At 39.0% G+C, this 72,089-nt stretch overlaps 2 protein-coding genes across 3 annotated transcripts; one reads left to right on the plus strand and one right to left on the minus strand.

Moving 5' to 3' along the window:
• The first annotated feature begins 15,520 nt into the window (after window positions 1–15,520).
• Window positions 15,521–27,467, plus strand: POU1F1 (POU class 1 homeobox 1). Its single transcript, XM_054386114.1, has 7 exons — window positions 15,521–15,662; window positions 17,182–17,184; window positions 18,816–18,884; window positions 21,249–21,494; window positions 21,814–21,978; window positions 24,520–24,580; window positions 27,254–27,467. The coding sequence occupies exons 1-7, from the start codon at window positions 15,521–15,523 to the stop codon at window positions 27,465–27,467; spliced, it is 900 nt and encodes a 299-aa protein (XP_054242089.1).
• A 5,531-nt stretch (window positions 27,468–32,998) lies between these two features.
• On the minus strand, window positions 32,999–44,727 carry CHMP2B (charged multivesicular body protein 2B). Of its 2 annotated transcripts, none has more exons than XM_054382045.1 (6): window positions 44,694–44,727; window positions 41,481–41,572; window positions 37,360–37,554; window positions 34,761–34,863; window positions 33,611–33,717; window positions 32,999–33,478 (listed from the first exon to the last, which is right to left on the minus strand). In XM_054382045.1, exons 1-6 carry the CDS (start codon window positions 44,725–44,727, stop codon window positions 33,365–33,367), a joined length of 645 nt encoding a protein of 214 aa, XP_054238020.1. In that variant the 3' UTR covers window positions 32,999–33,364. The 2 variants fall into 2 exon arrangements, with proteins under 2 accessions (XP_054238020.1, XP_054238025.1); XM_054382050.1 differs by lacking the exon at window positions 44,694–44,727 and adding an exon at window positions 43,407–43,431.
• Window positions 44,728–72,089: the final 27,362 nt, after the last annotated feature.

Raw genomic sequence — 72,089 nt, forward strand, 5'->3', positions numbered from 1 at the left:
TTCCACAGGCATTTGGAAAAGTCATCATGCCTTTGGTGCTCTTGGAATAGAGATGAGAAATCTGATTTTGTGTTGCTTTTGCTCTGTCTCAGAGCACACAGTGCAAACAGGGGGTCAGACACCTGGATGCTCTCAGACAAGGAGCTGCCAGGTAGTTCACCAGCTTTTTTAAACAGCTCCAACAAGACTGAAAATCAAAAGCTGCTGTTTATTCAGATCTAATGAAGCCTCTCTCCTGTGAAGAAGGCAGCTGTTTAGTGAGTCTGAGACAATCCAAAATTAGGTTCTGTAAGAAATTAATTTGCTGTTTATAAAACTACTGTTAGATAAAAGTAATTGGAAAATGTGCTGCTATGATATGCTTCTAGTAAATGCAAATTGTCAGCAAGAACAGTGGTGGTTTTCACCTTTTCTGTAGTTTTATGGCAGGGGAAATGTTGGAATTCTCGTTAGTTTCTTATTTTCATTGAGTAAAAAGTAATATAACTCCCAAATTATCTTGCAGTTATATATAAAAATATTAGGATGTACCTGATCTTTGAGAAACTATGCTAAAATTGGCTTTCTTTCAGACATGCCAGCTGTCTTTTAAATATATTGTGTATTTTTGTTGAACTTGTAGTTTTATGTTTTACTAGACAAAAAGAAAAATGTACTGTCCTTTAACACAGGTGATTTTGCATCATGTGATTGAGTCAACTGAGTATTTGAAGGGAGCTTAGAAAAGTGAATTGTAGCCAGTTTTGAGTCAAGAGGGAAGCAGGATCTGAAAGGATGAGGAAACAATAAATAGAAGACAGAAAAAAGAAACATTTTTCTCTTTGGTCAATCAGAGTGTTCAGAAGATGCACTCAACTAGATTACATTTTCTAGTGTAACATGTTTCACATAGATGCTTAATTTGAGGTTTTTCTTGTGGTTTATAATTAATTGTGTTATAGAAGGGTTAGCAAATGTGGTGGTGCTTTTTTAAATTATTATTGTCATTAATATTTATTTATTTATTTATTTTCACTTATACTGCTGAAGCCCATAAATGTAAACACATTTCGCAGTGCAGTGTTGGGAATGTGGCACCAGTATCAGTGTCTAACTCAAAACTATGCCAAATTCAAAGATGCTGTTTGCACATGATCTCCCCGTGTTAGCTTCCTTTTTGCTTCTGAAAAATACTCATTCACACTGATCTGAAACAGGTATGAAAAGGGAGGGGAATTCTGTTAGTGCTCTTCCTAGGCTGTGTTATATGAATAAGGAGTTCCTTTTCTTTCTTTATATTCACAACCTTTGTCTGGCTAGCATGTGTGTGAAAGGTTAGCATTTCCTTGTGTTCAGCATTTTTGGAGTGCAGGAACAGGGAAGGTGATTGTCCCCCTGTACTTGGCACTTGTGATGCCACACCTAGAATACTGTGTTTAGTTCTGAGCCCCTCACCATAAGGAGGACATAGAAGTGCTGGAGCATGTCCAGAGAAGGGCAGTTAGGCTTGTGAAAGGCTTAGAGCACAGGTCCTGCAAGGAGTGGCTGAGGGAGCTGGAGTTGTTCAGTCTGGAGAAAAGGAGGCTGAGGGGAAACCTCATCGCTCTCTAAAACCTGAAGGGAGGTTGGGGCTGGGAGGGGTCCAGCCTCTTCTCCCTGGTGACAAGCAACAGTACTAGAAGAAATGGATGCAAGCTGCATCAGGGGAGGTTTTGGAAATATTTTTTCACTGAAAGGGTTACCAAACATTGAAACTGTCTGCCCAGGGCAGTGGTGAAGTCACCATCCCTGGAGTTACTTAAACGGTGTGTGGATCTGGTGCTTAGGCATATGGTTTAGCAGTGACGTTTCAGTGCCAGATTGAAGGTTGGACTGAATGATCTTGAAGGTCTCTTCCAAGATAAGATATTCTGTTATTCTGTGATTCTGGGTAATAGAAACATGACAGTTTGACAGTGCCTTATGCAGAATGCTATTCGTGTCTCTTAGTGTTGCTACTGCAAGGACTGGCTTATGTATTCTTTGTAATTACTTCCTCATTCTCCTCATACACTACATTACTGTGGTAAATGGTGTAAAAGGTGTAGAGAATGGGGGTCAGCTTGTGCACCCTGTTCCTTCCCTACCTCATCCTTACTGCTGCAATGATGAATGGTGGAATTTTACTACAAATCCCTTCCCCTTATAGGAAGGAGTGGACAGAGAAAATATATGTTTGAAATCCCTTGGTTGTGTGCATTGTGCTCCGTGCTATGGGAGTCTTCCGGCTTAATGCATCTTTTGCAAGGGTGTCCTAATGGGGACTTCTTAAAAACTCAGCTCCTGAGATACTGTGCAGTTCCAAGATTAATATGGACTGGCAGATGAAAGAAAAGAGTTTTGTCTGGGAGGATATTTCAGGTTCCATACTGGGCTCTTGCAGGAACTAAGGAATAACAAGCTGAGGAGTGCTTGGCTGTTCTGGAGAGGAATAAATCACCCTCAAAAAGGGAATTCCTAGAAACTTACCTGACCACTGCACCTCATGCATGAAATGTAGGAATTTCTGGGTGGCCATGGCTCATGTTGATGCTCCCTGGCTGCCTACTGGCCCCACAAGCTGGCTGACAGTTCCAGGGAGAAGTGGAGACTGGTCAGCTGCCTCTTCTGATGGTGGTGGAGCCTGAGGAGGTTCACCACATCACGTGACAACCTCAGGTAGGGTAAAAAGCAGAGAAGGTCACCCATACTTGAGCTGTACTGAGAACAATGCTCCTTACCCACAACCTACTACTGTTTTCACGGTAGGGTTTCCTTGCATGGGAAGAAAGAGAGGATTACAGAGGTTTAAATGCTGTTGAGTTAAACTTAGAATTTCATGTGACTGGAGCAATTCCCCTCTGCTTCCCTCCTCTCAGGTATATGTTTCAGTTGTGCTTGTTTGTTTTAACACCTTGAAAATGGCATAGTATTTTATTTAAACATCTACTCCTTCAGGCAAGAACACCTGCTGCTATGGTGAGAAGCTTCTCGCCATGTGTTCCAAGCATACATTGTCAGATTAATATGCAGTGCTGTGATTTAAAAGGAAATTTGAAAGCCCTGTTGTTTATACCTCCCACTATGGTTCCCATAGGCATAGTACCTGTGTGGTAGAGTGCTTCAAAAGGAGAATGAGGCCCTAGCTATCAGAGCAGTGATACTGTGAAACCTCTGATTTCTTTCAAGCAATAATCAATTCATATAGCCCCATGCAAACTTTGACAATTGCTCCTTCGGTAGTTTGAGTTTAGTTCTGTTTTGTTTTGGGAAGGTTCCTGCTTTCTGACTTTTACCTGAACAATATTTTAAGAGGAGTGTGTATAGGAAAAAGACCATTTCACTCACCTTTAATAAAATCAGAAAGCTTTCTGTCCCTAAACTCATTCTTGCTTATTTGAAATTAGAAGAGGATGTCTCAGCTGTCAACTTGCATTGAGACTGAATGAGTTCAGAGTTTGAACAGACTTGTCTATTTGGAAAATGACAAGAGCCCACTGCTCACTATGCTACCTAAGAGGAGGTTGTAGTGAGGTGGGGGTTGGCCTCTTCTCCCTAGTATCAGGTGACAGAACGAGAGGAAATGGACACAAATTGTGCTGAGGGAAGTTTAGACTGGATGTTAGGAAAAATTTCTTTACTGAAAGAGTGGTCACATGTTGGAATAGGTTGCCCAGGGAGGTGGTGGACTCACCATCCCTGGAAGTGTTCAAGAAATATGTCAACATGGCACTTTGGGACATGGTTTAATAGCTATGTTGATCTTGGGTTGATAGTTGGACTCGAATGATCTTACAGGTCTTTTCCAGCTGAAACAATTCTACGATTCTGTCATTCTATGAGAATAGACAAGTATGGTCCTTTGCCTTTGGATGCATCCTGAAAAGCTCAGGTGGAATTTTTGAGGCATTTTGTACAGGCTTTCCCCCATGACACAGGAACATGTTTTAAAGCAGTATAGTTCTACAAATGAAGCATTGATCAAAATGTCTTTGATAGGTCTGGCAGTCCCTATGTTGGCCACAGATTTTATATTCTCTAGGGTTAACTTCTTAACACATCACTTTTCTCATTTATAAAATGGAAGCGGGGACAGCAAGAGGTTAGCAATGAAAGGAGATATTGAAGAGCAAAGTTGTGCTATACCATGATAATTATTTTTTCACTGAGAAGGTGCACTTTTCAGGTTTAACACTGCTTGGTAATGATTAATCAAGTTGTGCAGATTAAATTTTTAGTAAGAGTTATGAAATGCTTTCCTAAAGAATAATGCATTTGAAATGTTACCTGACATTTAAGAATTAAAATTTTGTCTTGTATTTCAAACAATTCTAAATGACCTTCAGGCTGAGCCAGTCAGTGGTTTGAATATGCTAATGAAATCACTTTGCTTGCAAGATGTTTTGTTTGGTAATGAAATTCAAAACTACTGACCGTGTTGAGCTGGTGATGTTTGTCTGTCTAATACACCAATATTCATCACTGCAATGTGTGCAGGCAAAGTTCAGGTATGAATATAGATGACTAGGATTTTCTGGGAGTTTATATAATAGTCTCTTTTAGGTCCTGATCTTTGTAGCCAGCTGATGACCTTTATTTTACACTGATAATGAAAGAAAGCAACATTATTATATCATTTAGCTCCATGAATACAGAAATAAGTGAGTTCTCATCACTAATCATTTCAGCAAATTAGAAAGTTCCATATAGCCCACACCTTGCTAGAGCTACTTGTACTACTGAGTGGCGTTTTGAATCATTTTGAGACTGTTTACTGCTGAGCGAGGATATCAAAGTCTGACCCTAATATTTTGAACATGTTTCAGTCTGGTTTCAAGGTTAATTTTTGTTTCTCTCATTTAATTTTGACTGAACTTAGATAAATATAGGTACCTTATCAGGATGAATTATGAATTTTAACATTATCTTGGTAAGAAAGACCAAAATGTATATGTATAAACTTTGATCTGAAGTATTAGAAATGTTTGTGTTTTTTTTTAAAGCAGTAACTGCAGGTGATTCAAAATTTAGAAAAATCCACATATTTCTTTTTTTATCTTGTACCTTTACTATTGTAAATACTATTAAGCAACATTATAATCCTATTAAATGTCACAAAATTAGAATTAATCCCATAAAGAAGATGCCTGAACTTGCTGTTTTTCTGGAAAGCTTTCTTCCCGCAGTTTATTCTGTATAAGCTATCTGAATTATCTGTAGCAAACAGTTCTTGTAGTACTGCTGATCAGAAAGGTCTGAGTATTCTATCTAAAACAACCTCAGATAATTAAAAAAAAATTTGATTTAATTTATGAAAACGCATCAAGGATTCCCAGAGCTTTAGGTGAGGCATTTAATAATGTTTCTGAAATTCTGAATTACTTTTCCCTAAAGCTGAAACTTTCCATTTAAATACGTTGATCTTGTTTATTTTATGCCAAATTTGTTGAAAAACGAAGATTTTGCTTTTAGTTTTGGCACAATTTTATAGCTGAAAACTATTCATCAGTTCTGCTGGTCAGATATCCAAATACAATCAGGAACTTATCAACCTGTTCCTCTTTCCTGTGAGGGAGGAGTGGGGAGTAGAGACAGGAGGCAGAGAGCAAGAGGGAAGCAGATGAGCACATCAGAAGAGGATCGTTATGCCAGAGTGACAATAAAGGGGGAAAAAAGAGAATCCTTATTATTTGGTCTATTTTCTCTAAGTCCCAAGTTCCCAAAGATATTGAGAAATGGGAAAAAAACATAAAAATCAGTCACCTCAGATGTGATTTCAGTTGTTAGCCATTACATGTACCTCACACTCCTCCATAAAGTCTTGTGTGTGCATATGAGACACGCACTTGCCTCTGACTGAATCGTGGGAAACTGCTGACAGCTTACAGTAAGTGTCTAGACTACCAAAGTTTCCTTAGGATTAATTCTAATTAAATTAATTGTAAGGAGGTGGGGATGAGGTCACATAAAGAATATGTGGTCACATAAAGAATATGTGGTCGAAACACCTTCTTTGACTACCCGGCATGAAGCAAGTGAGGACGCTCATGAAGATTATCTTGCTATAGTAGAAACATCATTGTGATCTACCATGAGCTGGAGATGAGCCTAAACCCGAATCAGGAAATTCATCTTCCCAGGAAAGTACAGAAGGTGCATGTTATTCAAAGAAGGCACAGGCTGTAATGCTGAAGGCATCTCCCTGGGATAAACACTCATGGAAGAACATGTAGAGTCTTTTAAGTGTACTCTGATCCTTTCAGAATTTTTGACCTCTAGAAGGAAAAGTCTGAAATCCTTTCAAAAGACAGTGAGGCTAGCATTCAATGCCCTCTCTGGGAATTAAAGAGAATTGTTGAGTTTGGAAATATGTAACATGAAAGAAACCTTCAAGAAAAATATTTAAGGACTTGTTCATTGTCATTGTCTAATACAAGTGCTTAACTGTGTAAGCCAAGTTTCTGAGAAAAAAATAAGTTCCATGGATTTTTGTGAACTGGTTAGAGGAAAGCTTGTACTGCCAGTCAGATTCTGGTGTTTCTGACAGATCTTGTCATCTTTAATAATAAATGGACTAATTCATAGTAAAACTGCAGAGACTAGATGATATAGTCTCAAACTATATGCAACGTTGACGAATTTCAGCACTACGTCAATATGTATTTGGATGGCCTATCTGGGTGGTTCTAAGCTGTTTTCTGGGGATAATTTTACAGTTTCAAGCATCTCTCCCCTTCCTCCTTACACACACCACTGTTTTTTTTTTTAAATAAACTTGACTTTTTGAGTAACTACATTTGGGGTAAGATCTTTTGCTAATAAAAGCATAAAGTGAGAAGCAGAGGATGTATGTGTTTGCACCATTTTGCAGAATGTGAATGGACCTCTAATGTTTGCACCATTTTGCAGAATGTGAATGGACCTCTAATGTACAAGTGAATGTAACTCATTTGTATACTGAAGTAACTTCTCAGCATTACAGTTTTCCAAAGATTTCATATTACTATCTGGCAGGCAAAACTCCTCTGTATTTAACTATTATTTCTTTTCTCCAGTACCATGTTGAGAGCTCTTTTCAAGAAAGTATCATGAAATCCATCTTAGCAGGTGATATCATTTTACAACGTTTGATCCTTACAAAATTACTCTTATTTTCTTGTTGCTTGTTTTAACTAAGTCTTAGTATACCCATACTATATGATAAGGATCAATGCCCTGACCTTTTGAAAGTAGTTTTCTGTAGCTGAACACACTTGGATCTGAAAATACCAAAAAATGTGACTTCTGACTGCAGAATTTTGATTCACGATTAACAACAAAATGTATACAGCTAGAGAATGAAGTCAAGTACTTTGTGAGACAATGTTGAGATTACAAGATTCACAGCACTATTTACACTGTGTTTGGAGTATGTGAATATTTACAGAAGATTTGTAGAAGCAGTGTTTGTCTTGCAATATGAAAGGGAAAACTGAGAAAGAATTACTGGTCTGGCTATTGTAGTAAAAACACGTTTGCCTGACGAAAGCTTCTAGGTGCCACAGATACCTTTTCTGAGATGACATAAGAAAAATCAGAAGTCACTTGGACAGAAATAAGAGTGTTTACTGAAAAGGCAAGTTGTTAAAAATAGTACTGTGTTGATTTAAAGTCATAACTAGGTATATGACAACCTTTTTCTGTGTGGAAAATTACAGCTTTTCAAATGAAAAATTACATGGAAAATATAAACTTTTGACACTGAGAAGGATGTTATGTGGTCCTGAATTTGCTGAAAATTAGTCAGTTATAACACATCTGAGCTTTAAATCTGGCTTTTAACAATTGTGAAATCATTGTTATTAATAGTAATTTGTAAAGATCTTAAAGATGTTAATCACAGAATGACAGAATCAATAAGGTTGGAAAAGACCTCAAGGATCATCGAGTCCAACCCATCACCCAAGACCTCATGACTACTAAACCATGTCATATAACACTTTTTCCCATGTACTGGGCTAAATTCCTGCCTGGCATAGGTTCAGTGGCTGGGCCTAGTCATAGCTGTCTACAGCCCAATTGTACACTGTTCCAGTTATGCTGGAACAAGCTTAGACCACTCCTGTGAAGTGTCAGGTTCTCTCTCCAGCTGTGTATGGGCAGCATGTTACATTTTGAGAAGCACCAGGCTGACTGGGAACATGAAGCAAACTAGTGGAACTTGCATATCTGAGATATTTATGTTCGTAAACTTTTTCTATAAGTTTAAACACATTTTATGATACTCCCTGTATGGGGGGGGAGGTGTTGACAACAAGGCTCAGGTTGTACTTTGAGAGCCGTGGGAACAATACCTTTCCCTGGTATCATGTCTGTTCTGTACACTCAGGGGCTCCTTTCTCTGAAGATGATCTAACGTTAAGGACAGGTGGTTCAGAGGAACAAGTAATCTTACCTTCTCTTTGGTCTTCATCAAGTAGTCACACTTGGTATAAATCAGGCTTTAAGGCTATTGTTTGCTCTAATGCAATTACACATGTTTTTTACTTAGACTCCAGTGAACCAGACTTGGGCAGCAAGACTGGATAAGCCTTCTATAGGTTTTTAAAAAATAATTGAATTGTGCTGGTCCCTGGGAAAGTGTTTTCATTTAAAATGCTTAATCTGTCTTCCCTCCCCATGATTTGTGAATGAAACTATCCATGACATAGGCTAACAGTTAGACAATTTATGTTTTCCCTAAGAAAATTCTTTTTTTTCCTGTGCATAGTGTAACACAGCTAGAGATGTCTTTTTAATTTATAGTGTGGGAAGTAAACCACAGATCTATGGTATCTCTCTATCTTTTTAGTATTTCAATAACATGAGCATAGTAATGTCAGATAAAGATCTTTCTGGATAGTGAAAATAAGGGGAAGAATTGTATAAACATGCAGATATCTAGAGCAGTTGTGAAAGTACTGAAAACATTAAAATGTTCATAAATGACAGAACATCTGCAATTGTATCACTAGGGCTTATTTCCAACCAGGTCCCTGTTTTTGTGTGATAATTCTGGCATATTTAATGCTTACATTCCAAGATGTGCTGAAATCTCTCTCAGCCTTGCATTTTTGTGATGCTTTGTACTTCCATCTAGTGTTGGGACTGCTCACTATGTGGAGACAAATCCTTGAAAAATAAAGTGCCCTTCTGATATTGAGGATCAGTCCAAGCATATGTATTTAAAGGGTTACCCTCACCATTACTGTGGGCTTCACAGACCAGCTTTCTGATGTAGTCTGTGCAGCAGACAAATGAGTAATTATGTCTGAGAGCTGAGGTGCAAGTGTGCTGCCACACCAGTAAGAGGAGAACACTAATAAGGACATTGTCGAGTCTGTATGCATGTGATATGATCACCACTGTGTTTTGTGGATGCTCTGGTTGCATAGCATTGAGCAGGTAAAACTCATATGCTTCATGCAAAACAGTTTTGACAGACCCCTCAGCTTTGCATGATTGCTGAGTAGTGCAGTATGCCAGAAGTACAATGAATTTAGAAAAGACCCTACAGAGAGGAGTGTTACAACTGAAAGCCCCAATAGAGCTGGGACTCTGCATGCAGTTGGAGCATGCTCAACCCATTGTTTTATCATTTATTTGCAAAAGACTGCTATTGGCAAAATAGAAACAAATCAGAAGATAGTTTTCTGTTTCCTTTCTATTTATCTTATAGTTTTTACTCATCTCAGTAAAACTAGCCATGAAACCATGGAATTAAATCTATAGTTTGGTATCTGCATTAAATCCAAATCCATCTGAATTAAATCCAGTGTTAGGTATTCTGCATAGAAACGAAATATATGCCAGAGGAATTTTTATGCAGAAGTACATTGTGCAAAAAGGAATGGGAGTGACAGGATGCAATGTAGTAGTACCAGAAATAAAAATCCCCCACCCCACATGCTGTAAAGGCAAAAGTGAAGCTTAATCCCCAAGGAATCAGAGGTTCTCTGAGATGCATTTTTTGGAGAGAGGGATACGTGGGTGTGTATATGTATATATAAGATATATGCATGTGCCCTCTTCAGAGTGCAAATTTACACATGGGAAAATTTACATTTGAGTGGGAAATGCTTCAGCCTTAGGAATTTCATAAGTGGTTATGGTTATGCTTGTAGAGACTTCCTCCTGTACAAGCTCTTTTTTTTTGAACAAGCCTATTTGCAGCTTATCTAGAAGGTCTTGGGGAACCAGGAATATGCAGGAATGAACAATGCTTCCAGGATCTGCAATGTACCTGGTTTCTTTGCAATTATTTAGTGCTTGGCAAAGGCAAGGATAAAACCGTGTTGTTGATCAATATGGAATTGTCTCTTGGGAACAGAGATGTTGTGCTCTTGTGAGCAAAATGTTGGTGCTTTCCTTGACTGCTTCACAGCCCGTCCTGAGAGACTACTATCAGAGACTCTGGGCTGTAAAACCCACTGTCCATCATATATGAATAGCTATGGCAATCTGGTGAAGTCACTGCTGACTAGAAAAGGGGAAACTCAACTCCCATCTTCAAAAAGGGAAAAAAAGAACACCCTGGAAACTATAGGCCAGTCAGACTCACCTCTATGCCTGGCAAGATCATGAACCAGCTCCTCCTGAAGGCCTTGCTCAGGCATATGGAAAATGAAAAAGAGGTGATTTGTGGTAACCATCATGGCTTCACCAAGGGCATATCATGCCTGATGAACTTGGTGTTACAGCATCAGTGGATAAGGGAAGAACAACTGATGTCATCTGCCTGGACTTGTGTAAAGGCATTTGACACTCTCCTGCATGACATCCTAGTGACTAAATTGGAAAAGTGTAGAGTTGAGGGGTGGATCACTCACAGGATAAGGAATTGGCTGGATGAGGTCAATGGCTCAATGTCCAAATGGAGACCACTGACAAATGGCATCCCTCAGGAGTCAATACTGGCACCAGAGCTGTTTAACAACTTTGTCAGTGATATGACAGTGGGATTGAGTGCATCCTCAGGAAATTTGCAGATAACACCAAGCAGTGCGTTCCAGTTGACACACTGGAGGGAAGGGATGCCATCCAGAGGGATTTGGACAGGCTTGAGAGGTGGGCCCAAGCCAACCTCATGAAGTTCAACAAGGCCAAGTGCAAGGTCCTGCACCCATGTCAGGGCAATCTTCAGCACAAACATAGGCTGGGCAAAGAGTGGCTCAAGAACAGTTTTGAGGAGAATGACTTGGTGGTGTCAGTCGGCAAAAAACTCAACATGAGCTGGCGATGTGCAGCCCATAAGGCAACTATGTCCTGGGCTGCATCAGAAGAAGTGTAACCACGAGGACAAGGGAAGTGATTCTCCCTCTCTATTCTGCTCTTGTGAGACCCCACCTGGAGTACCACGTCCAGTTCTGGTGCCTCCAGCATAGGAGGGACATCAAACTGCTGGAGGGGGTCCAAAGGAGTGCCACAAAGATGATCAGAGGGGTGGAGCATCTCCCCCATGGGGCTGCCCAGCCTGAAGAAAAGAAGGCTTCAGGGAGACCTTAGAGCAGCCTTGCAGTACCTGAAAGGGTCTTATAAAAAAGCTGGGAAGGGACTTTTTAAAAGGGCTTGTAGTGATAGGATGAGAGGGAATGGATCGAAGCTGGAGGAGGGCAGATTTAGACTGGGTATTATCAAGACCGTTCTCTAAGGTGGGGATGGTGTCCCTGGCCATGGTATGAGGATTGGAACTAGATGATCTTTAAGATCCCTTCCAACCTAAACCATTCTATGAATCTGCAAATCTTTCTACCATGAAAAAAATAGCTTGTTTCTGTCTAAACAAAAGCTTAAAGTTTTGTTGAACGCCCTCTTCAGTCTTTTGGGTTTCAGTCACAACAGTTCTAGAAGGAAAAGAATCAGTGTCCTGACATGATTTAAATTAGAGATAAAAATCAGAGGTAACTTTAGGAAATTAATGAAAATGATCTCAGCATTATCCTACAATGAACAATGTGAAAAGAAGCTCAGTCATTAAAAATCTTCATTTTTCCCAATCCTCCTTATATAATTAATAACCATTTGAAAGGCCAGTTTCAAATGAGGATGCAGGAGGGAGCAGCTGAGTTTACTGTAACATGTACCAACATCATACCTCCATCCAAGCAAGATCAGGGTCTGTGTCTCGGGGCATAAACCCTGCAGTGAATTTTTGAGAGCACTTGTAAGTGTAGGGAAGGGGTGACCTCTTTCAGCTGGTGGCATCAGTTCTGAACTTGCTGGCCGAAACCCTCAGCAGAAGTGGTACTTTTTTATTTTTAGCTGTTAGAAGACAATTCAGAAATAAAGGAAAAGAGGGCTATCTGGATGATAACAACTTCCATGTATATTTCTTGGTTCACTTGAGTATGAAGCTTTTCTCATTCTTAAGGCACTCTCTTACTACAAAAGGACACAAGCATTTGGCTTGCATAATATGTCCAGTCTTGGGATGCTGAGTGCTGAGATTCTGATAGTGATTAGGGTTTATTAGTACACAGTCAGCACAGTCCTGTCTTTCTTTTTAAGATCTAGTCAAGGGCTGCAGTTTGGAGGGAGGACAAATATAGGTCATGTAATAGAGTGGGGGAGCAATTCTACTCTAAGGCTGTAGACAAGCTGGCATATTCTGAAGAGCTAAAAAGGACCTTGGGTAGGCTTACAATCCCATAAAATCAAGATTTTTTTACATTATTGTTGTTGTTGTTGTTTTAAAACAAACAACTCAAAATGATCCTATCACTCCAGGTCTCCCACATACGATCTACCAACCTGAAAGAACTTGGGTCTTGTGTGAATGTAGTCAGAAGAGTTGTTCAGCTTGACTTCTCCAGTCTCAAATTCTGACTGCTTCTTGACACAGGACAGAAGCACTTTGTCATCCTTTTTGCTTACAATTAGCATATCCTTAGGGCCAGAATAGAGTACCCTTGTGCAAAGACCTGACAGAGGTTCCTGAAATGTCAGCACGGTGGTAAGGAAATGCTTCTTGGGTTCATGTGGCCCCAGGACCACCCTCAACAAGGAGAAGAGTATGTCTTACTGCAGATCTAGATAGGAGCTTGAATAAGAAGAAAAAAATCTGGCAAAATCCTTGTGAAGAAGAGTTTAAAACTGAGCATGAAATTACCTACTTAGCCCAGATAAATAGCTTGAATGTGACTGCTGTGTCCGGGCTTCCTCACCAAGGGGTTCTTGGTAGAACGGACATAGTAACAGGTTAGCACAGTGCCCACAGAAGGTTGTAACAAAGGTTTTGGAGAGGTGCTACTCTCATCAGAAGTGAGCTCCCTTATTCTATGCAATGACTGTGGAATTTGTCAAATACATAGCATTGGTAACTGAGTCTAGCTATTCAGGATCCTAAAATATACAGCTAAATAACTCTATTTTAAACTGCATGCAACTGAAAGCTCAGTCTTAATCAAAATTAAAAGAAAAATAAGGAAGTAGTTACCTGTAGTGAGAAGTAGGCAATGTGGCACGAACACATATGAATAAAAATCTAAGTCATTTAGCAGCATCAAGTACAACACTAAATAGAAGTGGCATGAAAAACTTATTTGAGATGGTGTCTGGGATGGTGTCACACAATACAGTTTCACCATTCTCTGAGGAAAAGTTCAGTGCCTCATGACTGCTGTCTGCGCTTATTTTCCCAGTCTCCTGGTCCCAGGTTCTGCAGGTAAGCACCTTTCATGAACCTACTGCAACCTCCTCTAATGAACTGTGGGCTTCTGTCCTAGTTTTCTTTAGCAGCATGCTGTCATCTGAGACTTGTGTGAGTTCCAAATATGCCCTCAGCTGAATGAAATATGAGAGTTTAAGATGCAATTATTCATTAGTCAACATACTTATGAGTCCACAGACTTTCGTATACATCAAACAAAGCCTGAAGTAATAAGTGGCAGTTCATTTGATGATAGATCCTTGCCATATTACTGAAGAGGTATTTTAAAGTTTTTGTATATTTTGCACTATGGAAGTACATACACAGATGGTAGTTAAAAGCACAAAGCCTCACCCACTGATAGAACACATGTGCAATATACCACATGCAGCACTTCTGAAATTTCTCAACAGCCCCAGATGCAGCTGTCCTCAAAGCACATTTAAAGATGATACCAATAATTCTGCAGAATGGCTTGATGTGATACCACCTTTCTGCAATAATCCATGAAAAAGACTCGACAACATGTATTTATTGCTCCCATATGGGTAATCTATGCTATCAAAATTGTAATTCAGACATTTATACCAGTTTGGAATACCAAATGCACCAAAAGTATGGTCATCCTTACATAAAATAAGTAAAAGTATAATATAATAAAATAATAAAATAAAAAATAACCCTACCATCTTTGGTCACAAAACACCAAAAACTCACCACCCTAAAAAAAACCCCAAAACCAGAGCACAAAAAATGTCTTCCACATCAATGCTATTTGCTTCCTAATTGGTGAAAACAAATTAAATAGACCATCTCGGTAATTTTTTTTCCTTTAAAATTTGTTTCATATACATAGAAAATGTTGTTGTGGTGTACTGCAAAAATTCAGACGATTTTTAGGGTAACCAGCTTGTTCTCACTGCTCCCAAGTAATTCCAGTCTCGTGATACCAAATCACTTAGTAAATTCTTTGGAGAAAAAAAAAAAACAAACAACAAACAAACAAAAAACAGACAAAAAAAACCCCAAAAAACCAAAACATCCCGCTTTTACTTAGTATGCAGCATAATAAAGATCTGGATCTTCTGGATAAAACTGTAGGGGTTGAAGTAGTATAAATGAGCAGTAGGAATTAGGAATAAGTTTTCTGTGATGTGTTGGGCTCTTTCTAGAGTTTATCTTAGATAAACATTTAGCACTTCATGTTTATGGAAAGCTATCTGTTCAGAAACTTTCTCCTGCATACAGCTGCTCTGTATTACTCACTTCTGATTTATACTAGTATGTTAAGACAAATGATCGCTGTGCAACTCTGGGAATTAGGTTAATTTAGACTGTTTTTCTGTAGGTTCTTGACTTTTGTAGACTTTTGATTGAGCTCTCAGCTAGATTGCCTTCCAGACAATCGCCTGGATGAGATTTTGGGACAGGTGTTAACTGTGGAAACCTACTTAGTATGAAACATACCTGTCTCACTGCTACCAGCTTTTCCCCTGGTCATTGTTCTTCACAAAAGACCTATTTGAAAATATCTATCAAATCATGTCTCTGGTTTCCCTCTTCTTTCCCCCTCTCTCTCCCCCACCTACCCCTTTAATTGGACACGTATTGTGTTTATGTGGGAAGGAAGGAGGCTCTATAGCAGTATAGCAATATTGCTGGGAAAAGACATTAAAATGGATAAAGGGATTTTCTAGTGGTATAAATACCTGCACACGACCTCCCTGTGCCTGGGAGCCCTCCTGTATATGTATATGCAGGTAAAAAGCCTGGAACAGAGTTTGAGCTGCTGTTAATAGCACAGGATCTGCGCTGTTAGAAAATAGATGCAAGTGTCTCTTTTGCCTCTTGGAGGGTATGACTTGCCAAGCATTTGCTTCATCTGACACCTTTGTACCCTTGAATTCTGACTCTTCTCCCTCTCTGCCTTTGATAATGCATCACAGCGCTGCAGAGTGCCTGCCGGTTACTAACCATGCCACCAATGTTGTGTCTACAGGTACTTTTTAAAAATAATCTTGCTCTCAGTAACTCTCCTTTGTGATGCTTTTGGATAATAAGTGTTCGTTGAGTTCTGCAATATTTAAAGTGTTTAGTACTGATACCATGTGTGATTCGGACTACATTAAAGTGCAAGCACTTTCGCAAAATTCTGCATGATAAGTAAATCAGGAAAACCCAAAAGGTTTGTGTTTAATCTAAATTTGTAGCTTTCTCTAAACTGGTGGCTAGACTAAGCTCAAGTAAGCTACCTGTGCATTAACATAGGACAGGGTTATACACTCTCGCTGTTAGGACTATATAGCCTTCAATGACAAGTGTCATGTAAATTAATTGAACATTTGTTTATTATGTAAGCACAATTTACAATAGTATAAATTACTTAAAATAAGAAAATATATTCAAAACAAGTCAGGTCTAAAGATTCTTTGGGGAAGATTTCAAGAAGAAAATACATTGCTTACAAAGCATATTTGTATATTGAATAAAGACTAGGATGTAAATGGGATGATCAAAGCTGATGGCAGAAGTCTCATCAATACTTTTGAATTTTTGTGTGTTTATGTATATAACCCTATTAATTGCATTTAAATATTAGGACTATGTAATCATTGAACTATCTGAGAGAAAAACAGAGGAAGAGAGAGTTTTCTTACAGCCTTAAACCTACAGAAGTGGGATTCTGAAATACAGGAATTGTTGATGGAAAACTTTCAGAAGTAGCAAAATAAATAGTTTTGATTTATTTAAAATTGCATCAGTGTAAGAATTTTAACTGGAGTCTTAATGAGCCTTCTCCTGAAAAGCATTGATAATAAAACATTCAAATAGTGAGAAAAAACAGGTAAGTAATGAAAACTGAGCATTAGTCATAGATAAAAGGATCTCATACATTAATTAGGAGGCTCAAAATATCCTCATGTGGCTCTTGGTTAGCAGCAACATTATGGAATAGAAGAATTTAAATGTTGTATGAGGCCAGACTTATGAATCTGTATCATAATAGTATTTTTTAAATATATCTAGTTCATAATAAAAATATATGGTGACAGCTAGCCAAAGATTTTGCTTACCTGCTTCATATTTGGGCTTTGATGTTTTGTATGTACCACCTGAGGACAAATATTACTGTGGTCAGTGGGATCTTTGTTTGCAGGATCACATTTAGCAGGTGACCCTGTGAGAATGGAAGCAGTGATAAAAAGTGCTAACTATAGTGAGTAAAGGTTTAGAAATCTCATACACAGATTCAGACATTGTAATAAACACCATCCTGGTGAAAACACCTAAGGAGAATTTATTCACAAAGCAAATGTGAAAGATTTTGAACACAAATTTATGTTAAATGTAGAAAATTTTTACAATAAATGTAGCAAATCTGCATCACAAAATTCTGCATCACAGTATTCTGTTCAAATAATGTCACATCACATAGCCAATGTTCTGCAATGTCCTCAACACTTTGCTATTAATTTAAGTATCATTGTCCTCATTGTTTAATTTTAAATCCTTATTAGCGAGTTGAAAACACTATTTTTATGCAGAAAAATTATAGTCTATGGATTATGAAGTAATAGAAAAAAACCCACCAGTAATTTAGATCTCAGTTCAACAGAAAAGTTGCACCGATCTAAATGCATTAGTATTGTTACTGTAATATTTATTTTGGGTACATTTATACTAATATAAACATGTCTGGTACTGGGGGGGTTCAGAGGGGGGTGTTTGTTTTATATGTTTTATATCTGTATAAGCACATCTAAATAGGATGTCTTAGTACTATGATTACAGCTGAAAAAACCCCAGAGATTCTAATCCCAGCTTTGAACAACTGAAACATGCTCTAAAGTGTAGTTTTACATATCTGGATGCTCACGGACATGAATTTTTAATGTTGTTTTTTTATAGTAGTTGTTGGAGGGAACAGTATATTCATTTCTGTGGCTATTTATGCATGAGAAACAGTCATATGTCTCATTTTGTATTGAGTAAAAAAATGGTCTGCTTCTTCAAGCACTGGTGATTACTGAGCACAGATCTGAAACACTCCTGTGAAATTACTAGAGATAAATTAAATGTGGTTTTGTTGGTGCTGATGATGGAAAAATATTAATTTAGGCCTAACTTTTTAGAAGATTCCAGAGTTTATCATTCTGTTTCCATACCACTCTGCAAACCATTCTGAAATGGTTTTGGTGGGTTGGCACTTAAGAAAATGTGGCTTCTGGATGCCTCAAAGCACATGTCCCTGAGCATTGCTTTTGGAAACCCAAGTCTTAGACATGTATAAAATACTGCTTTCCTGGATGCCTATGTTCCCTGTGGGGTTTGCACAGCAGAGAAGCAAATCAGTTTTCTGGAAGCATGGAGCACAGAAGCAAATCAGTTTTCTGGAAGCATGGAGCACCTTTTTATATATGATTAAATGAAATGATGTGTGTAAGTTGGGTAGGGGAAGAACTGGTCTTTAGGATGTCAGGTAGCGATAGGACTAGGGAGAATGGAGCAAAACTAGAAGCGGGAAGATTCAGATTGGATGTTAGGAAGAAGTTTTACACCATGAGGGTGATGAGACACTGGAACAGGTTGACCAGGGAGGTGGTAGAAGCCCCATCCCTGGTGGTTTTTAAGGCCAGGCTGGATGTGGCTCCGAGCAATCTGACCTAGTGTGAAGTGGCCTTGCCCATGGCAGGGGGGTTGGAACTAGATGATCCTTGTGGTCCCTTCCAACCCTAACAATTCTATGATTCTATGATTCTGGTGAGTTCAATACTTCCCTTGCTCTGTAGCATATGTAAACTGGGTTGTGTCCACAGATTATAATAAAAATTACACATTGAGAGCATAGCATGAAAATTTCTGGTCTTGGCTCAGAGGGTATCTCACTGTTTGAACTGGCAGTCTTGTCTAGTGCAACCCGGCCAAGTGTCTGGACTCCCAGCAGTGCTAACCTGATGGTTATGGCCCAGAGTTAAACGCTTACCAAATGCACAGAAAAGCTACATGCAAGGATACTGTCCACTTCTGAATTTAAAGGCTTCATCTTTAATCACCACACATTTTCTTACCAGTCCTGTCTGTTTTGTCTTTGATCCAACTCCTATGTGCTCCCATATCTGCTTTGCCATGACAACTCTGCGAAACGCTTCAGCAGGCCTTCATTACTCTGTGCCTTCTTGTCATTATGGAAATCAACCATCTACCTACGGTGTGATGGCAGGTAAGAGACATACTCTCCACTGGCTGAGCTATTAGCATGTTGATTTTAGTCAGTTTTTCTTTAGAGGGACCAATTCAAGATAGTGGCTTAAAGAAGACAGTACTGGGGTTAAGGTCTGATCATCACTTTTTGAGGTACCAGGAGTGATATCACCTGGTATCCCTATTACCCTGGAGCCCTGTTGTGGTGTGGGGAGCTGGAATCCCCCTCCCACATTAACAATAACCAGGCTAACTCAGTTTGGAAGAAAATGAAGCTGTATTTACAGGCAAAACTACAATCTATGATGAAATGCAATGAATATGTACAAATATCCACTATTCACAATATTTACAAATACGTACATTTAACAGGAAAACACACCAAAACCCCCTGCCCCTCTCCCCCCTCCCCGAGGAGCCCCCACTTCTTTCCCCCCACCCCTTTCCAGAGTAGGCAAACAGGAAGAAAGCCAAGAAGCAGAGAGGTTTGTTAAACTTATCTTGTCAAAGTCAGTATGTGGGTGTGTGTTTTATCCAGCCAGAAGAGAAAAGCAGAGCAGACATTCTGAGAGAGACTGCCCGAACCTTATTTTGAGTACTGACTCTTAAACTTTTCTCTCTCTCAAATGGAAGTGTTTAGAATAATCATTATTTTGCTTTCTTACACCCAATAGTGATTTATTTACATTCTTTCACTTTTCTGCTCAAACTTTGTGGAGAAAAATTAAAGGTATAGCCTTAAAACTATCACAAGCCCTGACTGGAGCTATAAAATAAAATGGTTGAATAATGGAAGGATAGATGAATTCAGCAGGCAGATCATACAGGTTTTCATGGATTTTTACAGTCATGAATGTACCATAGCATCTTGCTTAGTTTTCTATATATCAGTCTGAGTAAGAAAGAGGAATTGTTATTCAAGTTCAATTAACACTCAATGAGATAATGCCATGAACCAAACCAACACAATTCCCAGGAAATAATTGTGACTCAGAGATAACTCAAAATCAAACTCACCTATGAAGGAAGGAAATATTGGAGTAAGTCAGCATAGTATAGGGATATACATGCACCTGTATAGGGATTTTTGGGGACAGAGTGTAGACTTCCCTCACACTGTGTAAATATCCAAATATTTCATTGTGCAGCTGTATATCTGTTGCAAACATTCCTGGCATTGTTCAGATCCCTGGAAATAGTTAATAGGTATTAAATTAAAAATATTTCTTGGTGGTGCATTTTGTTTATTTTCTAAATAAACGCATCTCCACTTTTCTCCTTTGTTTTTTGTCCATACATTTTTTTAGGTATCAAGCCTGCAACTCCAGAGATGCTATCAGCAAGTCTCTCTCAGAGCCGTATTTTACAGACATGTAGCATGCCACATCCCAACGTGGTAAATGGTGTCAGCACCTTGCAAAGTAAGTAGTTCTCTTTTTTAAACTTTTCCTTTATTCTTTGTGTGTGTGTGTGTGCTTATCCTATGTGAAATGTATAAAATATTCCTATGGATTAGAACCTCAAATGATGGTGAGAACAATTGGGACAATAAAAATAAAAATGAATGGAGGAAGAAGTAGGCATTTAATGAAGTTCTGAGTTCTGCTACAGTTTTGTGTAATTTAGAAAATTGGGAAGGATGTCCTGAGAACCTGTAATTTACTGGCTGCTCCAGATACACTGGAGAGTGTTAAAATTTCTCCAATTATTACAATATCTAGGGAGAAAACAGTCTTCACTCATAACCGAATTTCGTTGTAAAGTCTGGTATTGTGATACTTGCATGAGATAGTTTTGTCCTTGAACAATTAATTTTTAAGCCAGAACGATCCTTCTGAATGTGTTCTGGGTTGTTTTGTTTGTTTTGTTTATTTATTTATTTATTTGTTTGTTTTCAATTTGAGCTCTCATCTGTGTGCTTTCATTTTTATCTTATTTTCTATGACGTTAAAACAAATTAGTATCTTGTCTGACCATCAAATGGTATTCATATGGAAATATTCTTTGTGCCAAAAAATAGACACTGATATTTTAGGAGTCCCAAAATGACATAAATCCATCAATTTTGTTATGACACTTAATTACAACTGAAATTCTGGATTGTTATTTGTTCAAGTTTGGGCCATTTACCATATTATTTAAGTGCATCACAGTTTGCCAAGAAATAGGATGGCTGTTGCCAAGAAATGGGATGGCTGTGGACTAAGAAAGTAATTCTTTGTAAGTTTTCATGTAATGGACAAGAGAAAGACTGTATCTCCTATGAGTTCCTCACTGCTGAATACTTTCACATATGTCATGGATTATGAGATCATTAAAACATATTTTTAGTGTGTTGTGGTAGAGAGTAACTGTACTGTGTTTTCATTTTGGTGTTGCTCAGGTAGCCTGACTCCTTGCCTTTATAAATTCCCGGAGCATGCTCTGAGTGCCAGCTCATGTGCCCTAGGCCATGGCTTCACACCCATGCACCAGTCCCTCCTCACAGAGGATCCCACCACCACAGACTTCAAGCAGGAGTTCCGCAGAAAGAGCAAGTCTGTTGAAGAGCCAGTTGATATGGACTCCCCTGAAATCAGAGAACTGGAGAAATTTGCTAATGAATTTAAGCTGCGGAGAATTAAGCTGGGTATGTGCTTTATGTCTGTGAACAAAAGACTGAAAATTTCCAGAAAAAGCCTAATTATTTCCAAGTGGTTCATAGTTTAGCCTCTGCTGTTGTCTAATCATAGTTCTTGCACTGCCAAACTTTCTCCATGCCTAGAAGGCTTGCACAGAATTAATGAACTTCTGAGGTGAGCTCAGAGTCAGCACAGACACCTCTGTGGAAAGCCCATCCTGAAGACAATGAAGGCACACACTGTTCATAAGTCAGCAGCAGAGGGCTAAGCACCTCAAGGAAAGTAGCCTTATCTCCAAAGTGATGTTTTCATCTTTGGTTTTGACAGGTTATACACAAACCAACGTTGGAGAAGCACTGGCTGCTGTGCACGGCTCTGAATTCAGTCAAACTACTATTTGCCGGTTTGAAAACTTGCAGCTGAGTTTCAAGAATGCATGCAAGCTAAAGTCAATACTGTCCAAGTGGCTGGAGGAAGCAGAACAAGTAGGAGGTAGAGAATTTCAGTCCTCTAAATACTGATTTTAACCAGAGTGCTTTATATACATTGAATAATAGAATCACAGAATGTTAAAGGTTTGAAGGGACCTTTAGAGACTATCTAGCCCAATCTCCCTGTCAAAGCAGGATCACCTAGGAGAGGCCACAAAGAAACACTTCAAGGTGGATTTTGAAAGTATCCAGCAAAGGAGACTCCACAACCTTTCTGGTCAGTCTGCTCTGTCACCCTCACAGTGAAGGAGTTTTTCCTCATGTTGAGGTGGAAGTTATTGTGTTCCAGCTTATACCCATTGTTAACTGTCCTATTACTGGACACCACTGAAAAGAGATTGTCACCTTCATCTTGACACCCACCTCTCAGACATTTGTAGACATTAATAGGATCCCCTCTCAGCCTTCTTTTCTCTTTAAAGCTGGTAACCCAAAAACATGTCTTCTGTAAAGGTTTTGTTTTACCAGTTTTAAATACTAAGGTGTGCTTATATTAAATTTGGGTTATCTTTTCAGGGTGAGCAAGAAGGGGCAAACTGAAATGCATGGAGAGTACAAAATAGCAGAAACATCACTTGACCTACTGGAAGTAATTAATTTCGGTCCTATCCCAGTAAACTATCTCCACTCCTGTAGCACAGGTCAGAGCTGTTATTAGGATCTGCAGGACAGCCTTTTTAGCAGTACATGAGGATTCTCTACTAGGAAAGGATTCTTCCTTCCAACCTCTGGCATATGAAACATGACCATGGAGGAATGGGTTTGAGTTCAGCTAGTATGGAGAAGAACAGCATGGCTAAGAGGTTTTCAGCATGGCCTTTTAGCTGATAGGGATTTCCCATCCTTTTGCAAAGTTACTTTCCAGTTGCAGAACAGTCATAGTGGTTCACTGGGCAGAGTGTACTTTAAAATAGTTTAGTTGATTTAAAGGAAATGGGTTGCCTGAAAGAACAGCCTTTGCAGAAGGATGAATTTTGATGCTGAGAATCAGTGTATCTAGAGGTGATAGCAAAAGCCAGGACTACCGCTGTGCAGCACTCATCTAGCATGGGAAGAGATGATCTTAAGGCTACCTTTTGGATTTGCCATTGTATTCAACAGTAGGAAACACTGTTAAACAGCTGCTTCTGCCACACATTTCAGTTTCCTTTGAACCAAATGTAGGAAGCTTCCTTCCCTGGCACTATAAATGAGAGGCTCTCCTAATGTAGCCAGCATACTGCAAGTATCTGGTCAGGCAATTGTGATTAATAGCAGCTGCAGACTGCTGAGTAGTGTTACAGGCTTGTGCTTCAGAGTAAGAGCGTGTGTGCAGACACTAGCCTCTGAGAAGTGAGGGGACATTAATCCATCTGGAAATGGTGTAGAAGAGGCAGATGAATAAATGGGTGTCAAGGGTTGGACCTGGTCCAACCACAAAATAGGTGACACTGACTATTAACCCCTCTCCCTTCTAAAAGAGAAAAGAAAGGGAATAAGTGAGAGAGGCTTATGAACTGTAAACCAAAACTGAAAATACTTTAATGAAAATAATAATAATTTAAGAATAAAATATCAGTTTTGTATATATTTGTATATATCAAATCAAATCCTCTGATAGCAGTTAATCATTGTCACCACTGATGCTGTGGCAAAAGTCCCAGACTGGATTCGGCAGCACATGGGAACCAGATTCAGGAGCTAGATTCTGGAACTGGATTTATTAACTCAGGGATTGGGATTGAAGGCAGAACAGAATCCTCCTGGGATTCCAGCCATTCAACAAGAGTAAGAAGAAGCAGATTGAACTGCATGATCCCTCAGCTTTATACTCAATATGATGTATATGAAATGGAATAACTTGTTGGTCAGTTTAGGGTCACACAAACTGTCCATTCCTTCCTTGCACTTGTGGCCTTTTAGTCTTCACCCCCATGTAGTACATGAGATTTAGCAGTGACCTTGATCTGCTTAAAAATTCTTGGTACTAACTAGAAGCATTGAGAGTCATCACTACTAGAAGCAGACACTGTCTGAGAAAACGTTCTTAATTTCAGAAAGTCCATTTTACTTAGAAGATACTGAGCTGAAAATCAAATCATCAAAGAGAATTTGTCCGGTTCTAATTGCAACTAGGACAATGGGCTTGGGGGCCAAGGTTGTATTTCTGAAGAAAGAGGGTGAAGTATCTAAGGGGTATGGAAATGGACTTCATCTCTCTACACTGTACTCTGCAGGGTAGGAGAAACAAGGTACGTCAAAGGAAGGCACTGAAATATGGCTCTGCAGATACATAGGCTCAGAAGCAGTGCTGTTTGCAGCTTTACTGGTGGCTCAACATTTCTGCTTGTAAGAATTTATAGCTGGAAGTAAACCAATGACCAACCACCTTAAAGAAGTGAATACTCCTATGGGCTGTGCCTCTTCTATTCAGTGGCATTATCTGTTAGCTTTCTTCTGTCTTCAAGAAAGGGACTTTTCTTTTTTCTTCTGTTGACAGTTGCACTTGTTTTCTGTTCCCTGTGGATGTTAACTACCAGGCTCTGTTTTATTTTTAATTCAGCTTTATACAATGAAAAAGTTGGAGTGAATGAGCGGAAGAGGAAGCGCAGAACCACCATAAGGTAATACATATTTAGGGTGTTACATATTAGAAACCACTTTGACTAAGATGCTTCTTTTTCCTTGAATTCAAAATTATAGTAATATCTATAGCTTGTGGTTCAAAATGTTCCACTATTTTGAAACACTCTAGAGAAAAATAACAGCATAGACCTCCAGAAATCCCAGTTTGCTCCAAATGCAATGCTTTTTTCAATGAAAGACTTTTTCAACATAAGACAAAATATTTTAATATATATTTTAAAAGTATTACATTTTTGCTCAAATTTTATTATACTTGTACAGTAAATAAGGTATCAGAGCACCCATGTTGTCATTTTTGGAGGGTCTATATTAAACCAAAACTATTTAACTGGGGAACTGGGCTCTGGGAAGTTTGAGGGAAAGCTTTTACACATAATATTGCATCTCTATCCCTATCTTCTCTCACTGGATTCTCTGGAATTCCCATAGAAACACTCTAATGAAATAAAGCAGAAAAACAAGAGTTCTGGGAACCCTGTTTTCACATCTCTAGTGGCCAACATCTACCGTCTATCTAGCCTTAACTCCACGTGGAAATTAAGTAAACTGGTAAATTGCATTACAAGAAAAAAATACCCAATAGGCAAAATGAGAACACGGGGTATTTACTTCTCATTTAGATATCCCAGACTTTTATAAGCCTTAGTAAAGAAGAATTCACTCAGAGGTCCTCCAAGAAGCTATAGTACATCTTCCACAGGAAGAGAAGGCTGCATCTCAGCACAACCCTGGTGCTTTCAGGCCCAGCCCATTATACCGAGTTTCCTGTTCTTTCAGCAGGGATCCTTCATGATATACTGTATCACCTCCCAGAGATGTAGGCTGCTGTATAGTCCCACAGCCACAACATGTACCTTCTTCTTGCATTCAACATGATACTTTTTTTTTTGAGTCTTTAATTTAAGGAATAAAATTAAGACACAATTTCTCTCTGACTTTGGCATTAAGTATTCTTCTGAGGGGATGCTTCTTAATGAGGAGTGAACTGGGGATGGGAGATATTTCATAGCTCATTTGCTCAACACAGCACCTCACAAAGGATGAAGCTTTACTCTTGGGAGGCAAATTTCTCCTTTCAGCTTCTCTACAAACCACAAAGGACCTAAGTAGCAGTGCCAAGTTTATATAGTATGGCCTGCATGGGAGCTGTGAGTTGACAGTATTTCTGTCCAAGGTGTTTTCTCTTGCCTAGAGGAGCCCACTTGAAGACCGCTTATCTAACATTGTGGGGTTTGGTGATGGTGTATTAGCAGCTTACTGAGGAAATCAGTCCTTGTATTAAGCATTTTTCAATTATTTCTGCTTTTACATTTAACCCTGCTGCACTGGGAGTATCAAATATGGCAGATTGTCAAGGACACAGATAACTGAAGCAAAGTTTAGGACCAAATACCATATAGTAAGAAAATATTGTTCCTTTCAAGGCAAGGACCTCAAACTAAGGACTTAATCTGAACTGCAGCCTTACTCTTAGCAATACTTAATGGATGTTTGAAGCCAAGCTACAGGTAAAAGAGCAGTCCTACTAACCAAATTATGTTAGTCATACCGTGAGCAAAAACTACTTAATTTCAGTTTGTGGAGGGTACTTTATTTTTCTACTTTAATTGGAAAGCCCAAGAAACTGTTTGTCAAAACTGTGTTTCTGTACTTCTGTATGTGTGGAATATCACACTATCAATCAGGTAGGTTTGATAACATTGCTATTTCAAAATAGACCTATGAATCAAATACCAGCAATACATTACAGATGAATTAATGAAATAACTAACTAGAACTCCACAGATACTTTGCATATTTCTGTAACAAAAATACCTGCACATTTCCAAAATAATGCATGCGGTGCCCTCTTGTGTCCAAAGAAATTGCAGCTACTGCTGAAGCCAGTCTCAGATGTGTTCTCTTGGCACACCAGCATGTTGCAGATACTCTTTGTTTTCTGAGAACATGTAACACAGATGTAAAGGAAATTCTTTTTGACAATAAGAAAAGATAGAAGACTTATTTTGTCTGTTGAAGAAATGTGGTCACTGCTAATTGTGAGGACGAAAGGCAGTGTTTAGAGAATGTGGCGATTGTTAAAACAGATTGCCATAATCTCTGTGATTTCTAGTAATGCTCCAGTGCCCTCTCTCTAACAAAGTGAGATGCAGAACCTCATGTAACATACAGTATTTCCCAAATTGTGAGTGACGGAACTTGGAACACTTTTTCTTTGTAAGCCCATATTATTTGATACAACCAGGTAACCCCACTGATGTGAATTTGCTGAACTTCTGTGATGCAGTTGTGACTTGGGCAGAATGGGTGGTCAGGCTTATTCCAATTCCTGTGATCTCACTCATGTCTAGTTAGCAGCTGTATCTCTTAGAGAATATCAAGAAGCATAAAAAGTACTTACCATTGAAATTGCACCCAACTTTGTTATACGTCTCCTTTTAAATTACTCCCTGCTGAAATTCTACACGTTGTCACACTGTTCATGATAGGAAAGAATCAGCATACTTAAGAGTTCCCTTCATACATAAAAAGAGTGTACAAACCGAGTCACTACCTTCAGTGCTGCTACTTGACCATTCTCTTGAACTAGTGGTGAAAGCTTGAATGTGTCAGAAAAGTTTTTAAAGGTGAAATTTTATCCCTTTATGCAGTATTGCTGCCAAAGAAGCCCTAGAGAGGCACTTTGGAGAACAAAGTAAGCCTTCTTCTCAGGAAATTATGAGGATGGCTGAGGGGCTCAATCTTGAGAAAGAAGTTGTGAGAGTTTGGTTTTGCAACAGAAGACAAAGGGAAAAAAGAGTGAAGACAAGTTTACATCAGAATGCCTTTAGTTCTGTTATCAAGGAGCATCATGAATGCCAGTAAAGCTTTTCCATGTATAGGTGTGGATTTATGTTTTGCTTTTTGTAAATATTGTAAATAGTATGTTGGTTTAAAAAAAAAAAAAAGAAGAAAAAAAAAGAAAGAAATCAGTGCCCCATATGTTTCTCTCATAAGCAAGCCAGTTTCACATGCAGTGTGTTGTGGAAGAGTTGCTCTTAATGTTAAAAGTTTGGAAACAAATTAAATGCTACTGCATATATTTAAGGAGTTGCAGGTCTCCACTCAACTGCAATGAGTCTCTTACATATTATTCAACTAGAAATGCTTTCTGAGTTGCCCAACTACTTGCACTTTCCCTGCACTGTGCCTTTCTTGCATCTGCAGTACATTTTATGATTAATGGAGAACTCAGTGTAGGTACTCTAAACATCAGGAAACAAAGCCTTTGCATTGTATGTATGTGAAGAAAGGTTACAAAGCTTGGTAGCAGCAGCTATAGTTCTGAAAGACCTTTACCTCTGCATGTCAGTGCATGTGCTATATTCCTAACCTGCACTAAGTAGCTAATTGTGCTAACCTTTCTGAGATTGTATGCTGTTAGGCACATGGCAGGGTCCCATCTCCAGCAGTGAACTCACCAAACTGAGCATGAGAAATTAGACCTTCAAAGAAAAGAAAACGAGTAAGGGACCTTAAACAAGCAGTAGTGACGCTGCTGAATACGTAGTTATGGCTACAGATGGGACAGACCCATGAGATCTTGTGCCACTTGATCTGTGAGCTGGGTAAAAGAACACTAGCTAAAGAACCACCTTTCCAAAGGGCAGCTCAAACACAGCTACCTGCTCACAACTGCTGCATACCTGAGTGAATCAGTTCACGTGAATTCCTTGGGTAAGTTCAAGACAGAACCATTAGAAACGTGCCATAATTGCTGTCATTAATTACAGCAGACTAATCTCACGGAGCACACAAGTACAGAGGTGTCAATAGTATTCCTACCGTATGCTCTGTCTTCAGGTAATGCTTTATTGCCTTAAATGGGTGCAAAGTAGAAGCAACTTTAATGTTCGTTATTAAAAGTAACTTTTGCCAATTTATTATATGCTGTAAAGTTTTATTTAGAGTATTTAGAGTATGTAAAGTATTTATTTATTAGACTTAGCTATAGAAATTAGGATATAATTTACCTTACCTTAAAAGTTTGTTACTTGAGGGAGAAAAATTAGAGAATTATCAGGTTTTTCATTACTTTGAGCTTTCTCTGTATTGTGGTTTTTTTCTGATTAAATATATGCATAGTCATACTTACACCAAAGACAGTGTGTAAAGCTAAAAATAAGAAGGCACTTGTGCTCTGAAACAAGTATCTACACAAAGCATTTATTGCACTGCACATTCACACTCTCTTACACCTCACCAATTGAGAATAACCCCTTGTCATCCTCTAGCCTAGAGATAACTGGGGGGGAGAAGGGGGTGGGGTAGAAAAAAAGTTCCAGAGCTCCACCTATCCTCCAGAAAGACAGGCACTGAGAAACCAAATTAATGGCTTTAGTGCTCCCCAGGGATAGATTATCCAGCCATCTCATCAGCCCTGTTCATTGTTATTAGGATAGTCCATTACCATATATGCATTTTTGACTGTTTTCCCAGGACTGAAATTGAGTAGATGCAAGTAGTAATGTCTAGATCCATTTTATTTTTTCCATAAAACAGACACAATGATTTAAAAAGTGTCTAGATAATAGGCCCATAGAAAGCCAAAGGAGTTTAATGTTCAAGACCACTTGGAAGCAGTGTCTACACATCAAGCACACTCTATTCTACATTAAATTATCTCTGATATCTATCACAGTGACCACAGGGATATTCAGCTATGGAAATGTGCTTCCTGGACTTCAAAAAAATTACAATTTTATGAATGAATGCATTGCCAGAATCCCTTAATCTAGAATAAAACTTCAATTTAATAACTGAAATGGAAGCAATTGTGTCATGTACTGTCTTCAGGCTGTTCTCAGCACTAGCATAGCTCACCCACTACAGCAGAGAGACCAAGCTGTAGCCTTAACCACCATGTGTATCGACACATCACAAACTTTCCAAAAGGATGCAAGACAGATACACTTAAGATTAGGACTCAATAAAGGCAGTGGCACTCATTTGTGTACCTTTCATGTTACGTGATCTGATATTATGTATGTTGAAACTATTTGATATAATTTTTATTTATATTCTAACTTATTTTCTTAAATAGCTTCTTAGAAATGATGTAAACCTGTACTTCCCAACCCTCCATCCAATAAAGTATTCTTATACATTTGTATTCCAGTAAATGGTTTGTAGTTCTGTTTTGGTAACCCTTTTTTTTTTCAGTTGTGTAACATGCTGCTGTGGTTAATTCTGCTGTAAGAGTTAAGTGAAGAGCAGAATTACCATAAAATCATGATTTCTAATCTTATGAAAAGTCTCACAAGTGAAAGCTAATTGCAGAAGCACAGTAAAATGAAAGGTGACACACAATATGTATTTTCTTGCAAAAGAATGACAAAAAGACCTCTAAGTGGAGGGAGCTGCCAAAATTTAAGCACATTTAGCTATTGCCATGCAAATACAAACAATTTAAAGCAAAATTATTTAAAGAAAAAAGCTGGATACGATCAATTTAATGCACTGCAGCTGCAAGTCTAAGAGAAAGTAGCAATTTTTTTTTCTGTAATACAGAACAACTTACTAAGTAATTGTCATTGACCACTCTCAACTGGGGAAAACCCCCTAGATAGGACTTCTGAGGAGTAGCTTTATAAACCTGCAAGCAAGAGCTTAGTTAGCAATTTAACTAACATAGGCTCCACTATTCTTGAGAATTTTGAGGGGTTTTAGCTTGCTCCTGATTTTATTGTGGCAACTTTAGGCAGGGTGCTAAAACTAGAATTGAGGGTAAAATGTAATGGTATGACCTGTGGTTCACCTGTCTCCAAAGAACTGTGTAGCATTCGGTCTCCCTCATCTGAGGAATATGACTAACCTAGAGAAGTCCCATAATGTAAGAACCAGGAGTAAACATGTGAAGCTGGAAAGAAGCTTAAGAAAAAAATGGTAGTTGTTAATGTGGTGGAGAAATACCTCTGGAACTTCTCTGCTAAAAAAATAAATAAAAATGTATGTGCCAGAGATTTATTTATATGGACAAGTTCACAGATGAGAAATGTCCTTAAAGCTGTTGTGTGTAAAAGAGATCACATATGTCTCTGGAAGAGCTCTAAATTAAAATAGAGTTTTGAATGGTATTGGGGGAGGACGTGTCATCTATGTTTACCTTGTTCTCCTATTTTACTGGGTATTCCTTATGGGCACTTGTGGAGTAGGATTCTGGGTGAGATGGATCTTGGTCTGCCCCAAAAGACCCATTCTTAGGTATGTGCATAAGTGCAATATTGTTCTTGGACAGAGGACCTTCAGATTCAGTTGCTATTAAGGTGTCAGAAAGGATAAACGAGTTTAAAATTTCAGTAGGTTTTTTTTAGTCTGGTAACAGTGATCCAAGACAAATTTGTTTCCAAGTAGGGGATGTAATTCTGTTATGGACAGATACAATATACTAAGTATAATTCAAATAAATACAAGCAAGCCTGCAAGCCTACAACACTTCTCACTCTGCTCCTGTTTTTTATACAGATTAGAGCTACAAAACTTAAAAAGATAACTGCTAACAGAACCAGGTTGATATCATTAGTAGCCCTACTTCAGTATCTTACTGACACCAGAAAACAGTGTCTTTATTCCTTTTCATCAAAGGTCCCAAAGATAATTCATAATAGTATTACGCCAAATTTTGACAGTTACTAAGAGGATAAAGTAGACACTGTATTCAGAAAGGATATAAGCCCTAGCATTCAACCAAAATACAACCAATCAGTAACATTTTATACCTAACTAATTTCACATTACGGTTTCTCCTTCAGTGCCTAAGAGCAGTATTTGGGCACCCACTTACAGACAGAGAAAAATACAAACTTGATCAAGTTTACACTGAATGTCGAGTTCAAGTCAAAGATACACAAGCAACAAATAGGCTGCTTTATAGCTCATGTCAAAGGAAAATTTATCAGCTACCAGGAGCCCAAGGAAAGCCCACTAAGAGACAGAAGTTTAACACTAATCCCACAGAGGACAAAGCTGTTGTGGAATAAAAAGCCTTTTATTTTATTAGATTTTTACAAAATAACTTGTAAAAAAAAGAAAAACAGAAAGAAAATTCACCTCATATCAGATATATGCAATATATAAACCTACACGTTCCTACCTGCTACCTCACAGATTCATAGTTTGTCCATTACTTCCTTCCAACAGAAAGAACACCTGAATTTTATGTGGAAAAATAGATGAAGGCTCAACTATGGTTTCTCTTTCTCTGCTCACTTTATTTCTAAAAAGCAGATGGTGTGACAGCAGTAGATTCATCAAGTTTGTTTCCTGCTACACTTTCCTCTAGAAGCAAAGTCTCTTTATAAAATTTGTCCCCTCACAGTTACCCTGGTTTCACTCTTGGGAGATATCTTGCTTTTCTCTTCATAAAGCCAAGATGATTTTGTTGTTTCTATTCAATGAATAGCCCCACTAAATCAGCACAACTAAGGGGCAAATAACTTCCAGCAGAGTAAGGGCTGAGAAACTTCACACATTCTGGTAAGTTCTATCTGCGAACTGCATCTCAGACTTTGTCATCTCTTTAAAATATTAACAGTTCTTATTTAATTTGTCAAATGCATTCCACTTAAAAGTTAGAATCCTGGTGATACAGTTCAGAGGCCATAGAAAAACCTTCACAGAGCCAAAACACTTTCATTATAGTGTTTAGCCAAGTAATTATCAGGTATCGCACAAAACTGTTCTCAAACCTCAAATTTAGATTTAGCTTATCGAAATGATCGATTGTATCTTAGTAAACAATACAGTTATGCACAGTTATCTTCCATTAAGAAATACTGTAAAATATATACAAGAATTGTTCCAGGCAAATGTCATCTTTGCAAGTGCACAAGTTGCATTTCTGAACTTCAGTACTGAGTCCCATCAAATGTACAGAGGTCTCACCATAGTGTCTTGTGAAACCATCTTAATTACAACTTTACTCACCTTTCAAAGAGTCATTCTGAAACAAATCACAATGGTACAAGATTTATATACATAAAGGCACAGCAGTTCTGTTGAAACCAGCTATGTTACAGTACAATAGAGTTTAATCAGTGCCTTTCATGCAAAAAAGCTCACTAACAAATTTAAATAATCGTTCTGTAAAATTGACTGCACAGAGAGTGTATCCTTCCCTTCTGATAAAGAGAATAACCAGCTATTATTTAACCAACACAAAGTTACTACAGGAGCTTGAGAGAAATAGATAGAATGCTTTTTCCTTCTGCCTACATTTGCTACTTTCAAGCCTATTTCTCACCAAAAGAAAATAATTTCCAACTATGTTGGAAACTTGGAACATTTCATTTGTACTGACAGACCATCTTTTCTATAGTGATTATTTTATAAAAATTACATACATTATATAGGTGCTGTCCAAGGAGGCATCCCTACAGCCACAGAGTAGCCAGTTCTAAGGAGAGATCAGGAACTGAGATAGAAGAAAGCTTTGAATTTAGAAGACATATTCAGATCAGGCATAAATGAATCTACCACTAGAATTACATCCCTGGTTGGTCCAGTGCTCAAAAGGACTCCATGCAATGGACACACCAAGTACACTTCTCCCTGTAAATTGACAAAAAATATTCTCCCCTTCTCCTTCCCTCATTGCCAACTTCAAGTTCTCATTTCTGAAGCTTCAGTTTTCATAAACATCAGTTGCATTGAAAGAGTTTTTGCACTTTTTACATCTGTCTGCAGATGAATAATTAGAAGGCAGACTGTGTATTGCCATCAAGCTAATCAACTCCCAAAGCTTTCAGTTGTCGTTCAATCTCTTCATCTGATATGGTAGCAGCTTTTGATGTTGATGCAGATGGTAAACTTCTATCAGCTGATGGAGCTTTGGCCATCTAGAAGAGACAGAAGCTTTCTTCAGTCAAAATAATATGCTACAAGCAGCTCACTTTTAGAATAAGACTGCAAGTTAAAGGCTGCTAGAATGAAGGGTAAGAAGGCTATGAACTGGGTAAAACTAGGTATACCTTTCCAGAGATTTCAATTCCTATCTCATCAAGCACTTGGTTGACAATATCTTGGCTTTCTTCTTCTTCATCAGAAGCATCAAAAATATCATCCAGCGTATCATTAACTTAAAGGAAAAAAAATACACACTGTATTAAGCAAAAAGGTTACCAAAATAAGCTAGTACCATCTTCCTACCCACCCAGAATGTAGTTGTAATAGCACTTTATAAGATATTAACAGAAAGTATCTGCATATTGGAGAATCTTTCTACCTCAGCCTTGCAAAACCTGTGAGCACTGCTACAGTGACAGGCTAAAGCATGACTGCTCTTATAAAAATGTTTAGATTCACTAAAATTGTTGCTCTATCTCCTGACTAGATTTTAACATTTCTTAAAACCATCTTGTAGAGTTTCATTAAAAAAAAAAAACAAACCAAAAAAAAAAAAAAACACCCAACAAACTTTCCTCTTCCTTGTCTAAGTAAGTTGTAAAATTAACTACTCAGCTAATTTCTGAATTGCAACAACACAGTCTTGCACAACTGAGGTGTTCATATTTTATTCAACAATACTATTTTGAGTCCATGCTAGTTACTACAGCCAGCACAGCAGCAGGGATTAGGATAGGAAGGAGACTGTGCTGGCACCAACAGGAAGTTTGGTAGTATTTTGCTCACAGTGGACAGATGCAACCGCGAACAAGAAACTTGACACCAAAGTGAAAGAAAGAAGACAAGCCATCCCATACCATCATATACATACAGCTGAGATTATCAACAGTATCTAGTGTCTAGTCCCAGAAGGAAGAGCATATGCAGAACTATCAACTACAGAATGGGCAATTTTTCAAGGCCCCTGTCAATTATGCCAAAGAGGCTTTGAACTGGTCTCAAACCCTCTTCCCTTCCATTCTTTCTAGAAGTATGGTGTGTGTTTTGCATGAAGATGGGGAAGAACAGATTCCAGGTTCAGTCCCTAGAGCTACTAAAAAGCCTGAGTCTCAGCCTCCTTGCTCACACATTCAACTTTTTCTTTGCTATGCATGATTGCTGTCAGTTTCATTAATTGCAGAAATAAAACTTCAAGCATCGGTATTTCTAGACTGGTTCTACCCATTCAAGAGCACCGTGGGCTGCAGCTAGCTGTTCCCTGAGTGCAGAACTTACTCATTTCTTCAGTCATTTCCATCTTCATGTTTTCCTTCTGGAAATTCTGCATAGTTTGGAGTGTCTTTTGTGGATCCATTTTCTTATTAACTGCTTGCATTGTCTATTAATATTGAAAAAAACCTTAATCATACAATAAGACATCAGTAAATACCAATACAGACATTAAGAAGGAATAGACCTTTCTAACAAAATAGCCTTCAGTCCAAATTTCACTCTCCTTGTCCTCTTTCTCCCAAAAGAACTGTAGATATACAACAGATCAATAGCATAGTCTGTACCTAGTAAGAAATACTGGTATCTACTACCCTAATAGCTATACTTTTAAATGTATGCATCTTTCTTGTACCATGACACTTCTCCTGGCCTTATACTAGGAAAAACCTCTTTGATCTAAATTAAAAGAATGGGACAATATTTTCTAACTTGCAGACTATACGCTTTAAAGAAGCAAACGGCTGCAGGTTTTATTCAGCAATTTCCTGAACCACCACTAAAGTACACACATTAAATTGCAATTGTCTTTTTATAATTTAATGGAAATTTACTCTTCTCTGAAAAGCAAAATACTGAAGTGTTCATATTAGCTCAGAGTGAACTCAGCTAGAGATCTGTACTGGCTAGAGATCTTTCAGTAGCAGTGTAATAAACTTCACCTGTTTTACTACAAGCATGCAGCACTGCCTTTGTAGGCACCACTACTTAATACTTCTTTTCTATGAAGCAAGCTACCCTATTTTGCAGGGCATGTCAAAATCTAAATACAGATATGAGTAATTCAAACAAAGTCTGTCTTTGAGAAGATAAAAGAGTTGGTTAATTAAAAGAGATGCTATCAAGCTTAACAGCTGCTGCTGGTTTCATAGGAGCTCTTCTGCCTTCCTGTCTGAGTTTTTTTAAGTGATAATGTATTATGCTTCTAACATTACTTGAACTTCAAAGACTGTGTTTGTAGTCCCATCATTTGATTTTATAAAGTTGTTCTGGACTCAGAGGGTGTTAGTTCTTTAAAATTATTTCACCTGAACTATAATTTGACATCAAAACATTAAACTGATAAAGAGTTTATAGATTTTAGAAAATAAGGGTCAGACATATGATTACAAGAAATAGGTAACTATTAACTGGATTTTACTATGGCCAAAATTAGTGCCAAGCTAAAAAGTATATAGAAAATACTTTGAAAGCTTTGCATTCTTGTGTTTGCCTTGCCTTTTGAGGTAGACGATTTAACATGTTTTTCACTGATCACACAGAATCACAGCATTAACCAGGTTGGAAAAGACCTTCGAGATCATTAAGTCCAACCTATCACCTGATACCATCTACTCAACTAAACCATGGCACTAAGTTCCTCATCCAGTCTTATTTTAAACACTTCCAGGGACTCTGATGATTCTGTGAGATTAAGAATAGTTTGTAAGTTTCAAAATGAACAACTGAATATTTTTCTTTTTTAAACTTCCTGTGTTGATAAGGCAAAGCACATACTTAGTGACCAAAAGAATTCAGCACCTTCCTATCCAATAATTTTACACAAACTAGTCCACAGAAGTACCTGCTGTGTTTTGAAAAGCATAATTTTTCTTGATGCTGGTTAATTTGTTAAAAATATTTTCATTTCTTTTTCTGATGTAATCTTCATAATTAGTCTAGTGACACTTTGGTTTTTGGAAATTTAATCTAAGACATCTCATGGATAAAACCAAGTTAACCACATAATTAAAAAGCGGGATCATCTTGTTCACATGACACACTGTTGTAGGATTACTGAGTAAGCTGCTTTCGTTTGATCAATTCTACAGTCACACAAGCTGCTCCCCCCTTGTGGGTCAGTAATGAAGGATGGAAAGTCTGCTACAGAGCCACAACTTTGTGTGACTGAATGGCTGATATCTGACAGCAAAGCCTTTAACAGTAATTACTTTCTGCACCAAGTTGTGTCACATTACTGTGTTTAACTGGCACGTAACAGGATTTCACTTGGACTACGCAAAAGCACAGCTTGTCTACAGTAATGCCTGCTAATATTGTTTCCTACACCTCAAGCTGAACAATCCTCCTTGCCAAAAGCAATTTGCCCATGTATCAATTCACAAAAACAGGGGAAAGTTCACAACTAACTCAGATAACGGAAATTTTTCAGACTCATACAACTTGAGATTTGCAAGAAAACTCAATGCAATACCATGTGCTTGTACCACAGAGAGCAGAATGACAGGGAATCCAGATTAGATTTCTTTAGGAACTTGAGATCTAAAGCAGTAACTTTTTACACAAGTCACAAAGCTACTGTAACACACTGCCTTGATTTCTAGACAGAACATGTCCTGCTTTTTCCCAATAAAAACTGCTTGTGACAAGATATACAGGCAAGACACAGTAGCAGCATGGTCTGGGGTTTTTTTGATGTAGTAAAAGGAGTTCTTCCACTGGCATTAGAGTTTATTGTTATCACACAAACTTTTGGCAGACATTCAGGCCAAGAAAATATGCTTAGTGAGGTGCTAACTGGCTGGATTGACTAGACATAGAATAACACAAATTCTGCAACTATAAGCTGCATTTTAACATAAAAGAACTTCTTGTAACACCTTACTTTTGCTGTAGTTGACATAGCTCCTGCCATCTTCATCTGAGAGTTCATGACTTTTGTTTGCGTAGACATAGAAGTGACTTTAGAGCTAACAGCATAGGTTCGATTTTTCTGCTTCCGCAGTTGTACAAGCTGCTTTGCTAGCACTTTACAGGCTTCTTTGTTACCAGTCTTAGCCATTTTCTTTATTTCCAGCTCCTGTTAAAAAAAAATGAAAGGTATAAATTAATTCTACAGAACTTTCATTCAAACAAAGACTATAATTAAGCCTTAACACTAAAGTTAACTATTGTCTTGGTTTTCAGGTTTTTTAAAAGACATTTGAAGTTACATAAATAGCCTTCCTTGCCTTTCTATCACAACTAGCACAATAAATGCAATGCTGTAATGAGCTGACCAGAAGAGAAAAACACAACAAAACTGAATTATAGTGTGGTAGCACAGAGTTCCCCAAAAGCCTTCAATTTTTGCATAACATCACATTGACTTATATGTGAGCATTCAACTCCGTATTTGATTAGGGAATAATAACTCAGAGAAAAACAACAAAAACCCCAACAAAACACAAAAAAGTGAAGAAATTATTATGGCCAGCCAACTATTAGTGCCATGACTCATTATCTTTGATTTCTTGCATTCATAGGCAGCCAAGCCACATTGCCCATGGAAGAAACTAAGAGTTTGTAGGTTCTTTTCAACACTTCTTCAGCCTTGAAAGAATCTCATAACCGTTTTTGGGGAAGAAGTATATAAAGTTAGATGAGCGATAATTCTAGGCTGTTTTCCCACATAAAATGTAGCTGGACTTATGTTAGTCTTTAATAAAGTAGTATAATTTGTCTACAGCAACCTGTATTTAAACACTTCTGCCTTATAAAAAAACCCCATGCCCCAATGTGCCAATTCCTAGGAGAAAGTTTGGCACAAATCTTGTCAGAACAGACTTTTCAAGACTTGGTAATGTAAACTTTTCAAATAATATTTCTTTTTCATTTTTTTTAAGGATGGTTTGAAATACTATCTCAGTTCTTTGTACATGTCCAATTGTACATTTTGAATTTTACCATTAAGTAAAGGCAGCCTTTAAAGACCAGCATTCTCCTCTGATCTTTTAGAATACACCTGCCACAAGAATACATTTGCTTTGTACTGGTAGACCGGGAAGCTGCACTTATAAGAAGGTACATTGTCCTTAAAAATTAAATACTGGACAACAGAATAAGCAAAACAGTCAGGTTTAAAGGCAAGTGTAAATTGACATGCTGCATTAGCTCTACTCCTAGGAAAGATCCTGGTTAACTTTACTATAGAGAGGGCATTGGCACAGGTTTTTCTCTGTAAATCTGTAATTTATGAAATGATGTGTCATAAACATTTTATTTAATCTAAGAAGGTACAGATCAGCAAATAAGGAGCACGAGACTGTTCAAACATTAGAGGCCTGAAATATAGGTAAAGTAGCTCACATAGACCAGAAAAAAAAAAAACACTAAAATTTTTGTAACATGCCCATAATATTAGCTCATTTTTTAATACCTCAAATATTGCTAAGGATAGGAGGGATTAATTTTTCACCCTAGTTTTAAAAGGAAACATTTGAAAATGGAGATTTTCTCACTGAGATGATTTAAGTAGCATTTATAACCTGATTTTCAAAGCAATCAGATCACTGGCAGATAATCCAACTGCAAAAATCAAACCCTACATACAGATAATTTTATGCTAGTTAAGAACTGGAATAAAGAGCTATAACACATTATGTGCTTTTGAAAGGTTTGAGGCAACCTAGTTCAAGTCAGTTATGTTCTTCTGGAAAAAATATAATAATAAAAATTCATATAGTCATATGGGGTTACTGAACTGAAACAGAATTGTCTGAATACTGTAAGGTATTTTTATAAATAGAATGAATATAACTAGGTGTTCTCAAAGCGGTAATTCATAGTTAAGGGGAAGAAAAAAACCCCACAAAACAGACTTTCTGAAGAAAGTATATAAAGTGTTCTGAGATTAATTGGAAAGCTCTTAGCCCTTTTTCACCTAATCTAACTTTGAAAATTAGGAATTATTCTCTCATCCTAACACAAAACTGTAAACTTTTTCGAAGACATATTTCATTTCCTTCTTCTTGTTGTCAGAAAACCAACATTTCTGAAACAATTTATCATGGTAAGCAATCAAAACTTCAACCTGAGTATTCATGAAAGCTAAGGCTACTTCCAGAGCTAGAACATTTTATACTAAAAAATGCCTGATCTCGGAGTAACATGTTGAAGGCTTCCAGAAACTCCCAGCTCCTGGTATTCAAGTGACCTGGTTGCCATGAACTAACAGCTCAATGGGTACTGAAAGAGTGGATAGATTTGCATAGCTTTTCCCACAGTCTGAGCATGTCTTCATGCATCAAACCCCACCATCTGTCACACACATTTATCCAATTTTATTGCCACACAGGTGCAGCATCCATTCACTGAATACTTACAGCTTACACACACCAACTTTTAAATAGATGTTAATTTAGGTATAGTTTTACTATTATTAGCCAGTTTTAGGGAATTTCTATATGAATTTAAAATCAGGGTAACATATGGTAGTACTGACATTTATTTTTGTTACCAAAAGACTGCTGATTTACAAGTCTGTTAGAAACAAAAACTTCTGAAGGATAGAAAACAGTAAGAATGGAATGAGAAAAAAAAGGAATGAGGTTATTTTATCTAAACATATAGTTTCACCCTGTGATAGGACAAGAGGTAATGGATATCAACTACAGCACAGGAGGTTCTACCTCAACATGAGGAGGAATTTCTTCGCTGTGAGGGTCACAGAGCACTGGAACAGAGAGGCTGTGGAGTCTCCTTCTCTGGAGACTTTCAAGACACATCTGAATGCATTCCTGTGTGACCTGTGCTAGATTCTATGGTCCTGCTCTGGCAGGACCCTTCCAACCCCTAACATCCTGTGCTCCTGTGTTTCAGGCTTTTCCTATATTAAAGGCTGTTCAACATCTTCATCAATGACATTGATGAGGGGCCAATGTCTGCTCAGCAAGTTTGCTGGCTGACAATATCAAACTGGGAGGCTTGGCTGATATACCTGAAGACTGTGCGACCACTCCTTAAGACTTGGACAGACTGGAGAGCTGGGCAGAGAGGAACCTAATGAGGTTCATCAAGGATAAGTGCAGAGTCCTTCATCTGGGAAGGAATAATAAACTGCACCAGTACAGGTTAGGAGGTGATCTACCAGAGTGCAGCCCTGTGGAGAATGAGCTGGGAGTTCTGGTGGGTACCAAGTTATACATGGGTCAGCAGTGTGCCCTTGCAGCCAAGAAGGCCAATGGGATCCTGGGGTGCATTAAGAAGAGTTGTCCAGCAAATAGAGGGAGGTTCTCCTCCCCCTCTACTCTGCCCTGGTGAGACCTCACCTGGAATACTGCATCTACTTTTGGGCTCCCCAGTTCAAGAGGGATAGAGATCTGCTCAATAGAGTCCAATTGAGGGCTATGAGGATGATTAAGGGACTGGAACATGTGCCCTACAAGGAGAGGCTGAGAGCCCTGGGGCTTTTTAGTCTGGAGAACAGAAGACTGAGAGGGGATTTAATAAATATTGATAAATATTTGAGGGCTGGGTGTCAAGAAGGAAGGGACAAGCTCTTCTCTGTTGCACTCTGTGACAGGAACAGGGGCAGTGGATATAAACTACAGCACAGGAGGTTCTACCTCAACATAAGGAGGAATTTCTTCGCTGTGAGGGTCACAGAGCACTGGAACAGGCTCCCCAGAGAGGCTGTGGAGTCTCCTTCTCTGGAGACTTTCAAGACCCATATGGATGCATTCCTGTGTGACCTGTGCTAGATTCTATGTTCCTGCTCTGGCAGGGGGGTTGGACTTGATGATCTCTGGAGGTCCCTCCCAACCCCTAACATCCTGTGATCCTTTTAGACATTTTAGACATTCACTTTTAGACATTTTTTTTCCCAACACAATTTTAGTAACTGAAAAGTCACAAAGTGGAAGACAATTTTTTAGTGTTCAATTATTATACATTAAGCACCTTTACAAGTTTTCTGTTATATTGAGGGCACGTGTTTGCTTTTAAAGAGTTCCCTGGTTTACTTACCAGTTGTTTTTCCTGTTTTTCAAGTGCTGCTCTGTCTCTGGTTATAGCCCTCTGTGTACCTCTTAACTCTCGATTTTGCTCCTTTATTATATCTGAAAAGAAAATATTTATAGCTGGGAGTTTTTAATACTACATAAACACCTTACCTGCTAAGTACTCTGCAGACATGCAGTAAGTCTGATTGTCTCCTTTTGTTCAGAATGAAATGTCAGCTACCAAACATATGAAATATTAGCAAAATACTATTTTATGTATACAACACAATTACGTTTCAGCAGCATAGCCCATATCCCATAACAAAAAGGCTATTTTACCTAGTATGTTTCTTTGCACCATAACCCTAGCAAGAACCTTAACCACAGAGTTAGGTACACATGCTTGTCTACAAGTTCGACCTTAACTCAGCAATAACATACTCACTGTGAGCCCACTGCTTATCAAACAGTCAGACCTAACTTGAACAGACAGATCAGCTGAAGAAACCTCATCTATGAGATCTAAGAGCAGTTAAGGAGCTCCCAAGTCCACTGAAACAGTGAAGATACTCCTAGATGCAAGTCCTGGATTCTGCTTTTCTCTGTCCATTTTCTGGTTTGTTGGAGATGGCTCTCCTCCACAAACAATATCACACGGTGCAGCCCAATTTCAAGTAACACAAAGCAATAGTGTTTGAACTCTTCTAATTAGCAGGTGCTTAAGAAGATCAAGATGTGAAAATGGAGGCCTTTATAGCAAAATTAAGTTTCCCAACAACTGCAATAGCTAGGCAAAAGCTTAAACACTGTCAGGTGAAAGATACCATCCTTCACAGGAGTTTTGTCCACTGTACCATTTTAAAATTATTTACTGGTAACATCTACTTATTAAAGTATTACTTACAATATAGGCATCAATCATGCCAGTTGCAATTAAGTTTTGTTAGAACTTACAGCACATGCTTACATGTGATTCACTAGGCAAAGGTAGATATGTCTGCACCTGACTCAACATCCTCTGACCTTTATAGAGGAAAGAACTCAGTACCTTTAGGAAGAGATTCATCTGCTCCTTGTGTATGTGTCTATATGACATTAGATAAACTTTGGGTGGTTAATTTCAAGGGAGCAGACTGTCACACAAACTGTTTAGAGCTTGCTGTTCTAATCCACTGCAGTAACATCATCTAAGGGTCCTGCCATTGTTCTTAAAAGGTTTGATGCAGGTGAAAAGCAAGAAGGCAGAGTTACTAGCAGAAATAGAAGTATGGAAGATAAATGCTACAAACTGTAGCCACTCTTCATTTTTTAAGGCTTGTAATAATTTTTCATTATTTAACAAATTCTTCATTCCCAGAACAAGAAGTACTGTAAAGCATCAATTGTTGAAATTATTTCAACCTTAATAGGTTTGAATCAGAACCCCCCCAGATCTTCAGTGGTATTTTAAAGAAGACATGTGCAAGCCCCTCCAAACAGTTGCTTTTGGCTAAATAAATATATATTCCAAACTAAGTCTATGAAAAAGAATTTTTACAGTGCTACTACTGCTCCAAGAACTACACAAAAAGCATCTTTAGAAGATGCAGACTTTTTGAGACAATAACGAAGAGCTGAAAGATGATACGGAACATAAAACTGCATTCTTCACACCAGAAAAGCAGCAGTGGAAATTATTCCAAAAATAATGCTACAGGCAAGTAATTTAGTTGCACCTGCAAAAATGGAAGAAAAAGCTTCATAGCCATATACTAGACTGTCTTTTCAAACTACAAGAACTATTTAAAAAAAAAATCCCTTAGCACAGAAAGCTTGAGAAGTAGGAGCTTCAAGATGGGAAGATATAAGAACTATACTTGTCAGAAGACAATAAAGATGAACATGATACTTATTTCTGTTTCTGATCTCACAAACTGGCTCAAACTAAGGATAGCATTAAACTGAAAACAACTATCAGCATTTACTGGCTCTTTCATTTGTTCTTGAAATTAAAGCACATGATGAGAACTTGTTCTTGTTTCCCTGTGATATCTAATGCAAACTCCTAGCTTGACTCCAGCAGACAGAAGAAGACGGGTATTCCTGAGAGTGCCTTTAGCCGATAGCCACTCCCATGTGCCACACCAACGTCTCACACGCCAAGGTAAGAAGGAAGCACCTCCATTCCTTAAACAGGTTGGACAAGAGACACACAGCAAGCCTTGATCTGACTCCTACAATATCTGCCTTACTCATGGAAGCGTGAAGCCACTTCCCCCTTCCTTCTCCACCAGTTGTTGCACCAAAAATGGGAAGAGACAAGTAGGAAAAATACGTGCTCTCCCCTGGTGACATACAATTGGTTGATTCACAGCATCATCTTTGGCAAGTCATTTTTGAACCAGGACCCACCTGATTTGACACAAGGCACCTTCCGCACCAGCCAGGCAGTTAATGGGTCTCGACGTCAGCCAGCCTCTGCCTCACACACCTGGGGCACACCGATTTGGAAGGCTGACGCTCACCCACAGGACATCTTTGTGCCTTTACTTTGGAGATCGTTACTTACGCTTAAATTTAAGCGTTTTATTGGCAGACTGACTATGAAACTATCTAGGCAAACTTAATACCCGCGTACAAAGCCTAGGGAGCAACCTACGAAGCCGAGCAGCGACTCCCGAAGCCTGCGGCCATGCCCGGCCACCCTTCTCCCCGTCGCAGAAAGCTGCCTGCCGCCACAGACCACCGCCGCTCGCGACCCTGCTCGTTCTCAGCTCCAACAACTCTTCGCGGGCCTGTTTTGTTCCGTCGCTGCAGAGAGAGGTTCCTCCTCCTGCCTCACCCACAGACTGAGATCACCAGGGCCTGGGTCCCACATCTCGCCCAGTCCCAGCCGCCCCACAGGGCTCGACGCTCTGCGAACCTTCCATCTTGCTGTCCCAGGGATTCGGGCCGGCCCGGGGACTGTCCATGCGGTCCCACACGGCCCTAGCGCCGCCGGCGAGTCACCCTGGGCGGGCTGTGGCCTCCTTCTCCTCTCCCTGCGCTCCTGCTCTGTGAGTTCTTGCTCTGCCGGGACACAGGGCCCGAGGCCGCCCCGCAGGCACTGTCACCACCTCCAGGCTTCAGTTCCCCTCGAGCCCAGGGCCGGGGCCAGCTCTGAACCGGGGAGCGTACGAGGGCTGGTGGCAGCCGTCCCTGGCTGCGAGAGGGGTGGAGGGACCCTTCACCGACCGCCGGCGACCCTACACCCACTCACCGTCCACAGTCTTCTTCTTGAAGAGAGAGGCCATGGCGACAGCCAGATGGGGAACAGCCGGAGCCCCCACCACCACCTCAACGAGCTCTTGCCTCCTCCTCAGGTGACCAGGAAGCGGCCGGGCCGCACAGACCGATTCGACTCCGCCTCCTCGCCGCCGAGAGGCGGGCTGGGCCGGGCCAGCGGACTGCCCCCGCCTACCCCACAGCAAGGTTGGGCTGCTGGCGGCTGTGCCGGAGCGTGTGGAGTATTGCTCGCCGGGGCTGGTGCAGTATGGGAGGTGATTGGTAATGTAGGATCGCCTCTCTTCCCTGCAGTGTTTCTCCCTCGCTTGAGCTTGGTCATACTGCGCGGCGGGAGAGGCGTCCCGGGCGCTGGGGTGACGGTGTGACGCGGGGGGAACAGCATGGAAGCCGGTGCCGGAAGCCTGGGGAAGTTGTCCGGTGGCTGTGGTGTGCGGCCGGGCTGAGTCGTCGTGACTTCCCGCTCCGAGCACCGCTAACTGGTTTAGGTTTTCTTCATGTATTTTTCATATTAAAAAATAACGCAATTCAGCAGCGCACTGCCTTTCGGGCTCGCCGCCTCTCCCCGTGCAACGCCTTGCGTGAGCAGCTGCAGGAGTTTGGTCTCGAACCGTAGCAGTGACACACGCGTGGGGTCAGTTTTTGGCGGGGCCCGGCAGAACCACGCGTGTGCTGAACACACCTCCCCACCAGCCTCTCTAAGAACACCGGGTGACTCGGGCTTGGGTTTTGTTAGGGAGCATTCCAGCTTTGGACTTTCATCCTAAACCATTGCTGTACCTGGGGAACTGAGATCACATTCGTTTTATAAGCCTTTGTCTGAACATAGCTACTGTGGTGAGCAAGATGTAAGAGTATGGTAAAAGGAATAACAATTTTCTCAGTTCTTAGTGTCTAATAACAGTCCTTAACTGTCAATAAGGTAATGTGCTGTGGTTTCATCTTTGGCAATTACCTACATACACATCATTACCTTAGGTTTAAAAAAAAAGAAGATATATTAGAAAATGCAAAGCTATTGAACTCTGTCTAGATATACTTTCACTTACATTAAAGTCTTGGGGAGGTTATGTTAATTTATAAGAAAAAAATGTTACTGGAATGCGTTTTGATAGCTAGACATAAATTTAACCTAAAGAGAATTCTAAGTTTATGGTGGCAGTGTCCTAATAAACCATACTTTTATAACCTTGCATGGAAAACCAATCTATTAGAATATTATAATAGCAGCATAAAGATGTATATGGACATAGGAAGGTATAAACTATGCATTTGATATCAGTACTTCTCCATTTTCTGAAAATATTGATTTTGTTGCAAATAGTAAGTTTTCCTTGTTTTTCACTTGGCCTTTTAGTTGTTTTTCACCAGTTGTGCTAGACTGAAATCCAGATCATGTGTGATGACTTGGACTCTGTGGAAGTTAGCCGTACACTATAAAAGAAGTTAAATTAAATACCCCAGTATCACAGTAATGTAGAGGTTGGAAGGGACCTCCAGAGATCAAGTCCAACCCGCTTGCCAAAGCAGGATCACCCAGGGTAGTCTGCATAGGAGTGCATCCAGGTGGGTAATATGAGTAATTACTATATGCCTGTACTGCCTGTTAGGTGATAACAGTGAGAGATTAGTTAGTAAGCAAAACTGAAATCCTGGCTTTGAGAATGTACAGGTGAAGGGGTGGAGAGGGCTTGTAATTTAGATAATTTCTTCCCCCCACCACCCCCACTTTCCTTGAGAGATAAGTTAGGCAGCTCGTCTATGGGGTACATGCTACTTAGCTATGAGACCAGAAAAACATTTTCCCACAGTATTTCTTCATGAATGTTTACTCATGATGAAGTGTATTTGGCTTGGCTGAGCTGGAGTTAATCCTCCTCAGAACATCTTTCTAGTGCTGTGTTTTGCAGTGCTGTAGCTGGCTGTTGATAACACACCAGCGTTTTGGCTACTGCTGAATGAGCACCCAGGCTGTGGTTTTCCAACATTTCCCTGCTCCAAGAGTACACTGAGGGGTGGACGAGATCTTGGGAGGGGACACAGCTGGGCCAGCTGACCCAAACTGACCAAACAGATATTCCATGCCATATGATGTCAGCTCAGATATAAGAACTAAGTGAAAGAAGGGAGTGTGGGGATATTGGTCCATGGTGTCTGTCCTCCAGAGCAACGGCTACACGTAGAGCTCTGCTTCCCAGAGAATAACATCTCTCTCTGCTTTTGCTTCCGCATGCAGCCTTTGCTTATGTTTTGCATTTTTAAATTGCTTCTCTCTTATTACCAGCTTTTTTTTATGTTTTCCCCTCTACCCTGTCATCTAAGAAGGGTAGTGATAGAGCAGCTTTAGTGGGCATTTGGCCCCCAGCCAGGGCCAAACCACCACAGGAGGTAAACAAAGACATCTGTAATAGGCTTCATGATTTCATAGAATGGCTTGAGTTGTAACGGACCTTAAATATCATCTAATCCCCTTGCTGTGGGCAGAGACACCTCCTACTAGATCAGGTTACTCAAAGCCTTATCCAGCCTGGTCTTAAACACTTCCAGGGATGAGGCATCCACAACTTCTCTGAGCAACCAGTTTCAGGTTCTCACCACTCTCATAATTAAGAACTTCCTCCTAATGTCTAATCTAAATCTACCCTGCTCTAATTTAAAACCATTGCCCTTTGTCCTATCACCACATGCTCTTGTAAACAGTACCTCTCTGGCTTTCCTGTAGGCTCCCTTTGGGTGCTGGAAGGTGGCTATAGGGTCTTGCCAGAGCCTTCTCCAGGGTGAACAGACCAAACTCCCTCAGCCTGTCCTCATAAGAGAGGTGCCCCAGCACTCTGATTATCTTTGAGCTATTGCTTGCCAAGGCTTACTTTCTGTGCTATAATCCATAATTCTGGAATGCTACAGTATACTTGATTTGAAAAGTATACAGTATACTTTTGGTAGTAGTGTTAGTATAAGAGAAGGCCTTGAATTTATCTTTAAAAGAATAACGCTTAAATTTCAGTCTTTCTTTGATATTCTATGTGTCCAGTTGCAGAATCTATTTGCAAATGAAAATGTAAAAATAATATCTTAGTCCCTTATGCTGTAGACAAAACTTTAAAATCAACCAGGTGGAATAAATAACCTTTCTTGTATGCAAATATCAGTAGTAAACAAAAGCAGAGATGTATTTTCTGTGTGTTGGATATTGAGCAAAATGGGACACCAAAACTGCTTCAGAGGGATGATACCATATTCCATATTAATTTGAAATTAATCACCTTCAAATCAAAATATGAAAAATGAATTTGGATAATAAAAGTGGATTAAACACTATGTTCCAAAGTTATATTTGGAAAAAGGTGTGGGGTATGCGTGCTTCTTTACTTTCGACTATACATATAAGGTTCTCTAGTATTGGACCATTGGAGTATTTAAGCATATTGTAATGGTGGCTAGGCTCACTCTGTTTAAAGTTAAATATGTTCAGGTGCTTACATGAAATGGTTGGTATAGAGAGACCCTTGGTAAAGTGACTGATTTGGAAAAAAAAAATTTTGACACACAGGAGAAAAAGGTTGACTGAACTTTCAGTCTTATGAGTCCTGAAGAAACTTTAAGGGTTATGCTTTAAACCCTTCCAAGCTTACTGTCTATATCAGCTGGTCCAATTAAAGAGAAACATTGCAAATGAACTTCCATGGCCAAGCTGAGGCATACTTCTTGGGATGCTTTATGGATAACAACTCAAATTCAGTACTCTTATCTATTCTTGGCCTGTCTAATTTCTCATTTGCAGGTATAAGGTAATTAAATGAGGCCACATGTAGTATGGAATGAAGTGGGTACACTGAAAATTACAAGAGTCTGAATGAGATAAATGACTGTAATATATATTTTACTAAATATCTTGGGCAGTGGTATCTTCAAACACCACTGTAACTTATTTATGCAGTATATTTACAGGTTCTGTTTGGTTGTGGGTATTACATTCCACATATAAAGACAATTACAGTATTCAAGCTCAGATCTAGTAATTTCCAATACAGCGATTCAAATTGGAAATACAGGTTCTGTGATCTGTGTTTTTCCCACAAATGGGATCCTGTGGCTGATTAGCCTGGGACTCATGACTTGCTCCTCTGTTTGGTATCTTCCCAGATGCTGTGGCTGTGGTCCTTGGCAGTCCTTGGCTTGGAGAAGGCTAAAGGGCCTCTCTCTTGTGTACTCCATTGCCAGGCTGTAGCCTTTTCTGGGATTCAGTTGGAGCTTTTCCCCTTTCTGCCTGGATCCAGATGCAATGCCTGGGTGTAGTTGTTGCCTGTTAGTACAGGCCCTTCAGCTGCTACCTGAACAGCATTTGGCTCTTGTTGCTTGCTGGGTGAGAACAAGGCAAGCTGCCTCACTTCTTAACTGGTTTAAATACTGTCCCAAGACAATGCCCTTTAGTAACACAGAACCCTGATAACTGGGACTCTAGGATGGGGCTTTTTCCAAACATGGCCAGGGACACTCACAGTTCACAGCTGTGTTACAAAGTTAATCACACGTGGTACCTGTTTATCTGGACCCCGGGAAGTGTCCAGGTTTGTACACTCATAGGTGCTTAGCCCATTGAGGCTGAGTTAGGAGGTGGCCAGAAAGGAAAAGACAGTGAGAGAATTTCAGACCAAATAGAAGCTTGAGCTGTGGTTCAACTCTACACTTGAATTTCCTGCATAAGAATCTGTTGTGGCACAGGCTGAATGTTATGGCTGTGTTCAAATTTATGGCTCTGCTGAAGCCTGCATGTGTGTCATAATGGCCTCTGTAATTTCGTTTATTAGTAACGGTACTTGGAAATAGAAGTGCACTCTTCAGGCTGGAGGGCTGATGGCAACATACTTCGTGGGCACAAAATGTGAGATGCTGAGAAGATGATGAAGCAGAAAGTGGATAGGGAAAGATTGGTGGCCATCTCAACAGATGTATACAGAAACTTAGAATAAGAATAAGGAGTTGAAAAGAACAGGAATAAATTAAGAAGGCTGTAGATGAGAGAATAAAAAAAGATGAGGAGTAGCAGAAATGGTGTAGCTGTAAAATGCTGGAGGTTCTCTCCAGTACTGTGGTTCTGAAATTAATTTTCTTTGCTTTATACAAAATGAAATCACTTATTTATATGTACAAATATACCAAACTGCTTTATACAGTGCATCTTGCCATCACCTTGCAGATTATACAATTGTCCAGCAACTTTTGCAGAAAGCTCATGAGAATTGAAAAATACCTCATTCTTAGGAGGAAAGAGCCATTACACAGCTGTGAAATAACCCTTAGAAACACTGAAAGTAGAATTATGAGATAGATTTCATATGGAAAAATTATTCAACTGTCTAAAAAAAATGGCAGTAGTGAATAACTATTAGGTAAGAATGATACCAAAATAAATGAGGTTCCAATGATAGTAGAGTCAGTGAGTTACCATCAGTGGGTTATCTATTTGGAAATAGTTCATAATCCTAAACATTTAAATTAAATTTTGCATTAATCAAAGAAATCATTGAGGAATGTGGTAAATCTTAAATATGAGTAAAGCCTTGCTTTCCGTCTGTTCAAAATTTAAGTTGAATTGGGCATGTGTGTGAAGCAGAGTGTATTGTTGTTCTTATGAATAACTTCATTGGGTTTTGTTTGTCTAAAAAGGATCCATGGCAAATAGATCACTACTCATCTATGCCTTACAGCATACAAGGTGTTACAGGATAGAGGGAAATGCATATTTAGGTGTAGAAGCATGGTTTGATTTGATTTATTCTGATGAGTACTGTGTGGCATCTGTAGGGACTGAAAAAGTCTTTTTACATGAAAGGGTCTTTATGAAATGCACATTTTCCCTGATAATCCACTGCATTCACTTAACAGACTTCTGAGTAAGTAAAAACTGGCAAGACTGAGTGTCATGGATTGAGTTGAATCTGCTGCTGTTATTCATACGTATCATGCTGCAGTTATGCCAGCTTCAAAAAATGAAAGTGCTAACTGGAGCACAAAGTATTATGGGGCTGAAATTCAGATTGCAACATGAGAGGCTTTCTGTTCCCATTGCTGCTTCTTGGTTCCAGGTTCTAGGGTGTGGGCTCTTCTGCAGGCATGGAAGCAGAACGGGCGACAGTTGGGTAGCTGCTAGTTTTGGGTTTCTGTTTTATGCTGGGTTTTCTCTGTATTTCACTGAGCTGCTTCTGCAAATAGGCTAAGCTAAGATAATAGGGAATTGTATTATTAGATTAATTAGATTATTAGCTAAGGTAATTCTGCATTGTGATTATGGTATCTTATGTTATATTAAACTCTTATGTCTTTATCTCAACCCTGAGTTTTGTGTGTTACTTTTCCTTTCACTTTTGTATTGGGGGAGCAGGCAGGTTAGCCCTTGAGTTAAAGAAAAACTTTAGTATCTTAAATGTGAAATGTTACTGTTGAATTTGCTGAAGAGCTTTCAATGAACTGGAACTGTGAACATTTAGAGGATATTGTCTTTATCTTAAGTTTTTAGTTCTGGATGTATTTGCGAACAGTTCTGGAAAGAAAACAAAAAAAAAAAATCCCCGACTATCCTTAATACATGTGAGAGACTAGGCAAGTAAGTTTATTCTGTTGCATGGAAACAGCAACATCAAAACATGATATTTATGCATGCAAGATTACACCTTAGTTTCAGTTACTTCCAGCATCTTCTTAACAAAAATACAAGTGCATTGCACCATGTAGTATGTGGATTAAGTTCAGTAGTTTGTGAGACCCTTTAAATGCCTAACCCATTCTTACAGAAATCTGGTTTTAATAATTACCTTGATTGCTGATAATTAGATATTTTTGAGTTGCAGACTACATCTGTTATAACCTTTACTTGTGATTGCAAGGATCTTCCTTGGTGAACGAGTGAACACTTTGTTATAAAATAGCACCGTTGTTTTGTACAAGCAGGTTTAGTTTTGCTTCAGTAATCAAGTACAGTAGGATGTTATATTTCTGTAGGGCATTATCAAGGGATATACTTTTGAAAGTATTTGCTTGCAAATATTGTATCTTTAAATGACTTTGCCCAAGGAGAAAAGTAAATCCAGGCTAGTAACAAAATAGGTAAATACTGTTAGCATTTTATCACAAGCTTCAAGAACTCCTCAAGGCATCAAGTTTAGAAAAAAAAGAGTGAAAGATTATGGGGAGGATATTTATTACTACAAACCACAAAGTCAACAGGGACTGCTAAATGTTCTTACAGTCATAATAGCCTATCTCATGTTAATTCTAGCCTGGAGCTCTTTGACTTTATGTGCAGAGATAATGGGGGGTAAAACTGTATTTTTAGTTTAGCAGCAGATTCCTTCTCCAACCATGGAAAATAAATTGGAGAGCTTTGCAAACTAAAAATGATTTGGGCTTTGAAGTAATTCCCAGCAATAATATACAAGACTTATTACCCTAGGTAGTTAGAGGGTCCTGTATGTTTATAGCTGATAGTCTTTTTGACTGACTATTGCCTCAATAACTTGTTTTCAAATAATTTTCCGTTAACCCAAATCTGTTTATCCTAAACAAGAGACCCTTTTTGCAGTGCTTTCATTCTTTGTACTTCCTACATGTACTTAGATAAAATGTAGTGTATGTTGTTTAGGCAAAATGCTCCCTTGGTAAAGTTGTTATATTTCACTTAGCTGCAATTTACTACACATGAGAATTTAACACCTCAAGACCTGTGTTAAATAGGTTCAGATCTAGGAACATTTGAACATTTTTTTTTCCCCTGAGTAAAAGACACCACAAATAATTGTTCTAAAAAACACATTACAGTCATAAGAAGTTCAGTTTAAGATTACTACTGGTTATTATTTGTATTACAGTTTTATATTATTTTCTAGGAACATGACTTCTTTGGGTTAGGAAAGCTATAAATGTGAAAAGGAAAAAAGTACACATTATGCCAATATAGTAAGGAATAATCTCTGAATGCTGACATACTGAACAATGCAAAGAAGACAGTTTTCCTTTTGTAGCCTTGCATACTGTCGGTACACAGCTGTCAAGGCAAAAAGATGTTGACCATTGATTGAAGACCTTTATGTCATTTTGTGAAGAAGTCCTTCCAACAGTGATGAATAGTAAGAAGAAGATAAAAGATAATTGTCAGAAGCAAAATTAATATCGGATTGCCTGAAGCCACAGTTAATGAGAACTGAAGGAAGGAGTCGGTGTGGACTGCGAATATGTGGTGGTATGGAAGTGGTATGAAGACTGGGATACACCAAGGAAGGCCTTGAATAGAGATGACTTTATTGTTACTAACTGAAGGAACCACTTGGAAGGAATCAGTGAAAATGGCAGTGTGGTCACAGCAATGATATAAGAAGATGGCCTTTTGTGAAACATTTTGAAGAATCTAGCTTGGATTCAGCACAGACATGAAGAAAGATATTACACTCCTCTTGTACCACAATAATGAGTATCTGGACTTTAAAGTTCCAGCTTTGTGCCTCAATAGGAAAGGCTGGCCTGGCAGAGCTGCTGGTAAGATTTTTATATTGCTAAACCAATGTGAATCTTGAGATGATGCTCAGCTGACCACTCTCAATAATGGAGGTAATGGTGATCATATTTATTAGGAAAGGCAGAAGTTGGGAAGCAGTAGGCAGGTAAAAGATTGGAAACAGTGCCCTATGCAGCTGAATATCTGTAAGCTGATGGTAGACAAAAAGACTGACATTTCAGTTCAGATTTTTCAAAAAGAAGTCTGTAATAGAGAAGCAGAGTTATAAGTTATACTAATAAGTGGTATTGTGGAGGTTTGTATTAATGAATGTGCCTCCAGAAACAGAATAGAAAAAACACACAACCATGGACAGGGTCTTATGAAAATGAGATGATGAATTCTTAATGTATGCAATTAGATTTTTTTTTTTAGCATTTTTGTAATTGTTTTTTAAGGATGATTTTTTAAAAAATGTGATGAAGTGGAAGTACTTATTTTAATATCCATTTTCTGAATAAAGTACATTATACTCTTCATCTCTTAAGAAGGTAAGAGTATTTTTTAGTTATGATGATTTTTAAATACTTTAAAACATTTATTATTCATATTTTGATAACTGTGAGAAGCAGCAAGCATTTATTTACTGGAGTTGTGATGGTATTCTTGCATCCACATGAAAAAAAAATAATTATAGTGTTTTTAGAAAAGTTAATGTTTTTTAAGTATAAAAAGAATACAAAAATACCTCTTAATATTGCAAATGTCAAATCTTGGATTTGTCACCTTGGTGTATTTGTTAATGGTTTATATTTTCATTGAGGTTCAGAGTGCTTGTCACTTAGCATGTCCTTTGAGAATAACTATAGCTGCCTAATGGTCAAATAATATTAATAAAAAATGTTCAATTCCTGTATCACAAAAGTGTATATAAAACTACAAGTCACTGGAATCTGCTCCCACAGCCTCTACTGCCAGAAAGCCAGATATATTTTATATTGCATTGCACCCTGAAGTGTTATAAAAAATGGCTCTTTTATTTTTTTTTTCCATAGCTTTATGACCAGCAAGACAGCATCAAGCAGTTTATTGCCGACCCTGTTTATGCCTTGCAAGAGTGCAGCATAGTAGACCCTTGTGCATGCTTTGTTTTCAGCACCAGCTCTGGATGCAATTCTGAATCTCATTTGATTTTAGTTGAATCTATGTTCTCTTTGTGTGTGAGTCGTTACTGAAAAGATTAGATCAATTTTGTTTTCACTGCTTAAAACAGCATTCCATTTATTTTAGATTAGTTCAAACATTATTTTTACATCATGCTTAACCATTTATTTCTTAACCCTTTAATTCCATCACTTTATGCAGCTAGGATATAATGTGCCATTTCCAGGTATGGGGATGGGAAACTCAGCCCATATGTAAATGAGGATTCAGTTCTACAAAGCCAGGAAAGACATTTGGCCACATGAATTTCGGTGAAGATTCATATGTATAATCCCTTTATAAGTTAATTGGGGTGTTTCTTTGGTAAACGAGGTAGCCAGGGTCCACTTGCAAGTGTCTGTATCCTTCAGGGAGGCTTGGCTGTGACTGGTGGAAGCGATGTTGAGCAGCCTCTCATTTTCTCATAAAACATCAAATCTCCTGGGCTGAGCCTTTGGATCTAATTAGATTCCTATTCAGGGAACTTGTCTGGCTTGACCTTTAAATTGTTTCTGAAAAAAAAAAAAAGTCTGTGGTAGCTCTTTTTTCCTTAACTTGTATCGAGTTACTGAAGCAACTGTTTGCTTGTAAATAGTAAGTTAACTTACTCCTTGATATGGTTATAGTTGCCAAAACGTGATCTTGGACCAACTGTTAAGATGGGAAGTATGAACCACAGATAGGTTTGATGTCTCAGTTCAGGGAAGTTCTTCTGAACCTATATGCAAGTCTGTATCCAAGTTCAGAGAAGTTCCTTCAGTTTTGGAAATTAATCAGCTGAGAAGGAAGACCTTGTGACTACCTCTGCTTTTGTGGCTTCGTGTAGTGCACAGCAAACTAGTATGCAGAGCAGAGGGGGAAGAAACTCAACTGTATTTTTCTCTATGGTGCTCAGGAGAGCTGAGCTCCTCCAAACAGGAAGGTATCTGTGGCCAGGAGAAATACAGCTGGTTGGGAACTCAGGGAGGAGCAGCTCTGTGTGATGTGTCTTTTTTTTTGCAATAGTAATTGCCAATTGCAATTGCTGGGAATTACAGATATTTTTGTTTTAGGAATAGTCTTTGTATTTTACAGGATGGTGACAGGATTCTGAAATGGGCTGTTTCATTCAGAGTCCTGCTGACTACATCACTTAATAAATGAGGTATTTTGTTATTGAGTGCCTGACCAGAACTACTGAAATTGTAACAGTTGCTAAATCTATCACTCTGCAATGTAGCTCCCACTGCAGTATCGGTTACAGATAGTTCTTGTGTTTGTTGTTGACATTCAGGTTAACAGAATGCCTTAATAAAGGGAATAGAAGTGATTCTCAGGCATTTTCCTCATATACAGAAACAGATGATACAAGCACACTGATTTTGTCTCACTTATAAGCAGGTTCCAAAAACAGCAGTCTGTGAGGGGATAGAGCTGACTGACATTGTGAATAATTTAGCCTGAAAAAATTATAATTTTGGAACACGTGTTATGCATGGAGAACTGAATTTATATTTACCTATTTGTTACTCATAATCTTCCATTTAATAGTTAGTGAGTGGTCTGAATTTTTTTGAGATGTGCTTAATTCAGTGCTTTGTTACATGTGATGTGTTATGATCCTCTGAGTCATCTGGTCATCTTCTAGGTCCTCACTGGAGAACTGAAAGTTTTAGCGAGAGAACAATTACCACTCTCCGTGGTTCTTTGTGATCACATGAGAAGATGACACTCCTCATGAAGACAACTCATGAGACAGCATTTTTTAGGAAATGGATGTGGTCAAAGGGGACAGCTGTGCAGGCTTAGAGTGGCTGTAAAGTCTTTTTTGCAGTGATTTTTTTTTAAATCCAAGTGTGTGCAAGACCTTGTAATCTGGCTTTCTTCTCAGAGCAAATTTTCCTTTCTTTTATGAGAAGACAGGGTGGTACAGAGTCAGTGCACAACTGGGAAATGTGGTGTTCATAGCTACAGCTCCTAAGAATGAAGCAGTGCGTATAGAGATGACAGAGAGCTGCTGGGTAAATTAGTGCAAATACCAGAAACAGTGTACATTAGCATTCTACCTATATTAAAACAAGTGTGTGTGTGTGTGTATGTATGTATGTATATATGTATATGTATATACCATACTTTTAGTTCAGAAATTTGTTTAATATCTCTACTGTTTTATGTGTATGTGTACTTACATGTCTGTATCTCCATTGTGCATATATACATATATATGCCTCAGTTTCACTCTTACTTATTTCTGCCCTGTGTACAAGCTGCCTTGCACAAGTCTGTTTCTCATCAGCAAATAGAAAGAGCAGTCATTTCCCACTTTCTTCTCAGGACTGTTGTATTAGTCTATGGTTTTACGGTTCTGTGAGCATGCTGACCACTTGGAGCATGCTGACCACTTGTATCAAAGCCCAATAGTGTTGGATTGCCAGGGCGTGCTAATGAGTACCAGGAGGAATTAGTGTTATAATTACACAAGCAAATGTACAATGTCACTGAATGTTAGTTTTATGCATGCTTACAATCAATGTCAAAAATATAGGATATCATATAATCAAATAATTTATTAGGCACAGCTGTTTGACTGCTTACAGCAAAACAACCTGTAGCTTAATTGCTCCTGTACTGCACTGGTTTTATATATGATCTTTTTGGCCCCAATACCCAAAGCAGAAAACCCTGCCTTGGGCTTTTTGAGAGTTGTGCAAAATACAGCGGGTCATAACTCATCCATGTCAAATTAATGTTGTTGTCATGGGACATCAATGGCATAATGAAGGGAAAATAAGGGCATTAAGGAGAGTTAGTCCTTCAGTAAACAGTCCTTTAGTAAACAGTCCTTCCCCTAAACAGAATCATTTTGTTTGGGTTTGCTTTTGTCTTGCTGAAGAAATAATTACAGTCTTTAAAGAGTTACTTTGAGGAAGAAATATGGACCTAGTTGTTTTTAAGTATTCATAAGGTTGCTTGTTGCCGTTTGAAATGGAATTATTTTATACATTTAGGAATACAATAAGGGAAGTTGCATTTGCTATTAATCCTAAAACGTCTTTTCCTCTGGGGTAGTTTTTGACTAGTTCAAGCATTTCACTCTATAAAGTACAAAGTCAAATGCCCTGCCTAGCCCTGCTCTATGTTCCAGAATGACAGTGCACTATTTTAATTTTATTTTCAGGATATATAGCCAGGTAGATGAAGGATACAGATGCTTAGTTACTTATGTGCTTGGAGGTCAGTTTGAATAAAATCAAAAAGTTTTCTGTGGATCATTGATTGTAAATGAAAGAATTTGAGAAATAATGTTTCATTTAACCACTAAAACCTTTTACATAAAGTGTTGCGTTTTCAAAGTAATCACCTTCATCTAGGGGCATAAGTCTGTTGTGGGGGCTGGTGATGTCCAGTCACACAAGACTTATCTGTGTCCAAGACGTTCATTTTCTATAGCAACACAAATAGCGGTTCAGTCCTATGGTGTACGACTGAAAGTTGAAAATACATATTTCTGTTTGTGGTTTTGGTCATCAGATACTGCTTAAATTGTTGAATGTGTACAAGGTACTGTGGCAGTTTGAGGCTATGCCTTTAAAACTTCTTACAGATTTCAAGCAGAAAAATAGAAAAATGTAAATAAATCATTACTGGGTGTAAAAAGGAAAAATAATTATTATTGTTACAGTGGAGAGCTGGAATCCCCCTCCCACACTGACAATAACCAGGCTAACTCAGTCCGGAAGCAAATGAACCTGTATTTACAGGCAAAACTCAATCTATGATGAAATGCAATGAATATGTACAAATATACACTATTCACAACATTTACAAATATGTACAATCATCAGAAAAACACAACAAAAGCCCCCGGCCCCAAAAGGGGCTGTGCTTCTTTCTCCCCCACCCCCCCCCTTCCCACTTCCCAGAGAGCAGGCAAAAGGGAAGAAAGCCAAGAAGCCGAGAGGTTTGTTAAGCTTAGCTTGTCAAGGTCAGTATGTGGGTGTGTGTTATATCCAGCCAGAAGAAGAACGGAGCAGACAGTGAGAGAGACAGACTGCCTATACCTTCTTTTGAGTACTGACTCTTTAAACATTTCTATCTCTCCAACAGAAGTGTTTAGAATAATCATTATTTTGCTTTCTTACACCCAATAGTGATTTATTTACATTCTTTCACTTTTCTGCCCAAACTTTGTGAGAAAAAAATAAAGACACAGTCTTAAAACCATCACAATTATTCTAAACAATTTCATTGGAGGCATAGCTCCCATAAGATTTGGTTCTCGAAACAATCTTTAGCAGTGTGGCAGTGTGTTCTGCTCTCTTCTTGCCTGAGGAGCTATACTAACAGGCTTTGCTGACCCTGGCTGCATCACTTTGTTTTGGTGTTAACGTACCCTGCTTCTTTCTCTCTTCCCATTGTACAGGGGGCTCAAGGAGGGGGAGGCAGGGAGGCAACTTTCCCTGGTCTTTTGGCCAGGGGGGCACCTGTGCTGTTTTGCTAATTGTAAATACCTGTAAATATTGTAAATACTGTATATTGGTACATGTTCATTGCATTCCGTTGTAGATTGTAGTTTTGCTTATAAATATAGCTCCATTTGCTTCCAAACTGAGATACTCTGGTAAAGTTAATGTTGTGGGGGGAAGAGATTTCCAACCCACCACACGTACTTTTTCATGTATTTTTCTCTGCTAATTTCTTCCAAGATAACTAACCAGATTCACTTTCGTTCCTAACAGGTTGTTTTGTTATTTTAATCAAGGGCAAAGAGAAGCTGGAAAAAGCATTCCATTCACTTACAGAGTGAGCTTAGACCTAGATACAGGTTCCAATTTCTTCTGCAGAGCCATCAACAAACTTAAGGCCTGTTTCTATCAGGTCCCATGAAAAGTCAGTCAGAGAAATAAACACTGCAGTGGACTTAAGCTGTTTTGTAGGTATTCAGCACTTTCATGATAAAACTCTTAAGGTGGCTTCCAAATAAAAAATGGCTCTAAGCCAGTGCTATAAGGTGGTGATGCACACAAAAGGCTGTTTGCATATTATTTTTCTGTATCTTTTCTGAAGCTAACTGAATGACAACAGCAAAGAAGAATAATTTTCCTTCCTACCATTCTTCTTTAACCTTGAATCTTTCTCAGCTGGACCTGCTTACAAGTTTAAGTACTTTACAAGTACTAAGGAAATCAAGCCATGAATTCCTCAGATGCATGGCCATTATTCCTGTTCCCATTTTTTAAAATGGCAGACAGTTTATAGAGTGCTAAACTTGGGGTGCCACCAATGCAGCTCAACAAAATCACATTAAAAATCATGTGAGAGCAGAACGAAACCTGTTCACTGTGTAAATCGATCCTCTATGTGCCAGGAAGGAGAGACAAGGCTAGCAAATGCTATAACCAGACCTGAACAGCAATCTATGTGCTTAATGACATTTAAAGCTGCATTAGAGAAAACATAGGGAAGTAAACAAGAAGTGAGCAGTCTTCTGTGGAAGGAAGATGTAGACACATGATTCTTCCCCTCCCTGGTATGAATGAGCATAGAAAAGGCACTGTATATTCAGTGTACTAACATTTGCATTACAAATGCTTGTACTGGGTTTAGAATAGAGCTAACAGATTGTATTGCCCAGAGCACTGGCATTATAATAATTGCTCCAATATAACATGGCTGTTAAACTTTTTCTTAACCCTTCTGTGACCCAGCTTGAAAGAGAATTGTTTGCCCAGAATTAGTCTTCCTAGACAAACATACATTTTAATGCCCGCAGAGATCTGAACAAAACGGTTATCTGTTTTCATCATGAGCATCTGAGATATTGCATGTTTCAAGATAAATAGATTTTTTTTTTAAGTGCAGGAGTAATAGATGATGCACAGCTCACTCCTCAGAGCTCTGCCAAGAGTGCACCATTGTCTGGTGAGAAGATGAAGTGTTATGCAAGACTTTTCACACATTCTGTTTTTCTTGCATTGGCTACAGTTTCCTGAAAGCTGTAGGCAATAAAATTAAGACTATTTTGTCATTTATGCTATTGTTGCAGTGTTGTAATTCAGTTTAATTTCTGTTGTCCTAATTTAGATTACGGAAATTTGGAAGAGAATCTTGTCCTCTGGTTACTTGCTGAATCCTCTATAAAGGAGTACATCTGGAAAACTGTGATTGTTTTGTGAATATTTTCTTTAAAAAAATAATTCTGTAAGTGAAAAAAAGAACATAATTTAATTACTCATGAAGTTCCTCAGCTAATTGAAAACCAGTGAATCTCACACATTGTTGAACTTGGCTTTTCGGATATACGTTTTCATATCAAAGTTGTCAGTACCCCTACATTAACATTGGGACAGGAATAATGGGAAGAAATGAGGATTCTTGGTACTCTTTTGCTAAATATAGTACCAAAAACTATTTGTATGACATTTGAGTTTTATTACATTCTTGTCTGCTTATTCTTACTTGCTTATGATCATCTATTTTTATCCAGTCAATGCTTCAAAGGTTTTTACTGAGTAATTCTGAGTGTTTTCCATCCTACTAAATTAAAACGGATCTATGTGGACATCTATCAACGCCAAGGGTGGCTACTATCTCCACAAAGAATAGACGACAACTTTTTCGTTGGAAAATACAGCCTCACCACTGCCAAATACAGGGGCAGAGTCACTTTCCTGGTCCTGCTGGCCACACTATTCCTGGTACAAACCAGGATGCTGTTGGCTTTCTTGGCTACCTGAGCATGCTATTTGGTTGTGATCAGACAGCTCTCAACCAGCATCCCCAAGTGCTTTTCTGCCAGGCAGCTTTCCAGCCACTCTGCTCCAAGCCTGCAGCATTGCACAGGATTGTTGTGACCTAAGTGCAGGACCTGGCACGTGGTCTTCTTGAATCTCACACAGTTAGCCTTGGCTCAGTGATCCAGCCTGTTCAGGTCCCTCTATAGAGCCTTCCTGCCCTCAAGCAGATCAATACACCCTCTCAGATTAGTGTCGTTTGCAAATTTACTGAGGGTGCACTCAATCCCTTCGTCCAGATCATCAATAAAGACACTTAACAGGAAGTTGAGCCCCAAAGAGACCACTAGTGACTGGCCATCAAGTGAATTTAACTCCATCCACCACGAGACTTTGAACCTGGCCATTTCGACAGTTTTTAACCCATTGCCGCATCCACCCACCTAGGCCATGAGCAGCCACTTCCTCCAGGAGGATGCTGTGGGAGACAGTGCCAAATGCTTTAGTAAAGTCTGGGTAAACAGCATTCACGTCCTTTCCCTCATCCACTAAGTTGGTCACCTTGACATAGAAGGAGATCAGGTTTGTCGAGCAGGACCTGCCCGTCATGAACCCAAGATGACTGAGCCTGATCACCTGGCTGCCCTGCACATGCTACATAATGGCACTCAAGATGACCTGCTTCTTGACTTTCCTTGGCACTGAGGTCAGACCTCTAGTTCCCTGGGACCTCCTTCTTGCTGTTCTTGTAGATGGCCATCATGTTTGCTAATCTCCAATCAGCTGGGACCTCCTGGTTAGCCTGGCATACTGGTAAATGGTGGAAAGTAGCTTGGTGAGCACTTCTGCCAGTTCTCACAGTAGCCTTGGGTGTATGCCATAGATTTTTCTGTGTCTAAGTGGTAAAGCAGGCCACTAACCATCTCTAGGATTACAGGGGCTTCATTCTGCTCACCATCCCTATCTTCCAGTTTGGGGGACTGTGTTTCCAGCAAACTGGTCTTTCTACTAATGACTGAGGCAAAGAAGGTATTGAGTACTGCTGACTTTTTCTCATCCTTGACCACTAAGTTCCCCCTGCATCCAACAAAGGGCTGAGATTCTCAGTCCTCCTTTTGTTGCTCATATATTTGTAGAAGGATTTCCTGTTCTCTTTAACAGCTGAAGCCACATTAATTTCTAGTTAGGCCTTGCCCCTTCTAAATTTTTTTCCTGTATAGCCTCATAACAACCTTGTAGTCCTGTTGAGTGGCCTGCTCCTGCTTCCAACAACCATACTCTCCTTTTTTCTCCCTAAGCTGCAACCAAATGTCTCTATTCAGCCAGGCCTGCCTTCTTCCCCTCTAACTCGTCTTTCAGCACGTGGGGATGACCTGTTCCTGTGCCTTTAAGACTTTCTTCTTGAAGAATGTTCATCCTTCCTGGACTGCTTGGTTCTTCAGGACTGCCTCCCAGGGGACTCTGTCAACTGATCTCTGAAACAGGCCAAAGGTGGCACTTCTGCTGCCTTCCATGTTTCCTTCTCCAGCAACTAAGAACTCTTTCATTTTGTGATTACTGTGCCCGAGATGGCCTCCTCCTATTACATCACCCACCAGTCCTTTGCTATTCACAAACAACAGGTCCTGCAGGGTGCCCTCCCTAGTTAGCTCTATAACCAGCTATGTCAGGAAGTTATCCTCCACACACTCTAGGAACCTCCAGGACTGCTCCTTCTCTGCCGTGTTATGTTTCCAGCAGACATCAGGGAAGTTGGAAGTCCCCCAACAGAACAAGGACTAGCAATTGCAAGACTGTGACCACATGCTTAAAGAATATTTTATCTATCTCTTCATACTGATTGGGTGGTCTGTAACAGGCTCCCACCACAGTATCTTCTTTGTTGGCTTTCCCCTGATTCTTTCCCATAAATAACCCTATCATCACATCACCTTCATTAACCTCAATACAATCAAAACACCCCCTGACATACATGGCCACCCTACCTCCCCTCCTTCCTTGCCTAACTATTCTGAAGAGTTTGTAGCCATCGATTGTGGCACTCTTATTGTGTGAGAAATCCCACCATGTTTCTGTGATGGACACTATATCATAGTTTTTTATGATATACAATGGCTCCTCTTGTTTCCCATGCTGCGTGCGTTACTGTAGATGCACTTTGGATAGTCCTGTTTATATTAGTGCAAAAAGTATGCATCTGAAGGAATACTCTCACTGAAGTAATATAAGACTAAGCTGTACTCTGTAGGAGCATATTAAGGGTAACTAAATTTGCTTATGGGTTGTCAAAGGGATTTCTATTCAAGTATTAGTGAATCCACTTCTATCAGTAAAAGTGCATCAAAGGGAAAAGGTAGTGATCTTTATTACAGCCTGCAAACCTAAGAAAGTTACTTAAGTTTCTTTGCTTAAAAACTGCTCCTCACAGTCTCATACCAAAACAACCAGCCAACTAGAATTAACACACTTGTATCCAAACTAAATTCCATTATTTTTTGCCTTTTTACAAGTCAATTCACATTTCTTTCTCAGGAAACAGCCTGAACAATCTAATCTGTGCCAGGACAATGTGCTACCATTTGAAGTTTCAGCAGAACTTCAATTGGTTTTATATAAAAGTCTCTTATACTTTTAGAAATTACATTTCATGTTTGTTTCTGAATTATTAATCATGTTACAGAAATGTCCGAGTTCAGATGAATATATGTTCTGATTTAAGACCTCTTAAGAGATGAAAGATATTTATTTGGGGATGATATGAAACTGCAGGGGGTGGGAAGCAGGGGAGTAGCTGACAGACTGGAAGGCTGTGCTGCTATCCAACAGCAGCTATCTGGAGAGGCTGGAAAGCTGGCTGAGGTGAACCTCATGAAGTTCAAGAAGGACAAGTGCAGAGTCCTGCATCTAGGGAGGAATAATATCGGGCACCAGTACAGACTAAGTTGCATCCTGCTGGAAATCAGCCCTACGGAGAAAGGCCTTGGAGTCCTAGTGGACAGCAAGTTATCCATGGGACAGCAATATGCTCTTGCGGCCAAAAGGGCAAACAGCTTCCTGGGATGCCTCCAGAAAAGTGTGTCCAGCAGGCCCATCGAGGTTCTCTTACTCATCTATTCTGCCCTGGTGAGACCACAGCTGAAATACTGTGTCCAGTTTTGGGATGCCCAATTCGATAGAGACAGGGATCTACTGGTGATAGTCCAGTGGAGAGCTACAGGGATGACTGGGGTACTTGAACATCGCTCCTATGACGAAACACTGAGAGAACTGAGGCTGTTTAGTCTTGAGAAGGCTGAGAGGGGATCTTATTAATGTCTATAAAAGTCTGAGGGGTGGGTGCCAGGATAAAAGTGCTAGTCTCTTTTTGGTGGTGCCCAGTGATTGGACAAGGAACAATGGGTATGAGATGGAACAAAGGAGGTTCCCCCTCAGCATGAGGAGATACTTTGTTACCATGAGGGACAAGCTGCCCAGAGAGGTTGTGGAATCTCCTTCTCTGGAAACTTGCCTGGAGGTGTTCCTGTGCAGCCTGCCCTAGATGATTCTGCTTTGTCAGTGGGGTTGGACTAGATGATCTCTGGAAGTCCTTTCCAACCTCTAGCATTCTGTGATTCTGTGATTGTTTGATTCTTTCAATACTACTTCAATTCAAGAATCACTCTCATCTTTTCTTTAGCTCAGTGGTGTCGTAGGATGATTTTAACTCAAGAACATGTAGGAAGGTCACAATTCATCAAGTTTCTAGTTCCTTTAATTTTGTCTTTTGGTCAAGAAGATGTAAGAACAGTTTTAGAGTTTTACCTCACCTGAGTCATTAACTCAGCTCCAGAAAAAAATTAATATGAGGAATAAAAGAAAAAAACCCAAAACCCAAAACTGAACAAACAAACCCAACTTCTCTTTTGCTATGTTAATTTAATAAAATAAATATTTTCTATTTGAACAAATAGGAGTCTTTAAAGTTAAATAGCTCTAAATTTAACCAGTTAATCAGTACTGTGATGTCATCTTCCACTTAGAAATGTTTACATTGCCAGAAAAAAAAATTCTTAGTAGCATACAAAATATTCTTGATGTTGATAGGAGTTGCATCAAACAATTGTTATAGGACAGCTTGCAACTAGATGTGAATTTTCTTAATTATCTAAAAGAAGAGCAAATCACTTTTGCAGATAGATGAATCTGAAACAAAGTTTCTCCTTGCCATAAACAAAGCCACAAGCTCCACTTGAGTAACACATCCAAATTAATGCTTGCTTTATTCAGGTATCCTGTACAAAGTGTATCATCACATTGAGGAAGCTGACTATATAAAAAAAGAAAACCAAACACAGGTATTCTAAGCAATCTCTGTCAGGATAAAAATAACATCTCTGATAGGCTGGTGCCTTATATAAAGGCTGTCATTAACTTCTTTGAGAAGATAGTATTTTGTGGGAGCTGTTTTTTGGCTTTTGGTGTTAACAACCTAATGTTCTTAATTAATTTATGACTTGAAGTTAAAATCTCCATAAATATTCTATGTAGAGCACAGAAGTATCTACACATGGATGTTTCAAAACACTGTGTGAAAGAGGATATAATGGGATGGCCAAAAAATAGCATCATAAAACTGCATCCCAGAATTTGTGTAAATGTCCTAAGGATTTTGTGTTTGAGGGATGGCCATTGTATCCTTTTTTTTTCTTTTTCATCTGTGAGAGAAACAAGCTGTTTCAGCAATTATCTTGACTATATCATCAACCTAAACTTATCATTCTGAATTTTGAGTATGCGTTTTGGCTGGAAAAAAAAGGGCAGGTTTGTGATTATCTGAATTGTGAAGAGACATAGTATTTTATTAGCAGTCTTGGCAGCAGTACTCATGTATGCATGCTGTAGCACAATCTTTGGTATTCGTTATAGTAAAATCTAATTAAAATTTAAACTAAGCTGATGGCATTCAAGCTGCCATTGGAGAGGGAGGGTTGCATTGTATGGGTCTCTTGATCCATGTGTGCATTTGCCATTTTGTTGATTTGTAGCCAGGCAGCTTCTGTCTCAGCTCAAAAATGTGTTAGTCTGCTGTTGTTTTGTGCGCTGTTGTCAGAAAGCAAATACATAGCCTGGTATTGTCTGGCAATTTTGATAAATTCTATGATCCTTGATAATTTCTCTGACCGTTTATTTTCAGGTATCAAATGCTGGAGCACTGTTTTGATCTAAAATTTTACTTAGAGCCACTGTAATGAAGATTTTAATTGGGGTTTATGTGACTTTATTATATAACAGCTAAGTCAAACTAATTAGCCACCCACTGGCACAATTGCTTTCCTGGTTGAGGATGGCGGTAGTAAATCTTATGTTTCACTTTTCTGTATGAAGAATGACAGTTCAGTCCACTATTTCACTGTACAACGGGTCAGTCTGACATATAAATGTGATCCCACTTCTTGATGTGCACCCAAGGCTTGAGGCAGGATTATGGAAACTGAATAAAGAGCATGGCTAGCTTTTACTGATGAATGCAGCTTGGACTACCTGTCAGTAAGGCTTGTAGAAAAGTATCTTTTAAATCAGAACTGTGATACATACCTAGTGAGCCCCTTGCTCTTCTGAAAATTAAGTTATTCTATGCAAGTTTCTACGTTGCCATTTTATTGAATTCAACTCCTACTGTTTGAGCTGGATTCAGTCAACAAATTGTCTATTTCCTTTCCTGTTGTCTATAATATTTGTTCTGGAAAACATACTAGTAATGATGAAATATCTGTTTCTTTGTGATTATTATTTCTGTTTTGGCCAGAGAGAACCAATCCAAGCATATTAGCAGGTGAACTCCAAATCGTAAATGAAGACAAACTGTGTGGCAAAAGTAGTGTGAAAGATTGATTGGTTTATCATTTGGTGCATAAACTCTTTTTGTTTTTGTTTTAAAGCAAAATTCTATTTGTATGTATGATGTTTAAAAGGAAAATAAATACCATAATATTTCCAGGATTCTTAGTTAATACAAACTACTGCAATAATATCTGTAACATTATTTGAATCTCATATCCCTGGTTTCACTATATGCAGAGAGTCAAGAGTGTCCTGTAGACACTGGAAAAATGAATAGTGAACAAACATTTGAGTGAACACAGATCTGAGAGAAAATTTGTAAATAAATAGTGAAATAATGCAGGCATCTCTTTTACTACTGATTATTTTACTGTTGTGGTTGTTTGTCTCCTCCTTAGAGAAGTTTTCACACTACAGAATTTTTGAAGTGCTTTCATCCAGAGGTGAGATGTGTTGATGTTTTAATGTTTTCCTGTGTAATAGAAGAAAAAGGTTTTGTTGTTTAATAATTAGCAGATACAGTAGAATGATTAGGAAGAGACGTGTATGGGATGAGACATGAAGGCTAATGGAGTTTAAGGAAATTATGATGTAGCCTGAAATTTCTTTCTGATGGAAACTTCTTATCAAATACAGTGAAGCTCTCCTCTGGTGTCCCTTAGGAACATCTCCATATCTCTGGAAGTATATGAGATTTTTTTTGCATCTATTTAAGGTGATTGCCAGTATTTTCAATACACTTTCCAATTATCTCTGCAAATACTTTGAAAAAGTCAATTGCCTAAAGCTCTTTTCTCCCCCCTCTCCCTGCTTTATGCTACTCCTCATTTAAATAAGTTAAAAATATGGAAAAAAATGCCATGCCTTCTCTATGGCAAATATAAAAGGTCAAAGCTTTACTGAGAGCAAAATGAACTTGGTGTAACTATGCAAATACTTTTACAGTCCTTATGTGTTTCAACTATCTGATGAAAAATTGTTATGGAGTATAATGTGCTGTTGTACTCTCTCGTGCTGTCTGGAATAAATACTTCATCAATATAGAGTACACTGACAGTTTCATGTGCAAGAGGTCATATGTATATGGATTGAATAATCCTGAGATATGACAGTGTTACTAATTCTCAACACAAAATACATGCAGTGGAGTGAAACTTTTCATAGCGTCATTTCCTCCTGTTTGCAAGAACTTGCAGCCTGCTAGTCGTCACTGAACTATTACTTTTTGTAAGCAGAAATCTTAAAATCATTAAGTCATTCCTGTTGGAAAAGACATTTAAGATCATTAGGTAAAATAATTTTCTAACTCTACAAATCTGGTGCTAAACCATGTCCTTTAGAACCACGTCTCTGTATCTTTTGAACACCTCCAGGGATGGGGATTCAACCACCTCTCTCATTGCATGGGATTGTTGTGACCCAAGTGCAGGACCCAGCACAACATCCACTGCCTTCCTCTCATCCACTAAGTCGGTGACCTTGATGTAGAAGGAGATCAGGTTTGTCAAGCAGGAGCCCAAGCTGACTGAGCCTGATCACCTGGTTGACCTGAACATGCAGCATAATGGCACTCAAGGTGACCTGCTCCCTTACCTCCCCTGGCATTGAGGTCCGGCTGTCAGGCCTGTAGTTCCTTGGGTCCTCCTTCCAGCCCTTCTTGTAGAAAGGCACCACATTTGCTAATTTCCAGTTAGCTTAGCCTTTGTCAGAGGCTTAGCTGCAAATGGAAAAAGAAAGCAGAGACCTAAGGTAATTCTAAACATCTAAATGGATTTCAAAAGTGATGTCCTTGACATTAAATCTCTGAAAGAACCTGACTCTGTCTTCATATCACGCTGTTGCCCAGCATCTTTTCTAAGTCTATTCCTGCTCCTACTTGCTGCCAGTGTAGTCATTAGTTATTTAATCTTTTAATTCCTATGTGAGGATTCATAGGGAAATGATGTTTGCCTGTAAGTATATATGTGCGTGTGGGTTGTATGTCCATGCAAACCAGATTTTATTTCTGTGTTCTTGCTGTACTTCTGTTCCTGCATCTTTACAAATGGCATCAAACACCTCTGATGCTGAGTCTTGTCTCTGGGCGAACAGATGTGCTTTCTGGAGAGAAGTTTCCTTTTGAGGCTTTGGCAGCTTTTCTGGTGTCATGGTTTGAGTTAAATCTGCTGCTATTGTTCATGCCATGCTGCAGTCATGCCAGCTTCAAAAATGAAAGTGCTAGCTAGAGTGGTGTTATGGGGCTTGAAGTTCAGACTGTAACATGGGAGGCTTCCTGTTGCAGTTACTCCTTTTGGGTTCCTGGTTCTTTTAGGGTGTGGTCTTTTCTGCTGTGATGAGGGAGCAGTTTTCTGGCTTGAACTTCTGGCTTGCTTGCTTCTGCTTGCTGCTGCTTTGAGCTGTGCTTTTTCTGCAGATAGGCTAACGTTATTGTGCATTTTGTGCTATGCTTATCAGATTTTGCTCACTAAACTCTGTTCTTACCTTGCTTTTCTTTTGTCTCAGGCCTGAGTTTTTGTGTGTTGCTTTTCCCTCTGTGCTGGGGGAACAGACAGGTTAACAGACAAAGAACTCAGGGCTGAGACAAAAGAAAAGTGAGTTTTGCATCCATTGGGTGCTTGGAGAGTTGTCGGAGGTGATGCATGGTTTCTGGCCCACTGCATTTATGAGTCTGTGCACAAACAGTGACTTACGTTCTTATGGCCAATTAAATGGACTTTCTTGTTTGTCATTCTGAAATGCAGTCAGATTGTAGTTGCTTTTCTGTGAGACATAGTGTCTGTGACAATGCGTTGACAGCCTGTATGGATGGCTGGATGTGAATGTTCCCTTCCTGACTGAGCTCTTCACACCCTTCTCCCGTGCAAAGATTAAAAACATCTATTTGAAAAAAGGATGTGCCCTGTGACTCAGCCTCATCATGGCCCATTCCATTACCTCGAATCCCTGCTGCTTCATTACAAAGAAAACACCTGATCGGTAGGGAACAAAGGCAAAAAATATGATTGGGAGAAACCAGGCAGCAAAACTGTTCAAAGGGAAAGCAAACAAATTCCTGCAAGATCCAACATGATTCCATAACATGTGGAAATGAACAGAGATGGGACACAGGAGGTAACAGGATGTGTGAAGAGAAAGACAGGGAAAGGATGTGTGAAGCAAACAAGCAAAACACAAACATTTTTCTGTCTGCTACCATGGTCCATCAGAGGCAAATTTAATGGCTCAGGTGCCATCTGACTTTTAACATAACATAAGAAGTACTATGAGATGCCATATAAGTACAGGTTTCAGTAGTTTGAGAGCAGGCTACGGCATCATGCAACATTCTGGATGACTTTGTGGTTTTATGGACTGCTCATTAGTGCTGACATTCCTGCCTGTGTGCTGTGTAGGCACTGGAAGCACTCTGCAAACAGCCATCTAGTTCTTACCACTCAACCACCTAAACCTATGTGTAGTTAGCAAGGAAGATCCAGAGGATGTGCTTCAAATGCCTTTGCGCTCTGCACTACAACACTTATAAAGCCCCACTCTGAAAAATTGTCTTCCAACTGTCTTGTTACATGGTGCATCGATTAAAAAAAAAACCACCCAAAAACACCACCACCAACAACAACAACAAAAAAAACCCCACAAGTGAAATCACTGTTAAAAGCCTCCTAAAGTCAACTGTATGTATTTGAACAGAACTTCAATTACCCTTCTCTGTGTTGGGGTGTTGTGGCCCCGCTGTGCTCTGCACAAACTTCAGACACATGACTTTACTAGTAAGACTATTCAGGTGGTTACCTTACTGGGTTGCATTAAGCATAACAGATAATACTTTAGACCACAAACATTCGTTAAATGATGTCCGTTTTAAATTGACCAACAGATGGCACTATCAGTCTCTTTTTCGTATGTGGCTTAGAAACAGCTCTGAAGCCAAGTGTTGTCTGCACTTTTCTACTGCTAAATTCAGTCATTTCTCTCTAATTAATATTTCATTTAAATTCCTGGTGACTTATAATAGTGCATAAATCTGTGCATGCCTACATGTGCAATGAAACAAATTATGAGGATACGTATTCATAGATTTAACCCATAGTATTCCTGCTACCCTATTAAATTACTCTTGATTTTCAAGAGGTTTATAATTCAGGCCTGAATTTGAATAATTTAAACAGAAAAGGCACCTCATGTGACCCTTCTCAGTTTAACAGGTGCATACAATAGTGAAGAGCTAAAAGGTGGGTTGAAAATTTATGGAACAATCTAAACTGCATAATAAGTATACTGCACTAATTTCTGGAAACTCTACCTCTATCTTTTCTCAGATTTATCCTAAATTTCGATTGTATTCTGTAGATTTGAGATGCATGTTCAGTCTCCACAGAAAACACTGTCAACTGATAGAAATGTCTTACAGCAGCTGTTTTCTCCAATATTATCTGAATTGCTAATGAGATTTTCAGAATGAGACACTACTGGGAAAGTGGCAGGATTGATGTCTGCCTGGACCTAGAGAAAAGAAAAATAAAATCACAAGGAAAATCATTCTGTGCCAAAGAGCAGAGTTTAAAGGAACCAAAAGAAGAAGAAGAAAAAAAAAAAGTTAAAAAAAATCCTATGTTTAAATGGCATTTCCTCTATTTCTATTTGTGCAAATTGTCTCGTGTCCTTTCACCACTGCTAAGTGTCTGCCTCCATCATCTCAGTCTTCTCGTCCTCTTCATTTTTCCAGGCTGAACAGTCTGAGATCTCTCAGCCCCTCCACATATGAGAGATGCTCCAGTCCCTTAGCCATCTTTGTGGATGTTTGCTGGGTTTGATCTACTCTTTGGGGTACACACAGCACTCCTGATCTGCTCTCCCCAGGGCTGAGGGGAAGCATCACCTCACTGTGTTCAAGCACACTACTTTTCTTTCACAGTAGCCCCAGCTACCATGGCAAGATGATGTAATTTTAGGAAGATGTAAAGGTTGCTTCTGAGTTTTAGTATTTATTATTTTATCCTGAAAGGTGTTAAGTGTTTGAAGTATACAGCCTGTTTTCTGAAAGTCTAGCCAAGCTGTAAAAATGTTTATCAGCCTGAATACTCTGAGCATCCCTGGGCCAGCTTCTCCACAGTTGTCCTTCCTGGATGCTTGTTATGTAACATGTGTGAAG

This window comes from Indicator indicator, chromosome 1, assembly GCF_027791375.1.
Source record: "Indicator indicator isolate 239-I01 chromosome 1, UM_Iind_1.1, whole genome shotgun sequence".
NCBI lineage: Eukaryota > Metazoa > Chordata > Aves > Piciformes > Indicatoridae > Indicator > Indicator indicator.

Excerpts from the sequence above, each read along its gene's own strand:
- POU1F1 (XM_054386114.1), top strand. The coding sequence starts at position 15,521 with ATGACTTGCCAAGCATTTGCTTCATCTGACACCTTTGTACCCTTGAAT. Across the intron at positions 18,885-21,248 it reads TACCTACGGTGTGATGGCAG|GTAGCCTGACTCCTTGCCTT; the intron begins GTAAGAGACATA and ends GGTGTTGCTCAG. Across the intron at positions 21,495-21,813 it reads GCTGCGGAGAATTAAGCTGG|GTTATACACAAACCAACGTT; the intron begins GTATGTGCTTTA and ends TGGTTTTGACAG.
- CHMP2B (XM_054382045.1), bottom strand. The coding sequence starts at position 44,727 with ATGGCCTCTCTCTTCAAGAAGAAGACTGTGGACG. Across the intron at positions 41,573-44,693 it reads CAAGAAGAAGACTGTGGACG|ATATAATAAAGGAGCAAAAT; the intron begins GTGAGTGGGTGT and ends TTTTCTTTTCAG. Across the intron at positions 33,718-34,760 it reads GGAAATGACTGAAGAAATGA|TTAATGATACGCTGGATGAT; the intron begins GTAAGTTCTGCA and ends TTTTCCTTTAAG.